At 35.4% G+C, this 72,089-nt stretch overlaps 4 protein-coding genes and 2 non-coding genes across 6 annotated transcripts; 5 read left to right on the top strand and 1 right to left on the bottom strand.

Annotated features, from left to right (window-relative positions):
* Positions 1-7,034: 7,034 nt before the first annotated feature.
* Trnal-uag lies at positions 7,035-7,116 on the top strand. Its single transcript has one exon. It is a non-coding gene; the product is annotated as a tRNA-Leu (tRNA).
* Positions 7,117-8,264: 1,148 nt separating this feature from the next.
* Positions 8,265-9,187, top strand: LOC123258043 (ATP-dependent Clp protease proteolytic subunit; the record flags this gene model as incomplete). Its single annotated transcript, XM_044717953.1, has 1 exon — positions 8,265-9,187. A coding segment is annotated over exon 1 (567 nt), but the record flags the coding sequence as incomplete, so codon positions are not given.
* A 14,857-nt stretch (positions 9,188-24,044) lies between these two features.
* On the top strand, positions 24,045-25,905 carry LOC123258044 (60 kDa chaperonin). Its single transcript, XM_044717954.1, has one exon. It carries the CDS (start codon positions 24,143-24,145, stop codon positions 25,790-25,792), a length of 1,650 nt encoding a protein of 549 aa, XP_044573889.1. The 5' UTR covers positions 24,045-24,142; the 3' UTR covers positions 25,793-25,905.
* A 9,473-nt stretch (positions 25,906-35,378) lies between these two features.
* On the bottom strand, positions 35,379-38,899 carry LOC123258045 (trichohyalin-like). Its single transcript, XM_044717955.1, has 2 exons — positions 36,844-38,899; positions 35,379-36,786 (listed from the first exon to the last, which is right to left on the bottom strand). Exons 1-2 carry the CDS (start codon positions 37,880-37,882, stop codon positions 35,444-35,446), a joined length of 2,382 nt encoding a protein of 793 aa, XP_044573890.1. The 5' UTR covers positions 37,883-38,899; the 3' UTR covers positions 35,379-35,443.
* Positions 38,900-61,001: 22,102 nt separating this feature from the next.
* Positions 61,002-62,431, top strand: LOC123258046 (ubiquinone biosynthesis O-methyltransferase-like). Its single transcript, XM_044717956.1, has one exon. The coding sequence runs from the start codon at positions 61,201-61,203 to the stop codon at positions 62,155-62,157; it is 957 nt and encodes a 318-aa protein (XP_044573891.1). The 5' UTR covers positions 61,002-61,200; the 3' UTR covers positions 62,158-62,431.
* Positions 62,432-67,594: 5,163 nt separating this feature from the next.
* Positions 67,595-67,677, top strand: Trnal-caa. The gene has a single exon. It is a non-coding gene; the product is annotated as a tRNA-Leu (tRNA).
* Positions 67,678-72,089: the final 4,412 nt, after the last annotated feature.

Consider the following 72,089-nt stretch of genomic DNA (forward strand, 5'->3'; position numbering starts at 1 on the left):
CTGCTTGCAAATAGCTTTATAATTTTTTTCTTCTACTTCTCGTCCAACAACATTTGCTATGAGTTCAGTATCCTGAGTACTCAAATCTTTGACTGTTGCCGATGGTGAAAAACGCAATTGAAATATGTGGCCTAGCTCATGACCTAGAACAAAATCCATGGCACTTTGCTTATATGTCAGAATATTCTGACAATCTGTTACTCCTCGTGTAATATATCCTGGACCACCATCTTCATCTATGCCGAGAAGATTGTTATACTTTGTATAATCGCTTCTATTATTAAAAATGTAAACCGTTATATCTTTAATTATGCTACTATCTTTGAAGCAAAACTTTTCTTTAAATGCCTCATAGGCAGTTTTAATGTCTGTTTCTATTTGGTTTTGTTCTTGCTCAGATAAGTTGTCGTATTTTATAGTACAATTTATATACCCGTATTTAACGGTAAAGCTGTTAGACAAAACATCATGTATATTTGTGGAAAAATAATTGAACTGCTTTGACTCAGCTTCCTTATACAATTGATGCCCATATTTATCCCTAGAATACTTTGGTAGTTTAGGTACTTTGGCAATTAAGTTTTTGTTACTATCAAAAAAAGAAATGTCTGTATTACCAATCCTAAAATCCGTTATAGATTGCCCGCAAGTACCATCGTTTGCACAATCATGATTATCTTTCTTATTAAACCATGCGTTGGTGTATTTTTCCATTTTGATACTTCACTACCAAATCTTACTATATTATTATCTTGGTAAAAATCATAATAATTCGTTAACTTGTGTTTTAAATTTATGTATCAAGTATATCCCATAAAGTGCCAATTGTGAGGCTAATGAACTTTATTTGTTTGAAACTTTGCTGAAATAGCTCTTTTTATACTATGTTTTATATAGCTAAACTGACTTACGACAATTTGAAAAACAAAAATTCGTCATTCCGCTACTATAGTATTTTCTAAAACGAATGATAAACGTCTAAAATGGTATTACCAACTAAAAGGTGTAAGTCTGTACATTGATGCATTAGAGGTCTGAGGCGACTTTTGATGGTGTGCCAACAATGCTCTATCGGATTTAGATCTTACTATTACCCACAAATATAAATGTTTGTTGCATAGCTCTTAATGGCATAACTTTTGCTTGAAATAACTGTTTATATGGTGCAATTTACAGCTTTTAGTTGCTAAAATTATAACTCTTAGTTTAATAATTTTAATCTAATAAGCTTTCAGGTTAATAAAATTAAATTATTTGAGTAAATACAATACTATGTTTTTATTTGTGGGTAATAGTAAGCGCTAACAAGCAGCGGGATGACGATTGTCAGGGTGTCATCCAAGTAGCCTCCCTCTCCTGTCATCCCAGTGCCCTCTTCTTGTCATCCCAGTGCCCCTATAATGTCATCCCAGTGCGTGACACTGGGATCTCATTTTACTTTATGATGATGTCATGAAAGTAGCTAACACTGGGATCCAGAAGACTTAATTTCAACCAAATAATAAAGGCTAGATCCCAGTGTCTGGGCACTGGGATGACAGCAGTCCTACGTCATACCGCGATTCATTCGCGGTATCTCAGCCGCTAACAAGAGATCCCGCTAACAAGCAGCGGGATGACGATTGTCAGGGTGTCATCCCAGTGCCCCTATGATGTCATCCCAGTGCCCAGACACTGGGATCCAGAAAACTTAATTGCAAGTAATGCATTGGGTTTGGTGAGTATGGGTTTTGCGTTATAGAATGAAACATTTTTGGTGAATTTGTAAAGAAAACTGGATCCCAGTGTCTGGGCACTGGGATAACAGCAGTCCTACGTCATACCGCGATTCATTCGCGGTATCTCAGCCGCTAACAAGAGATCCCGCTAACAAGTAGCGGGATGACGGTTGTTGTTTAGCTACAAACGTTAAGAAATTTACCAAGTGAAAAAAAAGGCAAAAGAAGCCCTGGGGTTATTATCCGCTTTAAAATATTGGCGTTTTTTATGTTTTAAACGCTTGACAAGCGAAATTCAGCTGCTTTTAATTGCAACTAACCTACGCTGCAAATGTTTAAGAAATTTACCAAGCAGAAAAAAAGACAAAGAATCCCCGAGTTAGCTAGTCTTTTACTATCTCTGTCGAGTATTGGCATTTTTTGATGTCTTGTAACGCTTTATAAGCGCGTTCAGCTTATTTAGATAAAAATCTAGATGTAGATGAAGTTTTGTAAAGACATACAGTATCTATATACTGCAAAAAATTGAACATAAGACGCCGATACATTAAGTAATCCTTACCTTTTAATCTGCAGATTGGCGAAAGCAAATACAATAGCTTCAGTTTCATGATACGGGGGCTGGCGGAGTTTGTCAAGTAAGTTTTTCGTTTCTATGTTGTCAGCTACCTGAATATTGATCATACGGGTTCCATCTGTTATATATAATCTTTTTGAATACGAAGAAAACTGATGAATGAGTATGATATTACGGTTATAGGTAGCGGTCCTGGTGGTTATATAGCGGCAATTAGGGCGGCACAGCTTGGGTTTAAAACTGCAATTGTAGAAAAAGAAAAAAATTTAGGCGGTATATGCTTAAATTGGGGATGTATACCAACAAAATCACTGCTTAGAGCATCTGAGGTTTATAGGCTAATAAAAAGATCAAAAGAGTTTGGTATAGAAGTAAAGGGAGCGAATTTTGATATACAATCAATAGTGAAATATTCAAGAAACGTTGTTGATAAATTGTCAAGCGGTGTTGCTTATTTGATGAAGAAGAATAACATCAAAGTTCATCAGGGCTTTGGTAAACTTGCAGGCAATGGTACTATAAAAGTTGCTGGCGATAAGGAAGAACAAGAAATTGTTTCCAAGCATATCATTTTAGCAACAGGCGTGAGGGCACGGAATCTGCCTGGAATAGAGGCAGATGGAGATTTAATATGGAATGCGCAGCACGCTATGACTCCAGAGAGATTACCAAAATCGCTACTAATTATAGGGTCTGGTGCAATTGGAATAGAATTTGCAAGTTTTTATAGTACTTTGGGTGTTGATGTAACAATCATAGAGATAAAGAGCACTATTTTGCCGCTGGAGGATAAGGACATTTCAGATTTAGCACAAGAAATATTCACAAAACAGGGGATAGAAATATATACAAGCAGTAGCGTAAAAGCTCTTACTAAAAGTAAAGACTCTGCTCAAGTGCTACTAAGTAGTGGTGAGAGCAAAGAATTTGAGAGGGTGATTGTTGCGGTTGGAATTCAAGCAAATATTGAAAATATAGGTTTAGAAAATACAAAAATTAAATTAAGCCCTTCTGGCTTTATTGAAACGAATGAATGGTATGAAACTAGTGAATCAAATGTGTATGCAATAGGTGATGTAGCTGGCCCACCATGTTTAGCACATAAAGCGAGCCATGAAGCCGTGATCTGCATTGAAAAGATTGCTGGTAAAAATGCTCATGCGTTAAAAAAAGAATGCATACCAAATTGCACTTATTCTCATCCACAAATAGCGAGCATCGGCCTTACTGAGGAACAGGCAATAAAAGGTGGGTATGATATAAAAATAGGAAAATTTCACTCTAATTTTAATGGTAAGTCTGTTGCACTCAGTGAAACTGAAGGGTTAGTGAAAACGATTATAGATAAAAAAACCGGAGAAATTCTGGGTAGCCACATGATAGGTGCAGAAGTAACGGAGTTAATTAGCAATTTTGCTCTTGTAAAGCAACTAGAAGGAACAGACTTCGACATAAAATCTACGATTTTTCCTCATCCAACCATTTCAGAGATGATACATGAATCAGTGCTTGCTGCAGATGTTAAATAGTTGAACTAACGTTCCATCGTTTTAGAGTTGTCAATGTCTTGAGTAGTAGTTTGATTAGGCACTTTAGTTTCAATAGATTGATTACCACCAGCATCAGAATTCTGTAACTCTTCTTTCAATCCCTTAGCTGCTTCTTTAACTTCAAGCTTTGCCTTTGGATGAAGATCTTCTGGGCCTTTTCCTTTAGTATCCAAACCTTGTTGTAGATTAGTGCTTTTCATTTTATTATGCTGCTCGTGCTCAGGTAGGTCAACGACCGAATTGAAAAGAATTTTTATTATATTTTTTAGCAGTTCTAAAAAACCTCCGCTTCTGCCTTCTCTTTGTTCTTGAGGTTTATTTTTCTCATTAGGTTCTTTTTTACTATTACTTTTAGGCATTTTTAACTCAACTATCATAACGCTTAATAAAATTCTACGTGCAAATTGTTAAATAACAGTTAACAATCTAGGATTTATTATTTACAGATGGATATTATTTTAGCAACAGGTGGCACAGGTGGGCATATCTTTCCGGCCATAGCTTTAGCAAAAGCACTAAAGACACAAGGATACAATTGCATATTATTCACTGATAAAAAAACAAATAAAAATACCGACATAGAAAGCTACACCTTACCATTACGTAGACCAAGCAGCAACAAATTTAAGTTTTTCCTTTTCTTGATATACAGCTCTATGTTAGCACTGTATCAAGTAAGAAAATTAAAACCAAAATCGGTCATTGGTTTTGGTAGCTATGCTTCTTTTCCAACTCTTCTTGCAGCAAGAGTTCTTTCTATACCTATAATTTTACATGAACAAAACACAGTTTTAGGGAGAGTAAATAGATTCTTTTTCAAGAGTGCAAAATTAATTGCAACCAGCTTTCCGGAGACTAAATATGCAGAGGGCAATAAATGTATTTTTACAGGAAATTTTGTTGATATAAAAGCACAGAGCCATTCTAGCACTGAGAAAATCCTAAATATATTGGTCATAGCAGGCAGCCAAGGTGCAAATTTTTTTGATGATGTAGTAAGCAGCGTAATTTGTGATTTACCTATTAAAATGAAAAAGAAAATTAGAGTGACGCAGCAATGTACGAAGAAAAATGTAAACAAGGTCAAAAGTCTATACAAAAGTGAAAAGATCGATTGTGAATTGAGTGAATTTTTTGATGATATGGAGAATAGACTGGCCAATGCTCACTTGGTAATTAGCAGAGCAGGAGCAACTTCAATAGCAGAGATCACTCTTGCTAGGCGTTCTGCTATATATATTCCTTACCCTTACTCAAAAGATAATCACCAATTTTATAACGCAAAATATATTGAAGACTCGAGAGCAGCTATAATAGTTAAGCAGAATAGTGAAGCAAAAAAAAATCTAACAGAGGTACTATTTGATCTATTAAATAATTCTCAAAAATTGCGTGATATGACCAATAGTACAGAAAAAACAGGGATAAAGAATGGGACTACTGAGTTTGTTAAGGTGATTGTTCACAGGTTTAGTTGATGGCTGCTTGCTTTTTCTTCAAACACGTCCCAAAGATCCTTTTCTAGCGATATATTATACAATTTATTGATATAAACTACTCCCGTGGGTGAAGTTGTGTTAATTTCGAGCAGGAAGTCATCTATAATATCAATACCAACAAATATTAGCCCTCTTTTCTTTAATTCAGGACCAATTTTGTTACATATTTCATTGTTTCTATCGTTCATTTGAGCGGGCTCAAAACTTGCTCCAAGTCGCATGTTTGTTCTGATCTCTCCACTGATTTTTGGAATTCGTTTCATTACACCAATTGGTTGGCCATAAAGTAGCAATATTCTTTTATCTTTATCTATGTTTTTACAAAATGATTGTGCAATCACAGGGCATTCGTATTTTGCTATCATGAGATCCACTACTACTTGAATACTATTCTCATCTTGTATTCTTATCACATCGTTTCCTCCATAACTATACAATGGCTTCAGAATAATATCTTGATAGTTGTAGTAGAAATCTCTAATCATTGATATATTTTCAGTAATCAAAGTTGGCGGAATTAGCTCTGGAAATAATGAAGTTATCAATTTTTCAGGACAATTTCTTATTTCTGTTGGATTGTTAATTACCAATGCGCTGGTTTTTTCTAAGATATATGTTGTTGTAATATAACGCATATCAAAGGGTGGATCCTGTCTGATAAATATGATGTCCATTTCATTCAAGTTGATTGCTACATCCTCTTTAGAGATAAAACTAAAATCATCAACGCTGACTTTCTGAGCCAGAGCAATTGGATGGTTTAGCTTTAGTGCTAAATTGTTAGGAGCATAGACAAAAACTTCGTGCTTCCTCCTTTGTGCTTCCTTTATTAGCACGAATGTAGTGTCAGTTTCAAAATTTATATTTTCATCCATCTGAAAGGCAACTTTCATTTATGTTCTCTACCTATTGTCACAATTGTACAAATGTTATAATTTGAAAGCGATTTTTGCCTAATGGCGTAACTTACTGTACCTATATCGTACATAACTTACAACTTGTTTTACTCCCTTTACTTTTCTTGCAATTGCTATTACAGCTTTTAATTCCGCTTTATTTTGGGCTATACCCATCAAATAAACAACTCTATCAACCGTATTAACGCTATAATTAATTGACTTAATATTTCTTTTTCCCAGGAGTCTTGTTCTTATTTCCGCTGTTATCATGCCATCTACAGTGGTGTCTAGCATGGAAGCCATTTGAATTGGTATTACTCTTATTTCATTTATCACTTCTTTAATTTCTTTTTGCTGCCAAGCTATTTTTTCTGCTGTAAGTTGTTTTTCAGGAGTGTCAACACTTCCAATGAGCAATACTCTTCCTTCACTTACTTTAACCTTTATGGATGAAAATAGCCCATGTTTTAAGAGCCCCTTATTAATTCTGATGACCATAGTCGTATCATCAATGATATTTCCCAAGGATTTGTCCTGCATTGTTATTGCTGTTGCTGTCGCTGTAGCCACCACACCACCTATTATAAGGGTTGTGCAACCACTTTGTGTAATCAAAAAAATTGCGAGTAAGAAGCTTGTTATTAATCTCATTATTGATTTTCAGGGTTTAGAGCTTTCATTAAGAAATGTTAATAAGCTTTTTTGATTGTGTAAATACCATAAATTAAGTAAGACTTTAAACCTTGAATATTTTTAATGGAATACCTATAATAGGGTACTGAAAATTTCTTGCGGATATGGCGGAATTGGTAGACGTGCCAGGTTTAGGTCCTGGTGAGCTTGCTCGTGGGGGTTCAAGTCCCTCTATCCGCACTTTAAAGTCATGTAACTTAGGTTTTAAGGGAAAATTTATAATCACTAAATACACTTTTGTTTGTGTAAAAACCTGTTCTTAAGGATTGTGTTTAACTTAAATTCTGGTAAAATGACTCTATTAAGATATGAATTAAAATGTTAATAAATGAATTATGATGTCTAATAATATACCTCAAAATACAGTCGAAGTAAGTAGCGTATATACCTACAAAGAGCTTAGTATAGATAAACTAAAGTATGAGTATGAAATCACAGTTGGTAGTGATTATATAAAACAAAAGGTAAATTCCAGGTTGCAAGAGATAGCAGAAAATGCAAAATCACCTGGATTTAGGGCTGGAAAGATGCCCTATGACCTTGTTGTTGCAAATTATAAAAACGAGGCTTTGGAATATGTGATAAATAATACAATTGATTATTGCTCAAGTGATTTGATGAAAAAAATTGAAGTCAAGTCTCACATTTATCCTAAGGTTGATGTTATATCATTACCAGATCTGGGCAAAGAAAATGAGGAGGGCAATTTTGTATACAAGCTATCTTTTGAGTCGATGCCTGAAGTACCGATGATAGATCTTGACAAAATAAACTTAAAGAAAATTGAAGCAAAGATTGAAGAGGAAGATATAAAAGAATTTATTGATTCTATCAAAACAAAGTTCCCCAATTTTGCCTCTGTTGATGATGCTTCTTATCAAGCGAAAGATGGGGATAAATTGATAATTGATTTTGAAGGGCGGATTAGGAATAAGCTCTTTCAAGGTGGAAGTAGCAAAAATTTTGCCGTTAATTTAGGGTCTGGCACATTTATTAATGGTTTTGAAGATCAATTAACTGGTATGAAAAAGGGAGAAACAAAGAACTTTAAGTTGAAATTTCCTGAAAATTACCAAGCCATTTCCCTTGCAGGACAGGAAGCTGATTTTTCTGTGCGAGTTAATGAGATTCAAATTGCCAAAGATTTTGAAAATGATGATGAAATAGCTAAGAGTATTGGGTTTAAAGATTATTCTTTGCTAATAAATCATGCAAAAAAAATGATTGGTGATCAGTGCACCGAAATGAGAAATCTCTTAATTAAAAAGGAGCTGTTTGATTATTTGGATGCTAACTATAGTTTTGATTTACCCACAGACATAGTAAAACAAGAGCAACAAAGAATGGAAGGAGAATTGGGTGCTCAAAATGATTCTCGTAAAGAAGCTGAAAAACGTGTAAAGCTTGCTATGTTATTTATGAAATTTAGTGCAGAACATAAAATATCATTAACTCAAAATGATGTTTTGAGTGTTATTGTAAATCAATATGTCAGTAAAGATGTGCAATTTGACAGAGTACTTAAGCATTTTGAATCAAATAAACAATTTCAAGAATTAGTTAGAGGGCAAGCGCTTGAGTATAAAGTGACAGATTATATAATAGAAAAAGTTAGTAAAGAAGAGCAGATTATTTCTGTGAAAGAATTAAAGGAATTATTTGATAATATTTAGTAGGAAAAGGTATGACTCTTATACCAATTGTAGTTGAACAAACTAGTCGCGGTGAGCGCGCTTATGACATATATTCAAGACTAGTGAAAGAAAGAATAATTTTTGTAACAGGTCCTATTGAGGACAACATGGCCAGTGTAATAGTAGCACAGCTTTTATTTTTAGAATCGGAAAATCCCGATAAAGACATTTGTATGTACATCAACTCACCAGGTGGTGTTGTAACTGCTGGTTTGTCGATCTACGATACAATGCAATATATAAACCCAGACGTTTCAACTTTATGTATAGGTCAAGCTGCGTCTATGGGTTCTTTATTGCTTGCAGCTGGTACAAAAGGTAAGCGCTACTCTCTACCTCATTCAAGAATTATGATACATCAGCCATCTGGTGGTTATCATGGTCAAGCAACTGATATAGAAATACATGCTAATGAAATTTTGCGGGTTAAGAAAAAACTAAATCAAATTTATGAAAAACATACTGGAAATTCACTGAAGAAAATTGAAGGAATGATGGAAAGAGATAAATTCATGGATCCTGAAGAAGCAAGGAAAATTGGCTTAATTGACAGGGTGATAGCTGAGCGTACAGATATTGAAATTGAAAATATTAAAGTTAAACAAAAGGTGGGTTAATGGATAACAATAATGATTTACACTACTGTTCTTTTTGCAACAAGGCGCAAGATGAAGTAGATAAATTGATTACTAACTCTTCGGATGGTTTAAAGGTGTTTATTTGTAATGAGTGCATAGAATTATCCCATAAAGCAATAAGTCAAAAGAAAGATAGATCTTTTAATTCAGATCGTATATCTGATATGAAGCTATTACTAAAGAAACCTGAGGATATAAAAAACTTTCTCAGCAAGCATGTTGTAGGTCAAGAACACGCGCAACACGTTTTATCTGTAGCTATGTATAACCATTGTCAATCCATGGTACAATTTCATGCTATAAGTGATATTGAAATCGAGAAGTCAAATATAATGCTTATTGGTCCCACTGGTTCTGGTAAGACTTTGCTAGCCAAAACACTTGCTAAAGTTTCAGATGTGCCATTTGCTATGGCTGATGCGACAACTTTAACTGAGGCAGGTTATGTGGGTGATGATGTAGAAAGCGTGTTGTCGCGTTTATTACAAGCTGCAAATTATGACGTTGTAAAAGCACAGCGTGGTATAGTGTTTATAGATGAAATAGACAAGATTACAAGAAAATCTGAAAGCACTTCAATAACCCGTGACGTTTCAGGTGAAGGGGTCCAGCAAGCTCTGCTTAAGATTATGGAGGGTACAGTTGCTTATGTTCCGCCACAAGGAGGGCGAAAACACCCACAACAAGAGTTTATACAAGTGGATACTAGTAACATACTGTTTATTTGTGGAGGAGCTTTTGAAGGCCTCGATAAAATTATTGAAGCGAGAAAAAAGGGAACGTCAGTTGGCTTTGGAGCAGATATAAGTCAGTCTAAAGAGCAAAAGAAAAAGAATGCTTTACATGATGTTCAACCTGAAGATTTAATCAAATTCGGTTTAATACCCGAATTTGTAGGGCGGGTTCCAATAACTGCTGTTTTAGATGAGCTGGATCATGAAGATTTAATACATGTGTTGACAGAGCCAAGGAATGCACTAATAAAACAGTACAAAGCATTGCTTGCGTTTAGCAAAGTAAACCTTGAGTTTTCAGATGAAGCAATATCAGCTATTGCTAAAAAGGCTATAAGCTACAAAACAGGTGCAAGAATGTTACGTGCTATCTTGGAGTCACTTTTGCTTGACATTATGTATACATCTGGAAACGGAGGCTTTGAAGGTAGCACTATAGTAATCACTAAGAAAATGGTAGAATTAGGAAAAGCAACGGTTAATCATAATAACAATGGCAATGTTATAACGGTTAATGATTAATTTGAGGCATATATTATGAACATTGAACGTGCTGTAAGCTCTAGTTTTACTGCATTGCCAGTATTACCTTTAAGAGATGTAGTAATTTTTCCAAATATAATGGTGCCTTTATTCATAGGCAGAGAAAAATCTGTTAATGCACTAGAGTATGCAATAAGTAGTAGTAATCACCAAAATGAGATTTTTCTTGTAGCACAGAAAGATGGCTCTGTTGATAATCCAGAGCCTGAAGATCTTTATGAAGTAGGTGTGTTAGCAAGCATTGTACAACCGTTAATAAAATTACCTGACAATGCAGTAAAAGTTATAATCCGGGGGATAAGAAGGGGAAGAGTTGTAGAATATATTAGCTCTCATACTTTATTACAAGCCAGGGTAGAGTTAGACAATTATTATAAAGAAGATGAAGACAATATTGATTTAGAAGCTTTAAGGCGGTCTGTTGTAGACGCGTTCGATAGCTGGTGTAAGCTAAACAAGAAAAATCAACCCGAGGTTGCCATTAACTCCATTGATCAAATCAAAGAAGTTGATCAACTTGTAGACACGGTAGCTTCACATTTAAATATAAAAGTATCAGATAAACAAAGTATACTTGAGGCTTATGACCCAGAAGAGCGTTTAAAAAAAGCTTTTGCTTTTATTGAGAGAGAAATGAGTATTTTGAACGCACAAAACCGTTTATATAAGACAATTAAATCGCAAGTTGAAAGCACTCAGAAAGTTTACTACCTTAACGAGCAATTGAAAGCTATACAGAAAGAATTAGGCGAATTTGAGAATGGTGATGAAGGGAATATACTCAATGAATTTGAAAAAAAGATAAATGAAACAAAGCTTTCTCAGGAAGCAAGAGAGAAAGCTATAACTGATTTGAAGAGATACAAGAAAATGAATCCCATTTCTCCTGAAGCTACAGTTATATCTAGTTACTTGCATTGGTTGCTTGAGTTGCCATGGGGAAAGTACAAAGATGCAAAAATTAACTTAAATGCAGCTAAGAAAATCTTAGATGAAAATCATTATGGCATAGAGAAAGTAAAAGATAGAATAATAGAATTTTTAGCGGTATTAAAAAGAGTAAAAGAGATAAAAGGTCCTATACTTTGCTTAGTTGGACCGCCAGGTGTTGGTAAAACTTCTTTAGCTAAGTCTATGGCAAGAGCAGTAGGAAGAGATTTTGTTCGCATAGCTCTTGGTGGTGTGCGTGATGAGTCTGAGATACGAGGGCATAGGAAAACTTATATTGGCTCAATGCCTGGTAAAATCATTCAACACATGAAAAAAGCTAATTCATGCAACCCGCTTTTTCTGCTTGATGAAATAGATAAGATGGGTTCTGATTCGCGTGGCGATCCTGCATCTGCATTACTTGAGGTTTTAGATACTGAGCACAATAAACACTTTACGGATCATTACTTGGAAGTTGAGTTTGATCTTTCAAGTGTAATGTTTGTAGCTACGGCAAACAGCTTAAATTTACCACATCCTTTGCGTGATAGGATGGAAATTATACAATTGTCTGGTTATACTGAAGATGAAAAAATCAGTATTGCTACACACCACCTTATTCCGAAGTTAAAGAAGGAGCATGGTTTGTATCAGAAGGAATGGGACATAACTAATGAGGCGTTATACGAGTTGATACGTTTATATACACGTGAAAGTGGTGTGCGGAGTATGGAAAGGGAGCTTGCAAAGCTCATGAGAAAGGCAGTTAAAGAAATATTGACTGATAAAAATAAGAAAATATCCGTAGGGGTTGACAATTTACAAGATTATTTAGGGGTACGTAAATATACCTTTGGCATTGCGGAAAATGAGAGTTTAGTAGGAATAGTAACTGGGCTCGCCTATACTGAAACAGGTGGTGATATTTTGATGATAGAATCAGTCCTAATTCCGGGCAAGGGAGAAATAAAATACACAGGAAAGCTTGGAGAGGTTATGCAAGAATCTATAAAAGCTGCGTATAGTTATATTCGATCGAATTGTTTATTTTTTGGTATAAAGCCCGAAAAATTCCAAAATAATGATATACATTTGCATGTACCTGAGGGTGCTGTACCAAAAGATGGCCCTTCTGCTGGCGGCGCGGTATGTACGTCTATTGTTTCTCTTATGACGAATATACCAGTTAACAAAAATGTTGCTATGACAGGCGAAGTGACATTGCGTGGTAGAGTTTTAGCTATTGGGGGCTTAAGAGAAAAATTGCTTGCAGCGCTCAGAGGATCAATCAAAACTGTGATTATACCAAGTGAAAATGAGAAAGATATGCAAGAGATTCCGGCAAGCATCAAAGAGGGGATCAACGTAGTTTTTGCTAAGAATATTGATGAAGTTATGAAAGTTGCTTTAATGCACCCTACTACTCCAATTGATGGTGATGATAATCAAAATAGTGTGCCTTCCTCTATAGAAAATAAAGATGATACTTTTCCTATGTCGGAAACATTGAAGCATTAGATTAAGAAAATATTATACAATCTCCACTTCTTTTTTATCCGGCAAAAACCCACCAACTTGCGCATTCCATAGGGTCTTATACATTCCGTTTTTATCAAGAAGTTCCTGATGCGTGCCATCTTCTAAAATCTTACCTTGATCAAACACTAAAATGCGATCCATATGCAAAAGCGTAGATAGGCGGTGGGCTATTACTATTGTAGTTTTATCTTGCATCAACTCCCATAGAGATTCTTGAATATTACTTTCAGTCACAGAATCAAGCTGTGAAGTTGCTTCATCCAGAATTAATATAGGAGCATTTTTTAAGATAGCTCTGGCAATTGCGATACGTTGCCTTTGTCCACCAGAAAGTTTCACACCTCTTTCACCAACGAGTGAATCATAACCTTGGGGTAATTTTGAAATAAACTCATGAACATGTGCTTTTTTTGCCGCTTCAATTACTTCATCATCGCTAGCATTTGTTTTTCCATAGCGAATATTCTCCATCAAAGTCCTATGAAAAAGCGATGGATCTTGTGGGATCATTGCGATTTTTGCACGCAAAGAATCCTGCGTAACATTACAAATATCTTGATCATCTATGAGAATTGCACCATCAGTTACATCGTAAAGCCTTAATATCAGGTTCACAAAAGTAGACTTACCACCACCTGAATAGCCAACAAGTCCTACCTTCTGTCCAGCTTTGATAGCGATTGATTTATTCTGGAAAAGAGGTTCGGTACCATCGTAATGGAATTTGACATTATTAAAAGTGATTTGCCCACTATTACATTTGAGAGAAACTGCATCAAGTTTATCCTGAATTTCGCAATGTATCATTAATGAAATTAAACTTTGCTTACATCTACCGACTGCTTTATTGAATTCATCGACCTCTGACATGGTGAACCACATCATATGTCCTGTTTCCATCGATAAACCTAATATTAAAGCAAAATCACCTATAGCCACTAAGTTTTTGCTGTAAAGATAAATTAGAAAACAAGCAGAAGAAGCCATCATAATGGCTATTAATCCTCCTTGTATGGAGTGCATGATAAATGAGTAAAAATGGGTTGCTGTATACGCTTTTTGCTGATTACACAAAAATGGAATCATTCTTGAATTTTCATAAGACTTTCTAGAAAAATTTCTGACATTACTTTGATTAGATAGAGAATCAACCAGCTCACCTATCACTATCGATTCTTCTTTAGCTTGAACATCAGACAGCGAAATAAGCTTTCGTGACATCATAATGCTTGCACTTGCAAAGAATATGAACCAGACAACCAATATGAAATAAAATATAGAATTTACAGAGTAAGCAGCTATAAAAGCAGCCAACAACAATGAAGCTCCTCTTAAGAAATTCGGTGCAACTCTGCTTATCAGAATTTCAATTCCATCTGCTAGATTAGTAATTTGTCTTGAAATTTTTCCTGATAAATTATCCTGATAAAATTTATTAGATTTTCCGAGTACATGATCCATCACTTTTCCAATGACACTATTAATAACAACAGGAATAAATCTACAGCGTATATAACCAATTCCTCTCCAAGTGAAATTATCAAATACGATAAAATTCACGACAATCAGGCTTGATGGTAATATTAAAATTGAAATATCTCCATTCTGCACATGTGGTAGAAGGTTGATGATGTTCTTAATCAGTATGCTGTTCAACGGTCCCCAAAATCCCGCAAAGATTGCAAGGGAAACAAAAATCGAGACCGATAATTTGTATGGTTTCAAAAAATGCCAGATGAAAGAATATAAAGTTTTAGGTAGCTGATGATTCATTTGAACACTCAATTTCTTCACCTTCCTTTCTATCTGGCAAAAACCCACCAACTTGCGCATCCCATAAGGATATGACTTGCTTTGTTGTTATGTCATTCATATTTTTTACTTATTCTATCTCCCAGTTTAATTCAAGTAGATGATAACAATCATATTATAATAGTCCTTTTCATGGAAACCTTTTCTGGTAGATTGCTTTCTAGAAAAACATTGGTCAAGATGCTAACTGTGGTTTATAATAATATAAATTATATCATAGTTGATTTGCATTTATCAGAGCTGAGGTATGTTTTATCTTACAAATTTTTTGCCTATTTTACTGTTCCTCTTTCTTTTTGTAGGAAGTGGTATATATTTTACTATTCTTGGCGTGTCAAATGCTTTTTATCAGTTATCTCCACTGGTAGCCATTGTTCCTGCCATAGCTCTGGGTTGGGTTTTATACAAGGGCAATACTGAAGAAAAAATGTATGCCTTTCTAGATGGGGTAAGAGATCGTAATATTATCACTATGTGCATCATTTTTTTACTTGCAGGTGCATTCAGTGAAGTAACTAAAGCAATCGGTAGTGCTGATGCCACAGTTAATTTGGCTCTTTCATTTATACCAACACAATTTTTACTCATAGGATTATTTTTTGTAGCAGCTTTCATCTCCACTGCTATTGGTACATCAATGGGCACCATTGCAACAATTGCTCCTATTGCAGTTGAACTGACACAAGCTGGGATTTCTCCTTCCTTAGGAGTTGCAACTGTTGTAGGAGGAGCAATGTTTGGCGACAATTTATCTATTATCTCTGATACTACAATTGCATCTGTGATGTCTCAAAAGGCTGATATAAAGAAAAAATTAAAACTGAATGCAAAAGTGGCACTAATTGCTTCTATATTCACAATAATTATATTATTTTATAGCTCAAGCAATAGTGCTGCTATTTCAGTTAAGGAGTATTCTTTATTGCTTGTGGCTCCTTACATCATACTTATATTGCTTGCAAACTTTGGAATCAATGTATTTACGGCATTGGTTTTAAGCATAACTTTTGCTGGAATCATTGGATTTATAAATAACAACAATTATGGGTTATTGTTTTTAAGCCAAAACATCACCAAAGGGTTTATGAGTATGCATGAAATTATGCTACTGTCATTGATGGTTGGCGGACTTTCAGGACTGGTAGGTAAAAATTCTAAGGAGTTTGCAGATAAACTTTCATCTTGGGTTATGATACAACGTGGTGGACAAAAAACTGCGCAGTTATTTATTGCAAAAATAGTCAGTATATTTGATATTTTACTTGCAAATAACACCATCGCTATAATTTTTAGTGGTGAAATTGCTAGAGATATTGCTAAGAAATATGAAATACCGCCTCACTATAGTGCAGCATGGCTAGGCATATTTTCTTGTGTATTTCAAGGATTAATACCGTATGGCGCTCAATTGCTTTTGGCTAGCACTATTGCTGGAGTTTCACCTTTGGCAGTCGTGCCACACGTATACTATTGCTATGTTTTAGGTATTATTGCAGTGTTATATATTGTATTGAACAAAATTGAGAAAAAAGATTGTGCTTAATATACAAGACAACGCTCCGCTCTGTAGAAAATGGATGTTCTTAGCAGTATGTGCCCTTGCTTGCTCTGGGTTACTGTCAATAATTGTTATTTTTCTACGATTGCCTTTTATCTCCTCTCTCGTTCCTTCTGCACAATATATTTTTGATAATGCGCTGGTAATACACGTGAACTTGTCAATTTTAGTGTGGATGTGCTCTATAATATCTCTGCTCTTTATCATAAACCTACAAAATACCAATAGTTGGTTTAACTTTTCATGGGTTCTATCAACCCTTTCGATGCTGCTCATATTTATATCCGCATTCGTTCCAAACACTGAAGTTATCAAAAGTAACTATATTCCCGTATTACAAAACAAATTATTTTTACTTGGACTCAGTTTATTTATTGCCAGTATATTAGTAAATACAATGCTAGCATACACATCAAAAAAAGAGGTTTCATTTCTCTCTGTTGGGCAAATTGGGCTAGTTATTATACTTGTATCGTCATTTCTTTGCTTTGTTTTAGCATATAATAATATGCCTCCAGGTCTATATCACTCAGATAATAATTTATTTTACGAATATCTCTTTTGGGGAGGCGGACATTTATTGCAGTTTGCTTTTACTCAAGGAATGTTTTTAGTCTATTTAATGATCAGTGATGTTAGTTTAGCTTCAAGCAATAAAATTACTATTTTACCACTATTTATAAACACGATTTTAGCTGTAGGCGCACCGTTTGTATATTTTGTTTATCCAGTTGATAGTGCCAAGTTAATACAGTTTTTTACTTGGCATATGAGGATTGCTGGAGCAGTTTTGCCGTGCTTTTTGATAATATTAGTGTGCTGCAACATCAGAACTTTTATTAATGATAAAAGCAACTATTTATTACATTCATTTTTGTTGTTCACTTATGGAGATGTGCTCGGAGTGTTGACTATTGAAGGTAATGTCACGATTCCCGCTCATTACCATGGTTCTGTAGTTGGGATCACTATAGCTTTTATGAACTTTGTTTATTGGCTGTTACCCAAATTAAACTTTAAAGAGATAAAAAGTTCCATGGTAAGATTACAGATTTATGCCTACAGTATAGGGCATTTTCTCCATATTACTGGCCTTGTTTGGCTTGGTGGATATGGTGCTTTAAGGAAGGTTGCAGATCTGCCAAGTATTTCATCAATGTTAGCACGCACGTGCTTCATTATAGGTGGCGCTATATCAGTTGTTGGTGGAATGTTGTTCGTAATAATTGTGCTTTTACATCTGTTAAAAGGCAAAGCGCGTACCAACTGACCCATAGAAACGAAAAAACTTCCTTGACAAACTCCGCCAGCGCCCTTATCATGAAACTGAAGCTATTTATTTATCTTCTCTGTACAGATTAAATGACAAAAAAACTCACGTATCTGGCGTCCCATGTTTAATTTTTTGCACTATGTGCATCTTATGTCTTTATAAAATTTCTAGGTTTTTACCTAATATAAGCTGAAATGCGCTTATAAAGCATTTAAAACATCAAAAAACGCCGATTTAAAAAATGGATAGTGAATAACTAGCTACCCTAGGGTTTCTTTTGCCTTTTTTTCTGTTTAGTAAATTTCTTAATGTTTATAATTTAGATTAGTTGCGGCTTAAAAGCAACTAAATCGCGGTTATTAAGCGTTTAGAATAAAAAAAACGCCATACTTGAAAGTATAATGTAAGTAATTAGCCAACCACGGGGCTTCTTTTGCCTTTTTTTTCATTTGGTAAATTTCTTAATGTTTATGGCTAAAGATTGCACGAATGTTGCAATTACAAAAGCGTTTCTACTAGGAGGGTGTCATCCCAGTGCTTGACACTGGGATCCAGCCTTTCTGCAATCTCATCGGAAACGTTGTAACCACTTTCTATACTAGTTTGCTTGTGAGCAACCTGGATCCCAGTGTCAGCTACTCGGATGACACCGAAGGGGCTACTCGGATGACACCATTCTTTTTCCTGGATCCAAATAGTCAAGGCACTGGAATGACAAAAAAAGGAGGCACTGGAACGACAAAGTGGAGTGTCTGCTTCTGTCATCCTATGATAGCTAAAAAGACCTGGTCACGCGCTGGAATGACACCGAAGGGGCTACTGCCCTCTTGGATGGAGACCAGTGTCAGCTACTTAGATGATACCTTGTATCTTGAAAAAAGCATCTAGTGTTTTTAAGCTTAAGCATTAGGTGGAGAAGGGAAGAACTCTGGAAGATTCCTTAGATATAAAATCTGTAGAAAAGAAAAGAGTTCCCTTCTCAAAAGTAGAGGCTGGACGGTATCGTAGAAAGGCCTAAATGGTTCTAATTCTGTATTCACAAGGTAAGCCTTACTTTTCATTTTTAATAGTAGTATATGGAGTTATATATGATCAACAACTTTTTAGGTATAGATGTTTCAAAAGAACGCTTTGATGTTTCTCTCTCATTCATAAGTAAAAAAGGAAAGCGTGAAACTAGGAAAAGGAAATTTAAAAATGATGATACTGGGTTTCAAGGTCTACTGAACTTTCTACAAAAACATAACGTAGAAGAAGTAAAAGCTTGCATGGAATCCACTGGTTGTTATAGCGAAGCTTTGGCTGAGTTCCTCCACAACGCTGGATATTTCGTTAGTGTTGTAAACCCAGCTTGCATAAGATTTTATGCAAAAAGTAAGCTTACACGACAAAAGAATGACCAGACTGATGCAGAGATTATTGCAGATTATTGTCAAAGACAGGAACCTTCTCGTTGGACACCACCTTCTCCTGAAAAGAAAAAATTAAAACATCTTTATCGTTGCTCAAATGCGTTAAAGGATGAGTTAACATTAGCAAATAATCATTTAGAAAAGAAAGAGAGACTGCCTAAAGAAGTTGCAAATGCTTGGGAAGACCTTGCAATGAACATAGAGCAAAAAATAGAAACAATAAAAAACTCCATACGCGAACTATTAAAACAACACAAAGAATTGTTGGAAGATTTTCAACTCCTATTAACTATTCCAGGAATAGGAGAGGAAACAGCAATAGCTATTTTAGCTGAAATTCCTGGTATAAAAGCCTTTATAAATGCTAGGCAATTGGCAGCATATGCTGGAACTATACCACAAAATATAACATCAGGCTCATCCGTACATGCCAAGCCCAGATTAAGTAAAACCGGTTCACGAACATTACGTAAAGCAATGTACTTTCCTGCTATAGCAGCTAAAAAGCATAATCCTATCATTATGGCTTCTTGCGAAAGATTAAAAGAGAAAGGCAAGCATGCTATGGCCATAGTTGGTGCTGCAATGCGTAAGTTACTTCATATAGTTTTTGGTGTTTTAAGTTCAAAAAAGGCCTTTGATCCAGATCATATCAAGAACTATAGGGCTAAAAGGTTAACTGAAGGTTTAGTACTTTAAAATCAAAAAATGCTTCTAATTCATCTTATGTAAAATGGCATCTTACACAAATTTATTGAATGTTGTTGGTTAGTGGATATGTTGATAAGTAAATTTCTGCTGTTTTATATGTAACTAATTTACTTATCAACATATCCACTAACTATAATCTGTATACTGCTACACAGTTGGAAGTATTTTTTGATTTTATTATGCAATTTGGAGAATTTTTATGACTTTTTTGTTGACTAACAAGACGGTATCTTTTTTCTACTTAGTTTAGGTTATGCAGAAGTCTAATACAATTATAGAACAAGCTTAAAAATTCTGGTAAAGTAGTTTTATTTACAAAGAAAGAATATGCTACTTGAAATTGAAAAGCGCAGCATAACAAATGCATTGTGGAAGTTGCAAGAAGCAGATCAAAGGCAAATCTTAACTCTTACACAGAGATTTGAGTTACCAGAAATATTAGCAAGAATATTGGTTACTCGTGGTGTTAACATAGAAAATGCAAGCGACTTCTTATATCCACTAATCAGATCGCTATTACCAGATCCCTTTCACCTTCTTGATATGGATAAAGCTGTTTCTCGTATAATACGGGCAATAAAAAATGATGAAAACCTTGCAATATTTGGTGACTATGATGTTGATGGTGCAACGTCGTCAGCATTGATTAACAGGTACCTGAGAGCAATCGATATACACTCTATAATCTACATTCCAGATCGTGTTGATGAGGGTTATGGATTAAGCACAGATGCTTTATTACAACTTAAAAAGAATGGAATTGATTTATGTATTTCCGTTGATTGTGGTACGCTTGCATATCAACCAATAGAAGATGCAAAGGCTTTTGGTCTTGATATTATAGTTGTTGACCATCACCTTGGTACGGAAAAATTACCAAGCGCCGTAGCAATTGTGAATCCAAACCGCCTTGATGAGAGCTCTCCTTATAATAACCTAGCAGCAGTTGGAGTGTCATTTCTGCTAATTGTTGCTCTTAATAAAAGCCTACGTGAGCAAGGATTTTTTACCAACAAAAAAGAACCAGATTTATTTGATCTGTTGGATTTGGTTGCCCTGGGAACTGTCTGTGATGTTATGCAGATCACAGGCCTCAATAGAGCACTTGTCTCACAAGGATTAAAAGTTATGTCAACAAGAAAAAACGTTGGCTTGCGTGTTTTATTTGATGCTTTGGGAATCCTTGAAAAACCAAGTGTTTCTCGATTAGGGTTTAGTATTGGGCCATGCATAAATGCTGGAGGAAGAATTGGAGAAGCATCGCTTGGTGCAAGGTTGCTTTCCACCGATGATGATGAAGAGGCACATTCAATCGCGCTAAAATTAATAGATTTGAATAATGCAAGAAAAGTGTTAGAAAATGAGGCTCTCTTGGAAGCTACAGCACAAGCGGAAAAGTCTGCCCAATCAGGTGCGAATTTTATAATGATAAGTGGCAATTGGCACCAGGGAATAATTGGTATAATTGCATCAAGGCTAAAGGAGCAGTTTCACTTGCCAACAGTAGTGATATCTTTAAATAATGGAATAGGAAAAGCAAGCTGTAGATCAATTTTGGGAGTTGATATCGGTGCTGCAGTCCTTTCCGCAAAGTTTATAAATTTGATTATTGAAGGTGGTGGCCATAGTATGGCGGCAGGATTTTCAATTAAAGAAGACAAAATAAATGATTTGCATGATTTTTTTACTGAAAGATTTTCAAATTCTATAAATGAGAAAACTTTAAAAGCTGATAGTATAGTAACTGCTAAAGCAATAAATTTGTCTTTATGGAATCAATTGCAACGCTTGGGACCATTTGGAGTTGGAAATCCTGAACCAAGGTTTATTATCCAAGGAGCAAAGATAAGAAAGCCTGAAGTTATAGGAGTTGACCATATAAAATGTTTTATTGCTGATGATAATGTTATGGTAAAAGCTATTGCATTTCGTTCTGCAAATACTCATCTTGGCTCTGCTATCATGCAGGGTAATGTTAAAGCTATTTTGGGTAAAATCTCTATGAATTACTGGAATGGCAATGAATTTGTACAATTTTTAATAGAAGATGTATTGACCATTAGTTGAGTGTATCTGTTCAGCAGAGTGGCAAAATAGGTAGACAAGATAAACCAAAAAATCGAGAAAAAGTGAGTTTACAACAACTGGTGTCATGAAATTATCTGACACTGATTTCCATCCAAGAGGGTGTCATCCCAGTGCTCCTATAATGTCATCCCAGTGCGTGACACTGGGATGACACCCTACTTAACCGTCATACCGCGATTCATTCGCGGTATCTCTTAGCCGCTAACAAGTAGCGGGATGACGAGCTTATCGTCATGCCACTGCGAACCGTCATACCGCCGCGAACCGTCATACCGCGATTCATTCGCGGTATCTCTAGATCCCGCTAACAAGCAGTGGGATGACGAGCTTATCGTCACGCCGCCACGAACCGTCATACCGCCGCGAACCGTCATACCGCGATTCATTCGCGGTATCTCTAGATCCCGCTAACAAGTAGCGGGATGACGGTTGTCGTTTAGCCATAAACATTAAAAAATTTACCAAATGAAAAAAAAGGCAAAAGAAACCCTAGTCATTGTCTATTTTCAGTATTGGCGTTTTTAAGTCTTAAACACTGCAATTTAGCTGCTTTTGAATGCAACTAACCTACGCTGCAAATGTTTAAGAAATTTACTAAGCAGAAAAAAAGGCAAAAGAAACCCCGTGTTAGCTAGTTGTCACTCTCTAATCCTGCAAATTGGCGTACTATACTGTCTTAAACGACTTATAAGCGCGTTTCAGCTTATATAGGTAAAAACCCAGAAATGTTGTGAAGACATAAGGTGCACATAGTGCAAAAAATTAAAAATAAGACGCCAACTACGTTGTTTTCTTGCTGTTTAATCTGCACAGATGAAGATAACTGAATACCTTCAATATCATGATAAGGGCGCTGGCGAAGGGTGTCAAGCAAGTTTTTCGTTTCTATATGGGCTACCTTAAGACTTCAACGTCTTAACGCACTTGACCCCACCAGCATATAAATTTGCATAGCTCTTTCCAGTATTAAGCAATGCAAGTCCAATGTTGTCTACACTAGAGCGCAGTTCCCCTATTTCCTCATTGTTTTCATTTGTCACTTTAGTGCCAATATCTGGAAGTGCGTTATCCCCCTCAACAAGGTAAAGTTTTCTTCTGAATATTTCTTGTCTGCTCATTCGATTTACAACTTCCTGACCTATATAACACCCCTTATTAAAGCTTATACCGTTTACCTTATCGATTAAAAATTGCAGCGGAAACGATGAATTCTGCACCATATCTTTCGCTCCATCTGGAACGAGATTTTGAATTCTAACTTTTTCATACTGAGTAAAATCCCCAACCGGCTCTTTTATTTCATCTTTATGTATGATCCTCATTCCTAGCAGCTTGTGCCTTGGATCTTGAAAAATAACTTGTGATTCACTACTACACTCCGCCAACTTAGTATTAAACAAAACTCCAACCTTATATAGTGCGCTAACGTCTTTAATTTTCACTTTCAAATAAGTTTTAAGCAAATCCAGTTTCTCGATTATTTGCTGCAAGTGCATGTTTTCGCACTCTAAGAGGGTGTATTTACCATATTCAATAAGAAAAAAATCATATAGATATTTTCCCTGAGGGCTAAGCAATAAAGAGTAAATGGCTTTTTGGCTATCCAACTTATTAATATCATTGGTTATAATACCCTGCAGAAAATCTCTAGTGTCAGGCCCATATAGCACTATCACACCACGACTTAAAAATGGTATATAACTCATGAAATCTCTATAAATAAATCTAAATTTTATTATATAACATTAGGCTCTTTTAGAAACTGCTTTTGGCGTGCATATTTTATAATGGCGTGCATATTTTACAAGCTCCAGCCCTTGAAATCTAACTTACGAGTATATATATATAAACTTATAAGTTAATTTGTTGATGAGGAAAAACAAATGTCAAGTATAAGTTTAAATGTATTAGATGATAGCGTGCTGATCAAGCCTATTAGCGAAGAAAAGCAAGGTGGAATTGTGCTTCCATCAAGTGCTGAAAAGAAACCTACTAAAGGTGAAGTTATAGCAATTGGTGAAGGTTCACGCAATTCAAGTGGCGAACGCGTAACTTTAACTGTGAAAGCTGGTGATAAAGTGTTCTATCGTCAATGGGCTGGTACAGAAATAGAACATAATGATGAAAAGCTTATCGTGATGAAAGAGTCCGATATACTTGCTGTCATTAAATAGCAGTCTTTATTTTACTAAACTTAAACAAAGCGCAACATGACGCATTGTGAATGATTTTATTATAGTTTTCTAAATTTTTTATTAACAAGAGGTGATAAAAATGACTAATGTAGTAGTATCAGGTGAGCAGTTGCAAGAAGCCTTTCGTGAAGTCGCAGCAATAGTAGACTCAACGGTGGCAATAACTGCGGGACCTAGAGGAAAAACAGTAGGGATTAATAAGCCCTATGGAGCACCAGAAATTACAAAAGATGGTTATAAGGTGATGAAGGGTATCAAGCCTGAAAAACCATTAAACGCTGCGATAGCAAGCATCTTTGCACAAAGTTGTTCTCAATGTAACGATAAAGTTGGTGATGGTACAACAACGTGCTCAATACTAACTAGCAACATGATAATGGAAGCTTCAAAATCAATTGCTGCTGGAAACGATCGTGTTGGTATTAAAAACGGAATACAGAAGGCAAAAGATGTAATATTAAAGGAAATTGCGTCAATGTCTCGTACAATTTCTCTAGAGAAAATAGACGAAGTGGCACAAGTTGCAATAATCTCTGCAAATGGTGATAAGGATATAGGTAACAGTATCGCTGATTCCGTGAAAAAAGTTGGAAAAGAGGGTGTAATAACTGTTGAAGAGAGTAAAGGTTCAAAAGAGTTAGAAGTTGAGCTGACTACTGGCATGCAATTTGATCGCGGTTATCTCTCTCCGTATTTTATTACAAATAATGAAAAAATGATCGTGGAGCTTGATAATCCTTATCTATTAATTACAGAGAAAAAATTAAATATTATTCAACCTTTACTTCCTGTTCTTGAAGCTATTGTTAAATCTGGTAAACCTTTGGTTATTATTGCAGAGGATATCGAAGGTGAAGCATTAAGCACTTTAGTTATCAATAAATTGCGTGGTGGTTTAAAAGTTGCTGCAGTAAAAGCTCCAGGTTTTGGTGACAGAAGAAAGGAGATGCTCGAAGACATAGCAACTTTGACTGGTGCTAAGTACGTCATAAAAGATGAACTTGGAATCAAGATGGAAGATCTCACGCTTGATGATCTTGGTACGGCTAAAAATGTTAAAATTACTAAAGATAATACCACAGTTGTCAGCGAAAATAGCGATTCTGACAGTGTGAAAGCTAGAATCGAGCAGATTAAATCTCAAATTGAAACTTCAACTTCTGATTATGATAAAGAAAAGCTAAGAGAACGTTTAGCGAAATTATCAGGTGGCGTTGCTGTGCTCAAAGTTGGTGGAGCAACTGAAGTGGAAGTTAAAGAACGTAGAGATAGAGTCGAAGATGCGCTGCATGCAACAAGAGCTGCAATTGAAGAAGGTATAGTTCCAGGTGGTGGGGTTGCGCTTCTTTATGCTTCATCTGTTCTCGACAAATTAAAAGGTGCAAGTGACGAGGAACAAATAGGCATAAACATTATCAAGAAAGTTCTCAGTGCTCCAATTAGAAGGTTAGTTAAAAATGCTGGTCTTGAATCTGCTGTTATAATTGACTATTTGATTAAGCAGAATGATAAAGAGCTTATATACAACGTTGAGGCTATGAATTACGCTAATGCATTTACAGCTGGTGTGATTGATCCAGCAAAAGTGGTGCGTATTGCTTTTGAAACAGCGGTATCTGTTGCGAGTGTGCTGATAACTACTGAATCTATGATAGTTGATGTACCAAGCAAAGAAAATGCTTCATCTCCTATGGGTGCAGGAGAAATGAGTGGCATGGGTGGATTCTAAGTAGAATGAAACCGTGGAGCAATTGCTCCACGGTAGTTCCAAAAAATCTCACATTTTACTATTCGTTAAAGGTAATACGTTTGGTGCAGAAATGCACTACTGTTTGCATCCGTTTCGCTCCTTTATATTGTGGTTGTCTAATAACAAAAAGGCAGCATAAGAAAACTATAACACCTAGTATATTTATACTATAGCTGACCCAAGCAACACGTCATACCGCGATTCATTCCACAACTGTACGAACATTACAATATGGCACATAGTAAACGATGTCATGAAAGTAGCTGACACTGGAATTCAGAAAAAAGGATTATGTCATTCCAGTGCTTGACACTGGAATCCAGCATTTCCATAATCATCAAAACATTGTATTTTAACAAAAAACAGCTATTTTTATGCTTGCCAACTTAATAAAATTCCTGGATCCCAGTGTCAAGCACTGGGATGACACCCTCCTTATGGGCCAAAATCACAATGTTCGTACAGTTGTGGATTCATTCGCGGTATCTCGGCATAGATTCCGCTAACAAGTAGCGGAATGACGAATTTGTCGTTTTTCAGATTGTCGTAAGTCAGTTTAGCTATAGCATAATGCTATATTAATAAATAATCTATATAATACTATTAAATATAATAATTAAAATCTAAATTACTTTCTCTATAAAAGGAGAAATTTACCTTAATGAAAATACATATATATTTAATATTGTTTTTATTTTTTTCTTGCACTCAACTATATGCTGACGAGGAAATTGCAAAATTTGATTTACTTATTGGCGAGATAAATGAAGCAAGCTTCACTCTTAAAGGTGCAATAAAGGTTACAGTAGAACCAGGCTGGCACATATATTATAAAGATCCTGGAGATTTTGGCCTTCCCACGTCTATTAGTTACGAAGGTAATGCATCAGATATAAATATTCACTGGCCTATTCCAAAGGAACATAAAGATAAAGTAGGGAGAGAGACGTTTGTAAGTAACGTATATGAGGATATGGTATTATTTCCCTTTAAGATGAATATATTTTTAAATCAAGGGTATATTGACCTTAACTTCCATATAAATTATGCGATATGTAAAGATAGGTGCATCCCTAAAAATGTTGAGATAAAAATCAGGCAACCATTAAAGGATTTTATAGATTCTGATATCAATAAACTTATAAATGAGTGGTATGAAAAATAGAGTTCTCATGGGGTAGGTGTCATTCCAGCGCGTGACACTGGAATCTCATTTACTTTTTTGTTCACTATGTGAGGAACTTGGGCCTACAAGTATATAAACATAATGGTTTCACATAAAAAATTTAGATCCCAGATACTGTCTCTGCTGTCAAACAAATTATCCAACAAAATTACAATTAAATGGTTGATTCTTTTTAAGAATACCAAAAAAGACATGCATTAATTTTCGCATTAACGCAAGAACTATGACTTTTGGACATTTGCCTTTACTTGCTAGACGCTGACAAAACTTTTGAAAATGATTATTATGGTTTTTGACTACTATAGCTGGCATATAAAGAGCTTTTCGAATACGCTCAGATCCTATTTTGCATATGCAACTTCTCTTACTTACTGACGATCCCGATTGATAATGTCCTGGCAGCAAAAGCTGTAAATTGTTTAGCATTGTCAAAGTTATCAACTGATGGCATTTCTGCGACAACAGCAACAGCAGTAAGATATCCTATACCTTTTATAGTCTTAAGGTTTTCCACCATATTTTTTAGATGTGGATAGTTATTTATATGCTCATTAATTTCTTTTTCGAGAACAATAATTTGCTCCTCTATTGCCAAAATTACTTTAGATATAGCTTCTTTGCAACTGGAATGCATATTTTTGTTTTCCAAGCGATTTGTCTGTTGCACCTTATCATCTTTTAGCGATTGCATGCAACGCCCTCAAATGCCTCATTTCAGGTGCAATGGGCTTCCAAAGAGCAGGTTTGTTGGCGATACAAAATCTAGCTATCATAACTGCATCTGATTTATCTGTCTTATTTCTGAGCAGCTCACTTTTGCCAAAAGCTTTCTGGGTTTACTATACTGACATTATGTCCTAAATCGTGCATAAAAGTAGCCAAATCTTCTCCATACCAACTAGTTGCTTCAAGACATAAATGAGTAAGATTTGCTCCATGGCCATTGCACCAAACTACAAGTTTTGCAAAACCATCTTGATTATTTTGAAAGACTTTGTGTCGTTTTTTACTGTCCACTAACAAACAAACATCAAATTTCTTTTTTGAAATATCCACACCCAAAATAGCATTTACTTGCATAAAATTGCCTCCAAGACTATAAATAAACTGAGAGTTTAGACTAACCTTGTAATACGGGATATAATTCCAAAAGATACTGTTCAGTCTTTAACTCTATGGGAGGGAAGCAAAATCTGGCTTAATGGCATTAGTGTCGCATCAGCTTCACCCTCCCTGTGAGGTATTTTAGCTCTAATGCCTCACATCATAAAGATACAAGTGTCACGCACTAACTGTACGAACATTGAGATATAAGAGTAATTTGTACCAAGAAAAAAGATGTCATCCCAGTGCCCAGACACTGGGATCCAGATTGGACACTAAGTTGGTGAGTATAAAAGTAGCTAACCTTATGTTAAAACACAATATTTTTGGTGAGGGGTTGCATTAAAAGCTGGATTCCAGTGTCAAGCACTGGAATGACATCGTCTTAACATTGTACCATATTACAATGTTCGTACAGTTATGTGTCACGCTACTTGGATGACAAGAAAAGATACCGTCTTGTTAGTCAACAAAAAAGTCATAAAAATTCTCCAAATTGCATAATAAAATCAAAAAATACTTCCAACTGTGTAGCAGTATACAGATTATAGTTAGTGGATATGTTGATAAGTAAATTAGTTACATATAAAACAGCAGAAATTTACTTATCAACATATCCACTAACCAACAACATTCAATAAATTTGTGTAAGATGCCATTTTACATAAGATGAATTAGAAGCATTTTTTGATTTTAAAGTACTAAACCTTCAGTTAACCTTTTAGCCCTATAGTTCTTGATATGATCTGGATCAAAGGCCTTTTTTGAACTTAAAACACCAAAAACTATATGAAGTAACTTACGCATTGCAGCACCAACTATGGCCATAGCATGCTTGCCTTTCTCTTTTAATCTTTCGCAAGAAGCCATAATGATAGGATTATGCTTTTTAGCTGCTATAGCAGGAAAGTACATTGCTTTATGTAATGTTCGTGAACCGGTTTTACTTAATCTGGGCTTGGCATGTACGGATGAGCCTGATGTTATATTTTGTGGTATAGTTCCAGCATATGCTGCCAATTGCCTAGCATTTATAAAGGCTTTTATACCAGGAATTTCAGCTAAAATAGCTATTGCTGTTTCCTCTCCTATTCCTGGAATAGTTAATAGGAGTTGAAAATCTTCCAACAATTCTTTGTGTTGTTTTAATAGTTCGCGTATGGAGTTTTTTATTGTTTCTATTTTTTGCTCTATGTTCATTGCAAGGTCTTCCCAAGCATTTGCAACTTCTTTAGGCAGTCTCTCTTTCTTTTCTAAATGATTATTTGCTAATGTTAACTCATCCTTTAACGCATTTGAGCAACGATAAAGATGTTTTAATTTTTTCTTTTCAGGAGAAGGTGGTGTCCAACGAGAAGGTTCCTGTCTTTGACAATAATCTGCAATAATCTCTGCATCAGTCTGGTCATTCTTTTGTCGTGTAAGCTTACTTTTTGCATAAAATCTTATGCAAGCTGGGTTTACAACACTAACGAAATATCCAGCGTTGTGGAGGAACTCAGCCAAAGCTTCGCTATAACAACCAGTGGATTCCATGCAAGCTTTTACTTCTTCTACGTTATGTTTTTGTAGAAAGTTCAGTAGACCTTGAAACCCAGTATCATCATTTTTAAATTTCCTTTTCCTAGTTTCACGCTTTCCTTTTTTACTTATGAATGAGAGAGAAACATCAAAGCGTTCTTTTGAAACATCTATACCTAAAAAGTTGTTGATCATATATAACTCCATATACTACTATTAAAAATGAAAAGTAAGGCTTACCTTGTGAATACAGAATTAGAACCATTTAGGCCTTTCTACGATACCGTCCAGCCTCTACTTTTGAGAAGGGAACTCTTTTCTTTTCTACAGATTTTATATCTAAGGAATCTTCCAGAGTTCTTCCCTTCTCCACCTAATGCTTAAGCTTAAAAACACTAGATGCTTTTTTCAAGATACAAGGTTTCTAGAATGACGGAAACGAAGTCATACATAGAAAATAGGTTAGGTATTTTCAATTTTTGTTGTATACTCAAATAAAAATCTCACTTTTACAGATGGATACAGTAAAGTTTGTTTTATTACTGCCAACAATATTACTCATGCTAGTTGCTGGTGTTTACCTATCGATTAAACTAAAATGGCTACAGGTATTTAGATTACCATACGCCCTTTCACTCCTTGGAGCTAAAAAAGGAGAAAATAAATTTTCTTCTATAGCCGCTCTGTTTACAATTTTAGGGGGAAATTTAGGAGTAGGAAATATTTCAGGAACTGCTGTTGCTCTAAAAACCGGAGGACCGGGCTCTATTTTGTGGATGGCGATAATTATTGTTATCACTTCTGTGATAAAATATGTCACTTGTTATCTAAGTATAAAAACCAGAAAGGAAAAGAACGGACGGTTTATAGGTGGCCCTGTAGCCTACATGGCTGATGCATTTAACTCTAGAAAAGCTACAATTGTGTTTCTAGTTGTTATGATAATGGTTTCAATAACAGTTGGTAACCTTGTTCAGGTAAATTCTCTATCAATACCACTTAACATGATAGATGTGCCTGTAGTCATTGGTGGCATTGTAATGGCCATAATATTTTTTGTTGTTGCAGCTCTCAGCTTAAAAAAAATTAAAATTTTTATATCAGCTATGATACCGATAATGACGGTAAGTTACCTCACACTTTGCGGTATCATATTATTTAAATTTAGTGAAAATATTCTTCCTTCTCTAAAACTAATAACAAGCAGTTTTTTTACAACCAGTAGCTTTAACTCTGGTTTATCTCTAGGTTTGATTCTAGAAATGTTGACTATTATTCAAGTAGGAACTTTGCGAGGTATTTTTGCAACAGATATAGGGCTTGGCCTTGAAGGAATCGTACATTCTTCAATTGTTCCTAAGAAAAATAATAATAAATTTATTATTGAGCAGAGTCTAATTACGATAATATCGCCTTTTATAGTTGCGTTTATAGTGTTTATTACAACAATGGTACTGCTTGTCACAGATTCTTGGGTCACTGATTTAGAGAGCACTAACATGTGCATATTTGCTTTTAGAAAGGCAATGAATTGGCCTTATATTGACTATTTAATTATGGCCATAATGTTTTGTTTTGCTTTTACTACTATTTTTACTTGGTTTTTTTGCTCAAAACAGACAATACGCTATGTGTCTATGGATAATAAATACACTAAAATCTGGGTTGTAATTTTTACCTTGATTATTCCGCTTGGTGCGATAGGTAAAGTTCAATTGCTATGGGATGTTGCTGATATTTCGATCGCCGCTTTGTTGTTTATCAACATACTCGCTATACTCAAGCTAACCTCTCAAGATCCAGAAGTGTTTACTATGAGTAGCAGATATTTGAAGTTGCAAAAACAGAGCTATAGCTAAAGCAATTTAGGCTATGCAGCTGTTGTGATATAAGAGTGATTTCCGCCAAGAAGGATGTCATCCCAGTGCCCAGACACTGGGATCCAGGAATCTTGATTGGCACTAAGTTAGTGAGCATAAAAGTAGCTAATCTTATGTTAAAACACAACATTTTTGATGGGGTTCGTGAAAGGCTGGATTCCAGACTGGAATGACAACTTAAATCGTTTGATGTTACCATAAAATAGCTTGTGCCATCACATTAGTAACACAACCTTCCTTAATAAAAATTCAACCAATGCTTGTGATAATTATATTAGCTAGTATTAGCTAGAACTAAAGGCAGAGGGTTATTAGTGAGGGATATATGGGCACTAACGATACACAACAAGAACACATTTATAATGAGCGCATTCAAGAAATTTTTCCTTTATTTGATAAAATAAAAAAGGAAGACGACCCAATTTATAATGCTAGAGTTGATTTTAACACAGTAAAGTTTTTAACAAAACACGCCAACTGGAATTGGGACGAAGAAGAAAACAAAGATAAAGCATATGGAGTTATTCTTCAGAAATGCGACAAGACAAAGAAAGCTGGACAAGAGCTTGAAAGTGAAGTTAAAGAAAGGTTGAAAGAGTATGTTGATGATGTTGCAGGAGTTTCAATATACGGTAATCACGCAAGTATTACGCTGGGAGATAACAAAAAAGAGTTTAAAATTAGCGAATTTTTAAATAGTGATTTTTGTGAGAAGAATGAAATCTCGGGATTTTCAACATTGCATAGTGATGGAAAGAGCGGAATGCATGGTTTTGTTGCCGAGGAAGAAGGGAAAAAAATAAGACATTATGTCGTAACTGATGGTTCATATGAAATGACTTTAAAGTGGTATGCGGAGGGGAAAGAATGTAAGATCAAAATTAAGATTGATGCTAACGGTGTAGACCTTGTTAAAGGTGATGATTTTTCTCTAGAACGGTTAGAAGTAAACAGAGATGTAAAAATAGGTGGTTTATTCTTGCATGAAATAGAATTCAGGGAAAAAGGAAAAGTGAATGAGGTGCAACATAATAAAGACAGTAACGAGCTATCATCTGAAACTACAACAAGAATTGATGTTAATAGAGATGTTAGCGTTCAAGCTACTGATATAACTCGAAAAAAAGAAGATCACCATTCACATTTTGGACCACAATCTAACAGCAGAGGGCAGTCTTACGATAGCGGAATTGGAAAAGATTTTGACGATAAAATTAATTCTCAGGAGGCTAAAGAAAAGCGTGAGCTTAGACAAGCAGCACGAGAAGCAAATTCGGGAGGTCAAGTTTATAACCTACAATCGCTTTTTGAGGAGAATCCTCAGAACAAAAAAACTCCTCCGCCACTTCCACCTAGAACTAGTTCACTACCACCTAAAAAAGGTGTTTTCGATGAGCAAGGGGGAGCCAAATCTGGAAGCCAAAAACCAGATGACTTGCGCGAAAATGAGCAAACACCTAATAATCAGCAAAAAGGTGCAACTTCTGATTCTTCAGATAGTTCTACTTTCACCAAGTCTGTAAGCCACAATCAAGATAATAGGCAAGAAGATGAACGGTATGACAATCCTACATTTGGACATGCTGTACCTGGAAGCCAAAAACCAGATAGAAGTGAGCAAACACCTAATGATCAGCAACAACCTAAAACCCAGCAACAAGAAGGAAATAGCAAAGGCGATCTGTTACAAGACATCAGAAATTTCAAGAAAAACAACTTACGGCACATTGATGTTGATGATAGAAAAGCATCAATTGCAGGAAGTAGAAAAAATAACCCATCACCGTTAGAGACATTAAAGGACAGAATTCCTTATTCATCTTCTCCAGATAACAGTGATAACCAAGATGCTAGTGATGCTAAGTGGAAAGAAAGTGAACAGCCGCTCTCTGCTACAGCACTCAATAATAAAAGTGACTCGGGCTATTCATCTCCAACTCATGACAATAATGAACAATCTCAAGTAAATCCTGAACAGTTAAAGAAGAGCTTAGAGAACATTGAACAAAGTGATCAAACTCCACCTGAAAATCTTCTTAAAGAAATCAGAGATAGATCACAGCAGGATAATAGAGGATTAAGGCAAGTTGATCCTACTGATAAACTGTCACAAGATAAAGAAGATGGATTGCAAAAAGACGATTTAGCAGATGTAAAAATAGTGGAAGGTCCAACTGTTAGTGTCTCTGCTTCAACACCAAATAGTATAAGTGATTCAGGCTATATATCTCCAACTAATAGTGATAGTAAATCTCAAACAGATTTAAAACAGGTAGGAAGGAAATTAGAAGAACATATTAGACAAAGTAATCTAACTCTATTTGAAGAACTTAAAAATACATTAGGTCAAGAAAATCTCGGGTTAAAACCAGCTGATCAGAGTCAGATTAGCGAAGAAACTAAAAAACGCTTGAGAGAAGTTGGGTTGCTAAAAGACAGCTCAACAGACATAAAAGCAAACGATTCGGGCTATTCATCTCCAACTCATGACAATAATGAACAATCTCAAGTAAATCCTGAACAGTTAAAGAAGAGCTTAGAAAACATTGAACCAAAAGAAATCGGAGATACGAGTGAGTTAAAAGGAGCATTGGGAAACCCGGATAAAGGGTTAAGAGAACCGGCACAACAGGCTACTAAAGAAAATATTCCTAAAGATTCATTCTCAGAAAACATTTTAGAAAAGATAGGAGAAGGTAAACAATATGACCCTATACGTAAGTGGTTAGAAAAAACAGTGGCAGAACGAGAAAATAATGACACTAATCCAACTGTAGATCAAAATAGCGAACTATATAAATTACTAGAGAAAGATGAAGCACAACTGAAAGCTGGAGTAATAGAAGAAGAAAGAGGAGATACTTTAACAGAACACACTGATGGTTATGATCGCAATAGAATTGCATTAGCTAACAGAAATAAAAGACCACTAGATTGGGCTAAACAGGTTGCTGAGTCACAACAAAAAAAAGATACTAATAAAGGTATTTCAATATAAATTGAAGTTAAAATAATTGCTTAGCAAACAATAGGTTTCATGTAATGGTAACCCTATAACGGAAGAGTAGGAGCCGCGTAAGAACAATACGAACACTCCAGCTAGGCCTTGTATGTTGCATCCCCCCGCCCTATTTTTCCACTCTTCTGATGCTAAATAATACTTAATTTCTTGTTCACTGAGACGTTTAAATTTCACTATTGTAACCACAGTCCTGATATGTTGTTTAGATTGATCGGGAGTTAATAGACATACACTGGTGTATACTCTATGCCTTCTTCCTGATAACAAGCGGATACATTTTTCTGCTTGCTCAACGTTTTCAGCTTTGAGCAATATCCTTCTACCACAAGCAACAACTGTATCAACACCAAGCACAAAGTAATTTGGATTTGAGCTTTGTATTTTCTCCGCTTTACTTTTTGCCATACGGATTGAGTAATCCTTCGGAAGTTCCTTTTTTAAAGGGGCTTCATCTATATCTGCTGGCAAAATTAAACCTGGCTCAATGTTTATTTGTTTTAGTAAAGCTATACGCCTTTTCGATGATGAAGCAAGAATAAGATTATTTAGAGATCGTTCTGTCACTTGTACCTTTAAGCCTTCTAATGATCCTACCCTTTCTCGCATTCCTATCGTAAATGCTCATCTCAACTAACACCCTATCCCCTATAATGATGCGTATTTTACTTCTTCTCACTTTCCCTGATACATGACAGATAATCTCATGTTCATTGTCCAGTTTCACTCTAAATTCTGCTGCAGGTAGTAAAGCAGTTACTGCCCCTTCCACTTCAAAAATTGTTTTCGATTTCTCGTCTTTTATCATATGTTATATTATAATTTAATAATCTTTTTTAGTCTACTATAGATTTTAAATTATTATCAACACAAAAGACCTTTTGCGCCCCACTTAAGTTGCAACTTAACCCCAACCATCTTCACAATGATACCCTACCTACGTTTCTACTCTCTGCCACCTTCTCAATAGAACTTATAGGACTTATGTTGAAAGATAAATCATTATCACAATTTTCTTCATCGCTATCAAGTCCACTATCAACGCTTAAAGATCTGAGTAATGTTGTCTTCTCTCTCAGTGGAACATAAGACTCATTATCAACGCTTGAAGATTTGGATAACCTTTTCTTCTGTCGTGGAGCATTACCAGACTCATTAGAAATTTCTCCCGTTAATTGATTGTTGAAGCTCCTTTGTTCATCAGCACGAATTTTTTCTTCCAGTCCATCAAGCATTCCTACCAATTCATCACCCCATTCATTTTCTTCTTCTAATAATTGTTTACACTTTTCTTTCTCACGCTCTAGCTCGTTTCTTAACTCTTCGACTTTATCTTCATCTTTAGTGAGTTCAAGTGTAAGCACCTTATCTCCTGGAAATTCCTCGTACTCGTTTTCTAGTTCTTCAATGTTGAGTTTTAGTCTCTCTTCTCCAAGTGTATCTTGTAAATCGCTATCCTGCCTATCTGATTCTTTAATCTTTTGCTCAATTTCTACTTGTACCTTATATTCCTGATCTAATTCTCTTAGCTGATCTTTCAAGCGCTCTTTCTGCTGGCGTCGTTCAACCATTATCTGTTCCGCATCTTCTCGTGCTTGATTTAGCTCTTTTTCCAAATTCTTCTTTCCTGCATTAACAATTTTCAGCTCTTCCTTTAGCTTTCTTTTTTCTTCATATACACCTTTAAGTTCTTGTGCTTTCCCTTGTAGCTCTTTTAACACACCTGCTAATTCTTCATTTTTTTGTGCCAGTTCAGTTTGCAATTCCGTGTTTTTTTGCTCCTCTTTTTCAAACCTGTCTTGTAAATTGCTATTCTGCTTCTCTAACTTTACAATTGTTTGATTAGCTTCTGCTTGGGTTGTTTCTAGTTTCTCCTGTAGTCGCTGATTTTCTTGTATTAATTCATGGTGCTTTTTATTTATCACTTGCAACCCTGCTTCTATTTCTTGCTTCAATTCAACAGCTTCTTTTTTCAAATTTGACATTTCTTGCTTCAATTCAACGTTTTTTTCGGACAGCATCTGATTATTTAAAATCAATTCATCCATTTGTTGTGAAGCAAATTCTGTCTGAGTTCCAGTGTGCTGTAAATTGACTTCCGTTTTAGTTTCGATTTGTTGTGAAGCAACTTCTGTTTGAGTTTCAGTGTGTTGTAAATTGACTTCCGTTTGAGTTGATGCATTGCTATTAATAGAAGGAGGAAGGCTATTGTCAGCATCAACTTTAGGGTCTAATTCCCCCTCTGGTTCCTTGCGATAGGCCACTATAGATTCATTTTGAAAATTGTTATTAGCAGTAGGTACAACATCAGCAGCCTTACCTTTTTCTAGTACAGCATCATATAAGGAGAGACCTTGAATATATAATTCATCATTTTGCTTTATCAATTCTAAGATCTCATCCGATAGCACAAAATCTTCATCATTAAATTTTAGTACTTCAGTTATGCCATCGCTACTCACATTTATAATCATGGTACACATTTCGGATCCATCCTTTACAGGCCAAGTGCTTTTCATTTCATAATATGCGCCCTCTTTAAATTCATAATATCTTTCCTTACCTTTCCGATGAGCGTGTATTTCATGTTTTTTATTGCAATAGATATTCAGCTCTTTAATATCTTTCTCTTGCTGTAAAATGTCACTCATCCTGGTTGGCTCACTTCTATTGTAATTAATAGAGTTGATATTCAAAACTCTATAAGCGTTATCAGTTTCTGTGTAATAAGCTTGAAGCTCTACGCCTTTCCTTCCAAGATATTTACTTGCAGCTTTTTTTCCCTGCTCTGCCAACTTTATGCATTTATCTATATCTTTCTTAAAGCTCTTATTAGCAGACTCTGTTACTGCTTTATCTATGTACGTTTTTTTAAAATCTCTATCATTTATTAGGTCATAAAAACTCCACTCATCTCTATAAGCCTTCTGTATAGCAGTGAAGTCACTTTCTTCTTTCAAAAGCATTAAGAAGCTTACCTTGTCTTCTAGGTCTTTTAGTTTAAAGCCTGTTATTATCTTCTCTAATTGAGAAAATTTTTCAGCAGGATTATTTAAATTTTTTAACTCTTTGTATAATTTATTATTTTCTGCAATTGAGCGGCAGAACTTTATTATAGCAGAGTCCTTAGTGAAAGAATTGTCTTTTTCCATTTTATTGATACAGTCCTTGAGGGATGTAAAATGCGATTCAAGCCATGACGAATATAGATCGTATTCATAAGATGCCAACAAGCAATGTATTGCATTCCAAGCACATGATGCTACCCTTATAACTGATTCAACATCATAATTCTCTGACTGATTACTTGTTTTTCCTGCCTCTGCTGTTTTTTCTTCCTTAGCCAAACTTCCAGTCATAATACGCCTCCTTAACTATATTTATATTATACCAATTAACATATATTAAAAGAAATCAAACTGTATAACCTCGTCCTACACTAACTTTTATGATTACTTAATTGTGTAAAAATAACTGCAAGTGTTAAACTTGAGCTTTTATTTTTCATTATACATTTCTTACTACATGTTTATACTGCTGTCTTGCATAATAGACTATTCGAAGTTACACAAGTATTTTTTTTATTAGATAAGAGTTAGTAAGAGCCTGTTCATAATTTTTTCAGAAGTAAGGCAGTGAAAGCCAGAACGACCATTTGTAGGCTAGTATTGAGTTTTCGCTCACAATTTTTCCACAATCTTCTACATTTTTCTAACCAAGCAAAAGATCGCTCCACAACCCATCTTTTGGGCAATACAACAAAGGAACGTAATTCATTTCTTTTGATCACTTCAACGGTTGCACCAATAATCGTTTTTATTTGAGTTACAAAATTCTCTCCAGTATAGCCTGCATCAACCAGTACATTTTTAACTCCCGAGAGGTTTTCTTTTGCATTTTCGACCATTCTCACAGCACTGCTACGGTCAGTTATCTCTGCTGTTGTTGTATAAATTGCATGCTTGCGTATCTACTGCAATACGGCCCTGAAATCTTCTTGCCTGCATCATAGCTTCAGCAGTATCTGCATTTTTTATACTCTGTGCATCAATTATGCAGAAGCTTTTCCGACCATTGTTTTGTCGCAATTATTTTTTTTTAATACCAGCTCCAGAACACTTTCTTTATTTACATCTGGTTTTTCACTCCACTTCTTAAAATAGTCGTAACAATTGCGCCATTTTGGGAACTCTTTTGATACCATTCTCCACTGGCAACCACTTTTTAACACGTATAACACTCCACAAAATATATCATGTAAATCAAGTGTTCTTGGTTTTGTCTTCTTTCTGCAAGATTCCAGATCTGCTACAATAATCTCAAACTTTTCTCGACTTATGTCACTTGGTTATAAACTTCGCATATCCTACTTTATATACTTTATCCTCTCACTTTATCTCTTTTTTGAGATTACGTACAGGCTCTAAGATACAAAGACGTTTTCAGAAATCTTTAAGCTTAATAACATCCTCTCTCTTTGGACTAGTTGAGATTAGATGAATTGGTACACCTATTAATTTTTCTAACCCTTCTATATATTTTATTAAATTGATAGGCAATGTTTCAATCGACCTTTTACCTTGAGTGTTTTCTTTCCAGCCAGGAAACTCTTCATATATTGGCTCTAATTCCCCTTGTATTGAATGCGATGCGGGTAAATAATCATACATTTTTCCGCTATACTTGTAACCAGTGCATATTTTAATTGTATCAAAAGAATTAAGCACATCTAATTTGGTTAATACAATGCTTGAAACTCCAGAGAGTTGTACGGCCTGGCGCACTAAAACTGCATCGAACCATCCGCAACGCCTTCTTCTATTGCTCACTGTTCCAAGTTCCTTACCTATAGTAAACAAGCTATCTCCTACTTCATTTTTCTGCTCAGTAGGAAATGGGCCATTGCCCACTCTTGTTGTATAAGCTTTTACCACACCAATAATGTAAGCATTGGAGGATAACCCTGAGCCTGTTATTGCTTGCGATGCTACAGTATTACTTGAAGTAACAAAAGGGTAAGTTCCGTGGTCGATATCTAAAAATGCGCCTTGGGCACCTTCAAATATTATTTTCTTACCTTCTTTCATCAAGTCATTTAATATCTTCCACACAGGTTTTTTATATGAAAGAATTTTTTCTGAAATCTCTTGAATTTCCTTTAATATTTCTTCTTTTTTAACTACCTGGTAGTTAAGGCCTTTCCTGATAGCATTGTGGTAATTCAAAAGAGTATCCAATCTTTTATTGAGCTCATCTGCGTTTTCTAAGTCACAAAGGCGTATAGCTCTCCTCCCAACTTTATCTTCATAACATGGTCCTATCCCTTTATTTGTTGTACCAATTTTGTGATTTCCATTTAAATCTTCAAATAGCTTTTCCTTGTCCTTATGTACGCTAAGTATTAATGGACAGCTCTCAGATACCATCAAGTTGTTATAGTTTACGTCTACTCCTTTAACTTTCAATGACTCTATTTCTGAGATTAGAGCGTGTGAATCAAGAGCAACGCCATTTCCTATGATAGATATTTTGCCTGGCCTCAAAACAGCAGAGGGCAGTAAATTTAATTTATAAACCTCATCATCTACTACTATAGTGTGCCCTGCATTATTTCCTCCCTGAAATCTCACAACTACATCTGCATTCTCAGAAAGATAATCTACTATTTTACCCTTGCCTTCGTCACCCCATTGCAGACCAACAATTACAATATTATTCATCATTATTTTCTAGATTAATACATAAATATTAATGCAGTACGCTACAAATGGAAAGAGAAATCTACGCCTTTCCTACACCTCTTAAATAAAGAGTTTCCAAGCCAGATAAAACATTTTTCCTATAGAATTGCAAGAATGGTTTCCCTACGTAATACCGCGATTCATTCGCGGTATCTCAGCATAGATTCCGCTAACGAGTAGCGGAATGACGAATTTGTTGTTTTTCAAATTGTAGATAAACCCAAGCCACTTTAGCTATAGAATTGCAAGACTATCTAATACCGCACACTAATTTCTCTCTTTATCTTATATAAATTAATTAAGTAAAGCGAATACAGTATCCACACTACTAAAAAAAATGTGGCACAAAACATAAACATTACAATGAGTGGCAACAGCAAAGAACCTTCTATTGCTACTCCACCTCTTCTCAAAATGCTTGCAGGCTGATGAAGAGTAGACCATAAATTCACAGAAAATTTTACTATGGGAATATTTATAGCACTAAAAATGGCAAATACTGCTGCTGATTTTTCTGCCCTCGCTTCATTATCAAAAGCGCTCCACAATGAAAGGTAGCCAACATATAGGAAAAATAAAATCAGCATTGAAGTAAGCCTTGCATCCCATACCCACCAAGTGCCCCAGGTTCCTTTTCCCCAGATGCTGCCTGTGATTAAACATATTGCCGAAAAGACTGTCCCTGCAGGAGCAGCAGCATGTGCCAAGACACTAGCAATGCTATTGTTCCACACCAATGAAATGAAACTGAGTGATGCAATTAATCCATATATTCCAAGAGCAAGCCATGCAGAAGGCACATGAAGATACATAATTCGTACAATTTCTCCTTGTTTATAATCTTCTGGGGAGAAGAATAACGCCAAAGACATTCCAATTAAAAAACATGCGAAACAAATCACCCCAAGCCAAGGTAGAGCTTTCTTAGAAAAATAAGAGAAATTTGTAGGCTTTAATAAAAACATTCATTTTGAGAATAATTGTGTTAAGAATTTACCAATTAGTTTGAGTTTTATCAACAGGATAGTTTTTCTATATTTACGTAGGTCAACAAATTAGCATAATTTCAGTAGCAGATTGCTAGCTATTATTTTTAGTATATGACCCTTAAAAAGCTTAATCTACACTTAGTATCAGATTCAAGTGGTGAAACTGTTATATCAGTTGCAAAATCAGCTCTGAAACACTTTCGTTCTGTAGAAACGATCGAATATGTTTGGTCTTTTGTAAAAGGAGAAGAGCAGATTGACAAAATTCTGGAGGAAATTAATAGGAAAAGTGATGAGCATAATTTTGTTATATGCACTATTACTGATGATGAGCTAAGAAAATATCTAAAAGATAACTGTATAAAGTTGAAAATTCCCTATAGAGCAATATTATCACATATTATTAGAGAAATTTCGTCTTATCTTGAAATTGAAAAAGACGAAAAGCTTGACTTGCATACTGAGATAAATAACGAATATTTTCAGCGCATTGAGGCAATAAACTACACTATTAATCATGATGATGGACAAAATATTCAAGATATTGATAAAGCAGATATAATTTTGGTTGGAGTTTCACGTACATCAAAATCTCCCACCAGTACGTATTTAGCTTACCGAGGCTATAAGGTTGCAAATATTCCTTTTGTTAGTGGGGTACCCTTTTATGTCGACTTGGCAAAATTAAAAAATAAACTGACAATAGGGGTAACAATAGACGTAAGTAGGCTAATAGAAATACGCAAAAATAGACTTACTTCAATTAACAACGAAGATAATAATATATATGCTAACCCTGAGAAAGTAGAAAAGGAAATTAAAGAAGCAGAGGAGCTCTTTAAACAGAATAACTGGCCAATTATCGATGTCACGCAAAAGTCGATCGAAGAAGTATCAGCAACAATTATACAATATTTTAATAAAATGTTATCAATTGACTAACTCTTGATAAGTGATTATAATGTAAAGTAATTTAATTCTTACTATAGATATGAAAGTCAAAGGGTCGCTAAAATCTCATCGTAACAGAGATAAAAATTGTAAAGTTGTGAAAAGGGGTGGTAAGATTTACATTATAAATAAGGTAAAGCCAAGGTGTAAAGCGCGTCAAGGTTCTTAGCTTTTTGTTCACCTTTTCATGTTATATATTTTTTATATGTGAAAGTACGGTGCTTATATCTAAAAAGAAGCAAAAGTTACTGTGTTTAAGCGCAGCCTTACTCATTTCTTCCCTTACATTATATTTCAGCATTAGCACAATTACAGGTAAACGTGGCTTATTGACGTTAATCGATTTAAAAAAAGAAATCGAGTACAATAAACTTTTGCTAAAGGATGTCTCTTCTGAAAAGGAAAAGTTGGACAACAAAGTATTTGGCTTATATGAAAAAAGCTTAGATTTAGATCTGCTTGATGAGCAAGCAAAAAATGCTTTAGGTTATGTGAACCCTAATGAACTTATGGTTGTTCTTGACGTGGAATAGCAGTAGTGACCTTACCCAGAAAAAGTGGAGAGAAAGAAAAGAGTTTTTTCGGGTAAAATAAAATTTTGGAGGATTAGAAATGGTAAGAGAATATACGGCAGAATTCAAATTGGAAGCTGTTAAGCTGGCAAATGAACAAAGAAAGGCAGGTCAAACAATTACAAAAATAGCAAGAGATTTAGGAATAAAGGGTGGTTTATTAGGAAAATGGATAAAGAAACACAACGAAAAAAAGTCGGCAGCAGATGCATTTCCAGGTAGAGGTAACATGGCTCCTTACGACAAAGAGAGGTTTGATTTACAAAGCAAGAGTAACAAGGGAAAGAGACATTTAAAAAAAAGCCCTGGCCAGTCAAAAAGAGTAAAATATTTTTTTATATAGTAACTGCTATAAAGTACAGGAATTATGTAGGATTTTCTGCTAGTGGCTACTATAAGTGGACCACAAGAAAAATAAGCAGTAGAGAATCAGCAAATAAAGAGCTACTCGAAGCTATTCAAAAAATATATCAAGTTTCTAAATGTAGATATGGAGCTCCTAAAATTCATGCTGAATTGAAGGCTTTGGGTAAAAGTTGCAATTTGAAAACGGTGCAAAGTATTATGCAGAAAAATGACATCAGGGCTATACTGAGAAGAAAGTTTAAAATTAAAAAACAACAAACAGATAATAGAGCTGTAGCTCCCAATATACTAGATCAAAACTTTATTGTTGATCAACCAAATAAAGTATGGGATTACTTACATCAAAACCAAGGAGGGATGGCTATATTTGGCAGCAATAATTCTCACGTATGGTAGTTAATGAGTAGTGCAATAAATAAACAATTGGTTATGAACTCTTTATTAATGGCCATTAATAGGCGTAAACCTGTTAAAAATCTACTGCTGCACAGTGACCAAGGTTCACAATATACTGCGCAAGGGTATCAATATCTCTTAGCTGTAAAGAATATAGATGAGTAATAAAGGCTGTTGTTACGACAATTCTGTTGCAGAAAGCTTCTTTAGCTCATTGAAAAGAGAAATACTTATTGATACTTCACAACACTCTGCTCAACACACTAGAACTGCAATATTTGAATACATAGAAATTTTTTATAACAAACAACGTCACTATTAACTATTGCATTCCAGAACAATTTGATGCATCATTCTTTTTGTAAAAAACATTCCACACTTTCTCTCCACTTTTTCTGGGTAAGGTCAAAGGATCTTATGTCTTAAACCTTATCACCAGGCTTAACAAATAGGTGGCCCAATACTATTAACTTTATGGATTTACCTTCGTTGTTTGCTACTATCCAAACCCCATCGCTCTCATGATCAACAATTTCTATTGGTGCAAATACTACATAATTATTGTCATCAACAATCTTTATTCCAAGAGCACCCTCGTCACTTAAGCTCAGGGCTGAAGAAGGAACTTTATATGCAAATCTTTCGCCTGAAGGTAGCCTTACGCTGGCAGTTAGTCCCTGCAAGGATATCATTTTATTATTAGTTACCTTTACTTCTACCCTATAAGACCCAGTTTTAGGCTCAGCAATTTTACTAATAAAACTTACTTCACCTGCCAATTCTTTTCCGTCCAGCAAATTAATTTGAGCTGTGCTGCCTAGCTCTATTTTATTTACTTCATTTTCCGAAACGTATAACACTACAAGAATTTGATCGAAATTAACCACGTCAGCTATTTTTTGCCCAGCATTAACAAAATCCCCTTCGTTTGCATTGATTTTATCAATATAACCATCTATAGGAGATGTGACTGCAGTATTTTCTAAATCCAATTCTAGCCTTTTTAGGTTAGCTTTTGCACTTTGTAACGCAGTAAAAGCTGCTTCTACTTGTATTTGTGCCCCATAGCCTTTTTTATTCAGTTTGTGAGAGGAATCATACTCAATTTCACGCTGCTTTAATAAAGCTTTGGCTTTCTGAGCTTGCTCAATCCTGTCATAATCTTCTATCTTTAACACTACATCATCTCTTTTTACCTTTTCACCATCAGGTAAATAAATAGCAATAATCTTACCACTTATTTTTGAGACAAGGCTAGCTCTATGTAAGGGATTTACTGTACCAGAAAAATTTAAATATATAGTGCGGTTTTGCGGCGCACATTCTTGAGTTTTTACTGAAAAGCTACTAGTTGCATTATCGCTATGAACCGCCTGATCTTTTTTTAAAAATGCACTGCTGATAAAAAACAGTAGAATAAAAGCAATACTGGAAATGATGATTACTTTGTTTCTCACCTTTAAACAATAGAATTTGTTGACCAATCTTGTTAGAAACAACTGCATAAATTTTCGAATCAGAAATGTAAGTATAATACATGTACCATTGTCACTCCATAAATAGTTTTATATGAGAACAAACACAAGATTTTCCTACAATAAGTAAGTTTTTTATTGCTAAAATGCAATTTTTAATCGAATAAAAATGTAAAATTGCAAACAAAGTTGTGCATAAGACTGGATTTAAAAAAATCTTGAAAAACATACTAAAACTTTTAAATAATAACTTTATATCTAGTGGCTTTGCCTTCTCCAAGACGCTGTAAGTATTTCATCCCTAGCAGTTTCTTTGTAATTGCCTCTACTGTTCTTGGAGGAAATCCTAGAGCTTCTATAGCATCTTTTCTACTAAATTCTTTATCTGCAAGGCTAAGTGCCCATTCCCAGAAGAACAATTGTTTTCTTGATAATAAATATTCAGTATTCTCCCTCTCAAGAATATAATGCGCCTCATTTGCTTGCGTTTTGAGTACATTAAGAAAAAATATTAACCACGGGGAAATATCTTCTTTGCCACTTTTCCAGCTACTTTGTGTTTTATTAAGCGCTAAATAGTAATCAAGTTTGTTAGTTTCAATTATCTTTTCATGTGATACAATAGATACAAAATCATAACCCTGCTGCAACAACATTAAATTAGTCATCAATCTACTAGTTCTGCCATTCCCATCTTGAAAAGGGTGTATTGCCAGATACTCAAAAACAAAGTTAGCAACAATAATAAGAGGATGCTTAAATTTATTATTTAAGGACCAGTGATACCAATCAATAAGCTCTTGTACTTCCTTTCTAACAAGGTAAGGTGGTGTGGGATCAAAAATTATACCAACAACTTTTCCATTCTGATCTTTTGCCTCAACTCTATTAGAACTTGCTTTGTATTTTCCTCTATGATACAAATCTTTTTCACTATAAAGTAGCATCTGGTTGTTAATGTGCAATATTGATGACTCACTAATTGGAATATCCGTATAATCATGAAATATTAGTGTAAGCATTTCTAAGTAGCCAGCAATTTCTTGCTCATCTCTATTTTTAAATTTTTTGACACGTAGGTTTTTATATAGATCCTCAACTTCTTTATCGGTTAGACGATTTCCTTCAATACGGTTAGAAGCGCCAGAAGATGTAACAATAACTGAATGAGTTAATCTTTCAATTGTTTGTGGTAGTAGTTTTTTCGTTATCTGCCAGCTATTTTTAACACTATCAACTGCAGTAATTAACTCGTACACTTGTTCAATTACAGGCCCTTCTAGGTTGAGACGTGTACTAAGACGAAAATTCTTCCAGTTCATATTCTTCTCACATGCATATTATGTGAGATAATGTGAGATAATGTGATAAAAGTCAATAGTAAGCTTTATATGCATAGCAGAGCTAACTACAAAAATTATACATTTTCAAGTGATCCTAACCATATCAAAAACTACAGGGCAAAGCTGTTGGAGGAAGGCTTAATTAGTTAAAAATTTCAATCTTATGTAAAATATTGTCTTATTTTGTAATTTTCTTGTTGACTAACGAGACGATATTTACTTTTCAATAAACTCCATTTGCATTTCTTGTATACTACTTTCTATTTGCTCTATTTGTTCTATTAACCTTTCTTCTAAGTCAAGATTACCGCTCAGCCTCGCTTCGGTTCTTTCTTTTCGTAATGCATTTAATTCTTTTAGTAACACTATATTATTCCACACAATTTCTGCAGATTTTCTCTCGTTCAGTTGGCTATTTAGTACACTAGTTTTTTCAAATACATACTTTATAACGTTAAACTGTTTCAATTCTTGTAACAAAGCCTCTTTATCGAGTTTGTTTTTGTTACTTATTACATCAATTATACGCTGTTGTAATCTTTTCATCTCATTAGTAAATTCAAAATGAGAAAATTGCTCAAAAAATATAGGACGGTTCAAGATTTCAGGAAATTCTACGGCTATACGCAAAATTACGGCCTGATTTTGCTCTGCTTCAATTAGCTCTGGAGATTTGTTATGAAGATACTCACCTTTTGTTGCTCTAGTTTTACTATTAAAAATCTGTTTTTTGAAGCTACTTCTTAGTTCACTAGCCTTATTGTAAAAATAATCTCTGTAATACCTTCTAATACTGCTGTTGCTAATAGTATTTACATATTCCATGAACTTGTGCTCAAGAATTGAATATTTTTCCGGAGCAAGTTTTTCATAATTTTGCAAATTGCTATCGATTATGTGATGCCATAAATATTCAGAATGAAGTTTTGTTGAGTGATCAAGCGCAGTCAATACGTCTTCTTTCTTGTATTCCAGTTCGTTACATATATCGTATGGATCTTTATTACTCGGCAAAGTCACAAACTTTAACGTGTATCCAGGCTCTAATATTGGCAGAGCAAGTTCTGCAACTCGAGTAGCAGCATGACGTCCAGCACTATCGCCATCCATACAGATGGAGATTTCTTTAGCAAATCTCCATAGATTTTTTATCTGTTCTGCAGAAATTGCGGTACCAAGCGGAGCAACTGCATTACTAATTCCCGCTTGATGTAGCGCTATAGTGTCCATATATCCTTCAACAACGAGTATGTGCTGTTTTTTACGTATTTCGCTTAAAGCAAAGTTTAATCCGTATAAATTCTCCCTCTTCTTAAAGAGCTGACTCTCTGGACTGTTTGTAATGGTCACCTGTGCTGCCCATTCGAGTTTCAAAAAAATTAGATTAGAATAACGTCTAATCTTAACGAAACTCTCCACTTTTATCGATAGGTGTTAGCAATTTTTTTTTTGTTTTATTCATTCCTAATGTGCATACTAGGCGTTAGTACTTACCTTGACATTAGCCCTAGCAGCTTATTAGGTGCCTTCAAAAGTCTTTTTCTTTTTTGAGCTGTCAAACTAAGCAGACGCACACCTTAGTACCAGCTACAACATATATATAAATCAAGTGGGTGAAACACGTGCAAATTGATCACAACAAAATAACACAAAGTAAATCTGAAAAATCCCCACACATCATTGGGCAAAGAAGAAAAGCAAAGACATCATTAAAGTCGCAAACAAACCTAGCCTGGGATCAGGTAACGATTTTCAAGCTCGCCAGCCGAATTTTTATCTCAACCTTGTTTCCATAAGGCGTCTTCTATGGCCGAAAATCCACGAGAGTCCCACCCGCACCACCTGGATTCCCTACCTGGATCATTACACATAGTTTTTATCAGGATGAGTAACCCTATCAAAAATAAAAAAAAAAAAAACACCCACTTAGTCTATCCCGTCTACATTTATTCGCAAATCAATACTGATACACCGGATAGGAGAAATTTCGGATATCACCTATAAATATAAAACGATATCAAAGTATACAATAGCGAACGAGAGTCGCCTTCCAATCGTTTATTACATTTCGGTTGTTGTTCACAAACACAAGAATTAAATTACATTAAAATATTACGAACTTATAATGAACTAGAAATTGAAAAAAAAAAAAAAAAAATTAGATGTAAAAGAAATGAATACGAAAGAAATTATAGATATAGAAAAATAATAGTAATAATTATATTCAATTACATTAAAATAGTATGAACTTATATTGAACTAGAAATTTAAAGAAAAAAAAAATATATATATAGTGAAAAGAAATTATGAATTCTATTAAAGTACATTAAATTCTACGAACTCGAATTGAACTAAAGAAAAACAAAAATGTAAATAAGGAAAGGCATGCAAAAAGAGAAATAATGTAGTTGTAAGATATATTTAAGAAATTCAGCCTCTCAACTAATCAGCCCAACCTCTACGAGACTCCAACATGAAGGCCTTCATCGAGGATCATCACATTGGGGTGAGTGAACAAAAAAATAAAACCTAAAAGATAACTAAATACCTAAAAGAGAAAATTTTAAAAGATAACTAAATACCTAAAAGAGAAAAATTTTAAAAGATCAGAATGTGTAGGAGGTTAAAAATTCTAAGAACTGGTTTGTAAGATTTAAAAGAAAGAAAAAAAAAATGTATATGAAAAAAAAAAAAAAAACAAATTACCTATCAATCGGGCAATTATGCTATTCTGCCATGCTCATATCAATAACCACTAATAATCTCTGCCAAGCCGATAAGCTTGCAGACAGCAGGTGCTTGTTTGTTTTGCTTTCGTCATTTGTTTTTTTTTGCTAGCCTAAACCTTCAAGTGCATTCGAACTCAAATAGAGCAACTTAGCAACTTAAAATTTGTTGTCAATTTTAAATCTCAAATAATGAATGAGGTCCACCTTATTATTATTATTATTATACTATATTATTAAGATAGGTTTTAGCCAATAATGTTAATTAACCAAAAATTCTAAGATCATACCCGAATTGAACATGAAATTACTTCTCTTTTATTATTGTAAGATCCTAAAGTTAAGCTGAAGTTTGTGAAAATATATTACTTTAAAAAAAAAAATAGAAGTATGAGGGAGTAAGTCAGTATTTCCGTGACCTTGGAAATGTGAGTAGAAATGATAATTGGGGTCTTAACAACAATTCTCTTAAGACTAAGGTAGGGTGGGTAGTGAAACCGTGTCCGAATTCTAACATCATTGTCGGCACATTTTTTTTTTTTTTTCTTTTTCTCTGTTGTGATTTCTTTCCTCCTTGTTATCATGCAATTCCTAAGCTTATCTTCTCGGGGGCAATGACCCCAAGTTTTCTGGTTTTTTTTTTTGTGCGTTCTCCACGATCAAGTGGAAATTTAGTTTCAGTAGGGACTCTTTAATGATTCTTGTAGTGATCAAATTTACTGATATTAGCAAAACCCACCCCATCTCCCGAAAGAGCTACACTTAATAAGGGTCCCGTTGCTAGTATCTAGTAAATTATGCAGTAGCTGGATTTGCCTATTATGGCAGCCCGAGAAAAACTTTGATACAGCTATGCAGGAGGTTACAAAGAATTTGGCGCCCAACGTGGGGCACGGTGAAAAGGATTCGTAATAGATTCAATAACCGTCGGCCCGTGGAAGAGTAGAACGTTAGAGCCGAAATAACATTTTTTTATTAAGGATTTTGCATTAACAAGCGGAGGCTTATTAATTGCGACCAAAGGAAAGAGGTTAACTTTTCGGAACACTGGTGCAGAATACTGTTGAACATCTAATTCTGAGTACTCATCCACAGTAAATATAATTGCTCGTTTTGCTTTCGTATGAAAATTGGTTGTTAGGATAGAATATCGAAGTGGTATACCCTTCTGGAATTTGGGGAGCTTGAATAATCGAACAACCCGACCGAAGAGTAAGGTATATAATCAGGGATATTTTAAAAGACCGGAGTCAAGCAACAAATATTCATCCAGTGGGTTACATATGTATAAAGGGAATGAATAGAATTGGTTCTGTTATTATGCTAGTATTGGCTGGAATACAGAAACCTATGCGAGAGCGTATTTTTGTCCGTTGATATAAGCGTAGAAGCAAAACCTTTTTGAAGCATTCTAGTGTAACCTAATGTAATTGAAATAGACCAAACATATTAATTAAATAGAGAAAAAAAATAAATAACCTAAAAATTTAGAGGAGGGACAGTTAACAATATGCAGAAAAAGAAAATTAACTACTCACATTTCCAACAAAGGTCAACAAACGGAAACTTTTAAGTAATCAATCTATACAAATATAAAAAAAAATATTAATTTAAAATGCCAATTCAACGTACCCCGGAACAAAGTGGTGCAGAGGCAATACCGAACGTATGCGTTATTTGCGAAAACGTCATGGAAAATACGCAGCCATGTGTAATTACCAATTGCAAGCATATTTTTCATAAATCTTGTATGGAACTGAGATTTCATCCTGACAAGGAGAATGAATGTCCATCATGTTTAGCTAAAGTATTGAAAAAGGATGTACGAGTAGTAGTAGGAAACTGTTCTCCTGGTGCGAAGCCTGGAGAAGAAAAAGAGCGACAGTTAAATCGACCAAACACTAGGTCTGTGGTTAGACAGCTCCAGCTAGAGGAGGGAAATGTAGGTACGTCACAGATTCGGTCTGAGCAGCGATTGAACTGGGCTCAAAGCAACCCAGCAAGCGAGAGTGAAAGAAGCTTAAATACTCGGCCTTTAAATTATGAAATACCAAGGAATAGTCCACAACGGGGAAGATCACAGCGAGGCAGACCTCCAAGGCAATTTCCAAGAAATAATGATAATTGGGTACGACCAAACATAGAACACCTAGTTAGAGAAACAGTAGATAGAATGCTTTCTTCATTGGTACTAAGAAACGGAGTTGAAAATTCGATGGGTCAAGATCAAAGGGACTTCGATGTACCAAGCCCTAGAGCTTTTTCCTCAGGGCATACTAGCAACAAAGTAGCAGATATTATCCAAAAATGGGGAGTTCGGTTCGAAGGAACTGCGGAAGGATTATCAGTTGACGAATTTTTATATCGAGTTAAAGTGTTAACACGAGAACATCTTAATAACGATCTTGAGGCAATGGCCAAAAATGTTCATCAGCTATTAACAGGCAAAGCTAGTTCATGGTTCTGGAGATTTCATAAACGAACAGAAACATTTACTTGGAATCAATTTTGCACAGGGCTACGTGAACAATATAAAGAGAACCGCTCAAAAACAGAATTGCGGGAACAAATTCGAGCTCGAAAACAAAAACCTGGCGAAACATTTGACACCTATTATGAAGCGATTTGCAAACTCATGGATAAGCTATCTGTTGAGTTTGAGGAATCAGAATTAATCGAACTAGTTCAGGGAAATTTACTTACTGATATGAAAGATAGATTATTATTTGAAGAAATATACTCCATCGATCATTTAAGACGGCTAGTACAAAGAAGAGAACACTTTTTACAAGAAGCAGGGCGATCTCTTCGCAACGTAACGAAACCGAAAGAGGGAGGACCTTATCGTGTATATGCAGTAGAGGAGATTGAGGAAAATAAATCCGAAAACAACAGCGTAGACATCGCGGCTATACATAGAAATCCGTCTAACATAACTTGTTGGAATTGCGGAGTAACTGGACACTTTTGGCAAGATTGTCTAGGGGATAGACGTATATTTTGTTATGGATGCGGGAAGCCTGACATCTATAAGCCCAATTGTATTTACTGTAAAACCAGTTCGGAAAACCGGAAATCCGGGGCATCTCAAAACAATCGGATGTCCCACCAATAAATAACTCGGAGTTTACAAATTTAAATAGATACACAATTTTAAATAAGAAACTAGAAGAGCGTATCATTACAACTCAAGATAATATACCAGATGCCAAGATAGAAAATGAGGTAGATACTAAGTTTAGGCCATATGAAGAACGTTTGAAAAATTATTATGAAGTTAGAAATAAAATTTTTTCGGAAAATATAATCCCTCGAAAAAGAAATTCGATTCGGATAAAGAAATATTATAAGAACCTTTGTAAGAAACAACATAGATTAATATCTACTATATTTCAAAATAATGCGGATAACCGAAGTTATGCTAGTGTAGAATTTTTAGATTTTACAGAATGGGGGTTACTAGACACCGGAGCAAATATTAGTTGTATTGGAGCTGAGTTAGCAAACCAAGACTTTAGTGGTGTAGGTGGATATAAATCAATAGTCTCCCAGGTTAAAACGGCGGATGCTAAACCACATCAAGTTTTAGGCATATTAAAAGTAGCAATGAGATATAAAGGAGAAGAAAAGGAGGTAGAACTCTATGTTATACCGACAATTGCACAGCGTCTTATTCTTGGAATTGATTTCTGGCGAACGTTTCAGTTAGCACCCGGAATAGTGGGATCCCTTGAACCAGCAGATAGTGGGCAGGACCTTAGCACCCCTAAGCCGGATCAATATCCTTTGACTAAAATGGAACTTCACCAATTGGAAGCAGTGAAAGAAATGTTTCCCAACTTCGAAAAACAGGGTTTAGGGCGAACGTCCTTAATTAAACATCACATAGATACGGGAAACGCGTCTTCTGTTAAACAGAGACACTATCCTATTAGTCCAGCTGTGGAGAAAGTCTTATATACTGAAATTGATCGTATGCTAGAACTTAAAGTGATTGCACCATCTAAAAGTGCATGGAGCTCACCCATTCGAATGGTTATTAAACCAAATAAAGTCCGAATTTGTCTGGACGCTCGAAAATTAAATGAGGTTACTCTGAAAGATGCGTACCCATTACAAAGTATAGAGGGAATATTTTCGCGTCTTCCAAAGGCAAATATTATTAGTAAACTGGACCTAAAAGATGCCTATTGGCAAATTGAACTGACCAAGGAAGCTAAACCCTTAACAGCGTTTACCGTGCCAGGTCGAGGATTATTTCAATTCGAAGTAATGCCATTTGGTCTGTGTAACGCACCGTCAACCATGTGTCGTCTGATGGATGATCTTATTCCACCAGATCTACGATACTGTGTTTTTGGATATTTAGATGATTTGTGTATTGTTACCGATGATTTTCAATCCCATTTAGCAGTTCTCATACGAATTGCCCAGGAATTTCGCAAAGCAAACTTAACGTTAAATGTTAAGAAAAGCCATTTTTGTGTAACAAAAGTTAACTACTTAGGTTACATAATTGGAAAGGGAGGAATAGCTACGGATCCGGAAAAGGTATCCTGTATTCTAAATTGGCCTGCTCCTCGCAACATGAAACAATTAAGAGGATTTCTAGGTATTTGTAATTGGTACCGCAGGTTTATTGCGAACTTCGCAGAGTTGTCATTTCCTATGACAGAACTGTTAGGAAAAAGTAGAAAGTTCACCTGGACGACTGACGCGCAGGAAGCTATGGACAAATTGAAAGTTAAACTTACTTCCGCACCCGTTTTGCAAAATGCTGACTTTACAAAGAAGTTCTTTCTTCATTGTGACGCCAGTGACTTCGGCATTGGGTCAGTGTTAGTGCAACTTTCCGACGAAGGAGAAGAAAGACCGATCGCATACATGTCAAAAAAATTGTCGAAGGCTCAAAGAAATTATAGTGTAACAGAACGGGAATGTCTAGCAGTTATTGTAGCCATCGAAAGATTTCGTGGTTATTTAGAGATGCAACCATTCGAAGTTGTGACCGATCATTCTAGTCTAACATGGCTTATAAAACAACGAAAAAGTGCCACGGGAAGAGTAGCAAGATGGTTCGATAGAATGCAGGGATTTAAATTTACTATTTCTCATCGTAAAGGGAAGGATCATATCGTTCCAGATGCTTTGTCTCGAATGTGTGAGGAATCCATCGACAGTTTAGAGGTGATAGGACCCGAAATTGACTTAGACTCACCAGCCTTTATGCAGTCAGATTACGTAGAGCTCCGATTGAAAGTAGAGCAGAATCTAAGTAAACTTCCAGATTTACGGATACACGACAAATTTGTGTATATCCGAACGGAACATGCGTCTGGTAATCCGGATCAAGAAGCCGATAGTTGGAAACTATGGGTTCCAGAACAATTACGAGCCAAGGTTATTTGGCAGGCTCATAATTGTGTGGTATCTGCACATGGAGGGATGCAAAAGACGATAGAACGCTTGCGTCGCAATCTCTTTTGGCCAGGTTTATCCAAAGAAGTTAGAGAGTACATTCGGAACTGTGATGTTTGTAAACAAACAAAAAGCCCTAATCAAACATTAAGACCGCCAATGGGAGAACAAAGTGTTTCCATACGTCCTTTTCAAAGATTATATATTGATATTCTCGGCCCATATCCCCGTAGTAAAAGAGGCTATACTGGATTATTTATAGTGCTTGACCATTTTAGTAGATATCACTGGCTGTGTCCGTTAAAGAAAGCTACGACCGGAAGTATTAACAACTTTTTAGAAGATCGAATTTTTTGTGAGTTTGGAGTTCCAGAGTCTATTGTTAGTGACAACGGCTCACAATTCAAAGCAAAAGAATTTGAAGCGATGTTAACTAGGTTTGGAATTCGACACATTTGTACCGCCCTCTACTCTCCGCAAAGCAATGCAGCTGAACGAGTAAATCGCTCGATAATTACAGCTATCCGTTCGTATCTTAAGAATGATCAAACCGACTGGGATGTTAATTTAACTTGCATTTCATCCGCTTTGCGATCGGCATTGCATCAGTCTCTTGGATGTTCTCCTTACAAAGCCCTTTTTGGTTTTAATATGATTAACCACGCTGAGGATTACCGATTATTAAAGAATTTATCACTTCTAGAAGAATCCCCTACAATAGATCGGCACGAAAGGTTATTTTTGTTACGCCAAAATGTGAAAACAAATAGTCGAAAAGCCTATGAAGAGAATGCAAAACAGTACAACTTGAGGAGTAAGAATAGTTCATTCAAAGAAGGTCAAGAAGTTTTCAAACGAAATTTCCAGTTAAGTAACTTTAGTCAGAACTACAATAAAAAGTTAGGCCCGTTGTTTTCGAAATGCAGAGTGAAGAAGAAATTGGGAAACGCTTATTATTTGCTAGAAACCCTGAGTGGAAAAGAGCTAGGAACTTATCATGCCAAAGATATAAAATGCTAATTCCAGCTAATCATGTCTCCGGATTACTCGACAGATTATCTGTGGTTGTAATGGTCACCTGTGCTGCCCATTCGAGTTTCAAAAAAATTAGATTAGAATAACGTCTAATCTTAACGAAACTCTCCACTTTTATCGATAGGTGTTAGCAATTTTTTTTTTGTTTTATTCATTCCTAATGTGCATACTAGGCGTTAGTACTTACCTTGACATTAGCCCTAGCAGCTTATTAGGTGCCTTCAAAAGTCTTTTTCTTTTTTGAGCTGTCAAACTAAGCAGACGCACACCTTAGTACCAGCTACAACATATATATAAATCAAGTGGGTGAAACACGTGCAAATTGATCACAACAAAATAACACAAAGTAAATCTGAAAAATCCCCACACATCATTGGGCAAAGAAGAAAAGCAAAGACATCATTAAAGTCGCAAACAAACCTAGCCTGGGATCAGGTAACGATTTTCAAGCTCGCCAGCCGAATTTTTATCTCAACCTTGTTTCCATAAGGCGTCTTCTATGGCCGAAAATCCACGAGAGTCCCACCCGCACCACCTGGATTCCCTACCTGGATCATTACACATAGTTTTTATCAGGATGAGTAACCCTATCAAAAATAAAAAAAAAAAAAACACCCACTTAGTCTATCCCGTCTACATTTATTCGCAAATCAATACTGATACACCGGATAGGAGAAATTTCGGATATCACCTATAAATATAAAACGATATCAAAGTATACAATAGCGAACGAGAGTCGCCTTCCAATCGTTTATTACATTTCGGTTGTTGTTCACAAACACAAGAATTAAATTACATTAAAATATTACGAACTTATAATGAACTAGAAATTGAAAAAAAAAAAAAAAAATTAGATGTAAAAGAAATGAATACGAAAGAAATTATAGATATAGAAAAATAATAGTAATAATTATATTCAATTACATTAAAATAGTATGAACTTATATTGAACTAGAAATTTAAAGAAAAAAAAAATATATATATAGTGAAAAGAAATTATGAATTCTATTAAAGTACATTAAATTCTACGAACTCGAATTGAACTAAAGAAAAACAAAAATGTAAATAAGGAAAGGCATGCAAAAAGAGAAATAATGTAGTTGTAAGATATATTTAAGAAATTCAGCCTCTCAACTAATCAGCCCAACCTCTACGAGACTCCAACATGAAGGCCTTCATCGAGGATCATCACATTGGGGTGAGTGAACAAAAAAATAAAACCTAAAAGATAACTAAATACCTAAAAGAGAAAATTTTAAAAGATAACTAAATACCTAAAAGAGAAAAATTTTAAAAGATCAGAATGTGTAGGAGGTTAAAAATTCTAAGAACTGGTTTGTAAGATTTAAAAGAAAGAAAAAAAAAAATGTATATGAAAAAAAAAAAAAAAACAAATTACCTATCAATCGGGCAATTATGCTATTCTGCCATGCTCATATCAATAACCACTAATAATCTCTGCCAAGCCGATAAGCTTGCAGACAGCAGGTGCTTGTTTGTTTTGCTTTCGTCATTTGTTTTTTTTTGCTAGCCTAAACCTTCAAGTGCATTCGAACTCAAATAGAGCAACTTAGCAACTTAAAATTTGTTGTCAATTTTAAATCTCAAATAATGAATGAGGTCCACCTTATTATTATTATTATTATACTATATTATTAAGATAGGTTTTAGCCAATAATGTTAATTAACCAAAAATTCTAAGATCATACCCGAATTGAACATGAAATTACTTCTCTTTTATTATTGTAAGATCCTAAAGTTAAGCTGAAGTTTGTGAAAATATATTACTTTAAAAAAAAAAATAGAAGTATGAGGGAGTAAGTCAGTATTTCCGTGACCTTGGAAATGTGAGTAGAAATGATAATTGGGGTCTTAACAACAATTCTCTTAAGACTAAGGTAGGGTGGGTAGTGAAACCGTGTCCGAATTCTAACATCATTGTCGGCACATTTTTTTTTTTTTTTCTTTTTCTCTGTTGTGATTTCTTTCCTCCTTGTTATCATGCAATTCCTAAGCTTATCTTCTCGGGGGCAATGACCCCAAGTTTTCTGGTTTTTTTTTTGTGCGTTCTCCACGATCAAGTGGAAATTTAGTTTCAGTAGGGACTCTTTAATGATTCTTGTAGTGATCAAATTTACTGATATTAGCAAAACCCACCCCATCTCCCGAAAGAGCTACACTTAATAAGGGTCCCGTTGCTAGTATCTATTAAATTATGCAGTAGCTGGATTTGCCTATTATGGCAGCCCGAGAAAAACTTTGATACAGCTATGCAGGAGGTTACATGTTTAAATATTTCGGCTGTTGCTCAGAACTTAGCACACGTCCGCCAAAACCAATAACTCTCCCTGCAATGCTCTGTATAGGAAATATCAGCCGGTCATAAAAATAATCACGAAAATTTTTGTTTACTAATCCAATATCAATCAAAATTCTGTCTTCAATACCTGAAGAGTTTAAATACTCTTTCAAACCAGAGCTTGGTGCATAACCTATCTTAAATTTATCTATGATTTTAGGTGAAATCTTACGCTGCTTTAAATAATCTACAACACCTTGATTTTTTTGTGCAAACCAATTTGCAGCTAAATCAAGCGCTAAAAATAGTTTATTGTCCTCTTTTGTAATACTAAGATTTTTGGGCAGTTCAACACCTGTAACCGATGCTAATTTTTCCAATGCTTCTTTAAAGCTTAATCCTTCAGTTTGTGAAATAAATTCAAATGCATCACCACTAGCCAAGCAACCAAAACAGTAATATAACCCCTTAGTATTGCTCACCGAAAAAGATGGGGTTTTTTCGTTATGAAATGGACAGAGCCCAACAAAACTATCTCCTCTTTTTATTAATCTGACTTTTTTACCTACTATGTCGGATAATAATAATTTTGATTTTATAATATCTATATGATCCATCTTGTTAAATTAGTAGTAGGATAAAAATTATATAGAATTTATACACATCTGACTCGAAATTTATTTCTATAACTAAAGCAATTTAGATTTACCGACAATGTAGCTATACAAATTCAAGAGCAATCCTGTCATCCAGGTAGCCCACAGAAACAAAAAACTTCCTTGACAAACCTCGCCAGCGCCCTTATCATGAAACTGAAGCTATTTATTTATCTTCTCTGTACAGATTAAATGACAAAAAAACTCAACGTATCTGGCGTCTCATGTTTAATTTTTTGCACTATGTGCACCTTATGTCTTTATCAAATTTCCGGGTTTTGACCTACACAAGCTGAAATACGCTTATAAAGCATTTAAAACATTAAAAAACGCCAACTTAAAAAATGGATAGTGAATAACTAGCTACCCTAGGGTTTCTTTTGCCTTTTTTTCTGTTTAGTAAATTTCTTAACGTTTATAATTTAGATTAGTTGTGGCTTAAAAGCAGCTAAATCGCGGTTATTAAGTGTTTAGAATAAAAAAACGCCATACTTGAAAGTATAATGTAAGTAATTAGCCAACCACGGGGCTTCTTTTGCCTTTTTTTTCGTTTGGTAAATTTCTTAATATTTATACAGAAGGTGTCATTCCAGTGCTTGACACTGGAATCCAGTTCTTATTATACAGCTATCTGGTGTACTTATTTAAAATTAAGTTTTCTGGATCTCAGTGCCAAAGCACTGGGATGACACCCTTCCTGGCGGAGATTATTCTCAAATCACAATGTTCGTACAGTTGTGGAATGAATTGCGGTATGACGTAGGAAAACCTTAGCTATAGCTTTAGAACTCCCAAAAGGTATCCGTTCAGGAGAGTGGTTTAAGAAACAATAGATAGGAGATTTTGGAAAGGATTGAGACCCCTTTATTTCCAAGTTAAGTATAATGAAATTATCCGCTCAAGGAATGTATTTCCCCGCTTTGATTGTGTAAAATATGGTATCCGTTCAGGAGAGTGGTTTAAGAAACAATAGATAGGAGATTTTGGAAAGGATTGAGACCCCTTTGTTTCCAAGTTAAGTATAATGAAATTATCCGCTCAAGGAATGTATTTCCCCGCTTTGATTGTGTAAAATATGAGTTTTTGCGATAAACGACATAATGCCGAATTTGCCGTTCAGCGTGGTTATTTGTCAGCGGAATATTTTCTGGGTCATCTAAAAATTTCCACATCATTCTTTCAGATCTCAGAACATTTTTTGCAACTCGAGAGGCTCCAATTGCTTCAGGTAAACGAGATATCTCCTTCAAGTAATACTTTGTACGTTTTCTTAATTTTCTGGCACGTCTGACAAACCTCAAAACATCTATCTCACTTTTTAGTAAAGCTTTTTTTAGTGCAAATAATTCAGTGGCCACGTTTCTCAAGTAACAACCCAGAACTTTAACTTCAATATTCCAACTATGTGCTAATCTTTCAAAATCTCTTGATAAATGTGCCCAACAGATTTGCCTGTTTTTATCGGCAAAATAATTGTATGCTGCATACCTGTCAGTTATTACCAAGCTATTGCGATTGCAGAATTTACTATTTTGTAAAACTTTCATTCCTCTTGACTCTGTAAATTTTACAAAACTTGCCGTATTGCTTGCAAACATCCAACACCAAGCGAGTTTACCTTTGTTATAATGGCTCGTTTCATCAATATGTAGAACTTTACTCCTACTTATCTCTTGTTCGATCTGCTCATACATTTTTTTGCATTTTGAAGCAACTCTATGTTCACTATTTGATATGCTACCGACGCTTATGTTCAAATTGAAGATATCATTTACGACACTCGCTATTTCGCGTTTTGAATTTTTGTAGAATCCGCTGAACGCTGCAATTATTGACTTAACCCTTGGACCAAATGTATCTGGCGTAACACCTTCCGGTAACTTGCTACTTCTTCTCTTTCCGCATCTCCGACAACGGCCATGTTCTAACTGATATTCCACTACATAAGGCTTGATTTCTGGAAGATCAACTTTCTGATGAATATATGGTTTTTCACATATTGCAATTTCTCCTCCGCATTCGCAAGTATTAGGCAACTCTATCTTTACTACTTTATCTGCATCCATGTTGGCGCGAAAACTTCCTTTATGACCAACCTGACCGCCAATATTCCTTTCGCTTTTCGGCTTATTCTTTTTTATTTTATACAACTCTTTGGAACTTGGTATTGATGAATTTTTTGAGCTTAAACCGAGTCTTTCTCTTAACTCAGCATTTTCTATCTTTAAAGCCTTATTTTCTGCTTTTAAACTTTCATTCTCTTTTTCCAATCTTTCTATTTTTGCTTCTAACCTTTCTATTTTTTGCTGTAAATTTTTGCAAAGTTCTAAAAGGTTTACCATATTATTTCACTTTTGCTCTATGATTATCTTTTTAGATCACCTTGTCTACCTTATTCTGCCACTCCGCTGAACGGATACCCCAAAAGGTCAGAAGCATTGAATGACTTGACAGAAAGTTCAAACCCATATAAAATGTCCTTATTTCTTATATGTTAGGTATAGTATCAATTGCCTCAGATCATTCTGGTTATGAATTAAAATCAGAAATAAAACCTTACCTGGAAGCCCTAGGTTACAGAGTGGTAGATCAAGGCTGCACTGCTCAGCAAAAGTGCGTGGATTATCCAGACTATGCTGTTAAAGTTGTAGAAGATATAACAAGCAAAAAAGCAAATTATGGGATATTAATTTGTGGTACAGGTTTGGGCATGAGTACTGTGGCAAATCGTTTTGAAGGAATCTACGCTGCTTTATGTAACAGTGTTGAGATCGCAAAATTAGCTCGCGAGCATGGCAACGCAAATGTACTGTGTCTTGGTGCAGGGTTTACTGCGAGTGGATTAGCAAAAGACATAGTCAAACAATTCCTCGAAACAGAATTTTCAAAAGAAAGCAGACATAAAAAACGCCTTGATAAACTCAGCAATATAACCTCTAAGAAAAAAAAAACAAAAACTTATAACGAAGATGAAATATCAAAATTCGCTAAAATGGCAGGCCAGTGGTGGGATGAGAACGGCAAATTCAAACCATTGCACATAATGAATCCTGTTAGAGTATCTTACATTATTGAGAAAATAAAAGAGTTAAAAAAATGCAATTTGAAAGAATTATCATTGCTTGATGTTGGATGCGGTGGTGGCATTTTGTCAGAGTCAATGGCACGCGTTGGCATTAACGTTGTGGGAATAGATGTATGTGAAGAAAACATAAAAGTAGCGCATTCACATGCAAAAAAAGTAGGGTTAAATATAGAATATATACACACCAGCATTGAAGAGCTAAGCAATGACAAGAAGTACGACGTGGTTCTGTTGATGGAAGTAGTTGAACATGTGGATAATTTAGAGCTTTTCATGAAAAAAGCGATAGAACTGCTAAAACCGAATGGGCTGATATTTATATCCACAATAAATAGAACTATCAAATCCTTCTGCCTTGCAATAATTGGTGCAGAGTACATATTAAATTGGCTGCCAAAAGGTACACATAACTGGAATAAATTTCTCAAGCCGTCAGAAATTGCAAATCACTTAAGAGAAAATAATGTAACGCTGCAAAACATGGCTGGTATGGAGTACAACGTAATAAAGCGTGAGTGGAATCTAACTAAAGGAGTAGATGTTAATTATATACTTTGTGGTTTGTTAGATTTAACTCTATAAAAGCACCATTTTCACTTCCAATACTTTGAAGGATCTTGGCCAGCTTTTATACAGTAGCCTTTATTAGTTAGCGCCCAACCGGAACGACAAGCATAACCTGTACCTACACGTTCATATCCAGGAGCAGCAACACACTTTCCATTCTCCAAGGTTTGACTTTAAAAAGACAACAAACTTCTTTTTCTGTTACCTTTGTTACAATTTGAGGAGCACCAAAAAACACAGCAACAAACATACCCAGTGCGAAAAGTGCAGGCCAAGGCATTCTGCCAAATATTGCAAGTAAGCTTGAACCAATTATTACCACTGTAATCATTGGTCCACCTATTCCATGAACGTAACCTATTACATTACACATTACATCTGTTGCTCCATCAGCGTGTGCATCAAATGCATAGAAAACTATAAATAGAATTACAAGAAAATTTCTCATTGTTCTTTCAATAATCATGCCTGATTGTTTCTTATTTTAATAAAATTTCAGTAAATAGCTTTTTTCAAAAATTATGCTTAACCCAATCAATATTTATTTATTACTGCCTTTTTAATACTATAATTAACTCAGTTGATTTTTATCAAAATGCTAAACCATGGAACAATTCGAGAACTTTTACATCACCACGCCAGTATATTACGTAAACGATAAGCCGCATATTGGTCATGCATACACTTCTCTCTTGTGTGACGTGGTGGCAAGGTTCATGAAACTAGCTGGGAAAAATGTCAAATTTACCACCGGTACAGATGAACATGGACAAAAAATAGAAAAAGCAGCTAAAGCAAAGGAAATGCAGCCAAAAGAATTTACAGATGATGTGAGCGTTTCATTTAAAGAATTGGCTAAGTTCATGAATTTTGAGTATGACGATTTTATTCGCACTACGGAGGAACGTCACAAAAAAGCAGTTATAGCTTTATGGAATAGACTTGAAGAGAGAGGGCAAATATATTTGGATTCCTATTCGGGTTGGTATTCAGTTCGTGATGAAGCATTTTATCAGGAATCAGAGCTGATAGATGGCAAAGCACCAACAGGCGCAGAAGTTCAGTGGATAAAAGAAGAGAGCTACTTTTTTCGCTTGTCAAACTGGCAAGACAAATTACTGGAACTCTATAAAAATCAGCCAAGTTTTATCTTTCCTGAGAGCAGAAGAAATGAAGTGATATCGTTTGTAAGATCAGGGCTCATTGACCTCTCAATCTCTCGCACTAGTTTTAACTGGGGAATAAAAGTACCAGGTAATGACAAACACGTAATCTATGTCTGGATAGATGCATTAACCAATTATCTTACATCAATAGGTTTCCCTAGTACTGAAGGTGAGGAATATAAGAGGTTTTGGGCAGAACCAGAAACACAGATTCCAGTGTCAAGCACTGGAATGACACCAAACCAAGGGAAAACGCAGATTCCAGTGTCAAGCACTGGAATGACGCCGAACCTAGCTGACAACTCTTTCAACGTTCATGTAATCGGTAAAGACATATTGCGCTTTCATGCTGTATATTGGCCAGCGATTCTCCTTGCAGCAGACCTGCCACTGCCAAAACAAATTGCAGTTCATGGTTGGTGGTTGAACGAGGGAGAGAAAATATCCAAGTCCCTTGGTAATGTCATAGATCCAATTGGCCTCGCTCAAGAGTTTGGTGTTGATCAGCTACGCTATTTTCTCCTCAGGGAAGCAAGCTTCGGCCAAGATGGCAACTTTAGTAAGAAAAATATGATCAGCCGGATAAATTCAGAACTGGCAAACAACATAGGCAATTTAGTGCAAAGAACAATTTCATTTTTACACAAGCAATGTTCTGGAATTGTACCAACAATCGATCAAATCCTACTTAAAGGTGAAGAAAGTCTTCCAGGTTGCAAAGCTATACTCGATCAAGTGATGAATCACCTATCAAAGTATGAATTTAACCATATCATACTTCTAATCATCAACATCTCTTCTGAAGCAAATGCCTACATAGACAAAAGTGCACCCTGGACACTAAGCAAAACTGACAGAGAGCGCGTGAATTTAGTAATTTACAAGTTACTGGAATATATCAGGATAATAGGCATTTTATTGCAGCCAATCGTTCCCAAGTCAGCAGAGATGATACTAAATCAACTGCAAATTCCGAAAGAACAACGAGATTTAAAATCTCTGTGCAACGCATGCGTAAGCTTAGGCATTACGCTGCCTAAACCTACGCCGGTTTTTTTGAGGGTTGATGCTAAAGAGGAGAAATAGTGTAAAAACTATTTCTCCTGGATGGGATTATCTTTAGTTAACAACGGTGCGCACCGCTGTCTACATATTCAAGTTAGGTGGCAAGTGCCTTAGTTACTTTAGCACAATATGGTTTAGTAACATCAGCACCTATCACTACTACTTCAGTAATTGCCGACTTAACCTTTCCTAGGCTCCATGCAAACCGGCCTTGACCATTTTCTTCTTTAGTTGGCTGACTTTCTGGGCTAGAAATCTCAGTACCTTTTTCATCACCAGATTCTGCATCATAAAATACATCCTGATCCTCAGAAAGACTCATTAAATAACTTTTAGCAGCATCAACATTTAAATGATCAGGTTGCTTAGGAACGTTATCAATATTCATCTGATTTTCCTGGCTAGGAGTCTCAGTTTTTAAATTTTCTTGTGTAGCCACATTCTTTTTTTCATCAGTTTGCTCTCTTAAAAATTGCCTTACCATCTTCTGTTTTTCTCTGAACAAAAAATCAAATAATATTGGAGAAAGCTCTAGCTTTGCCCCCTCTGGAATAACAATACCATTACCTTGAGATTCACTTGAAAGTTGACTAGCACCACTTGCTTGATCTGCCTTATTACCAAACATCAAGTTTTTAACACTATTCCAGTATGGTGAAAATTTTTCTGAGACCCATGAAAATTCTATTTTAGTTGATGGCATAGTATCATAAACATTTTTTAATTTATTTCCAACACTACTAATTGTCCCTTTTGCTGACTCAATTGATGTATCACAAGTGTTTTTCAAGCTGCTTCCAAAGCTATTAAGTGCACTTTTTACTGGTTCAAATGACGTACCATAAACATCTTTTAAGCCATCTTTAACAATACGAGTTACACGACCACTAATAAATGCTTCTTTTGTAGAAGTAAATGCTTTTTCAGATGCTGTTTTGATATCCTTTGCAAACTCAGCTGATGGCATAGTATCATAAATATTTTTTAATTTATTTCCAACACTATTAAATTTCCCTTTTGCTTGTGAAATAATGGCTTGCTCTTGAGTTTATACTTCGAAATCTCTCTTAGTAAGCTGCTGGTTTACGCTACCAATTTCTACCGCATCACCTGGCTGAGAAGCATTAATCCTTCTGGTTGCAGCCAACTCATTTTTCATTCTAAAAATCTCCCGATCTTTCTCAGAAATAGTTTTATCTTTATCTTCTATCTCTTTTGCTTGATTAGCCAGTTGAGTATTTTTTTCGGATATTTCTTTTACTTTCTCAGAAATTATTTTACCTTTAGCTTCTACTTTACTTTTTTCATCAGAAAGCTGAGCTTCCTTCTCAGAAATAGTTTTGTTCTTACTAACTGCTGCATACGAAAGTGCAATAGCTACAGCAGAAAATACAGCACCACCAATAATAAATGGAAGGCCAACACTTAATGCTGCAACTGGAGCTAAGAAACCAATATAAGGAGCTGCAGCAAACACTCCAGATGCTAATAAAGTGAAAGTAGCCAGAGTTCCAGCTATATAATAGGGTACATTGTTTTTATTCATCATCTCACGTATTATAAAATATAATACCATTATAAAAGGATTTTTAAGAAGTTGTCAAGCTATCTTTACATAAAAAAAATAATCAATGAACTTGGGAACAAGAAGATTGCTGCCAAGCTATGAACTATGCCTTTCCGTGTAATCTTTGAATGCACCTCTGTTAGAGTCAAAATATAGCTTCACACTGCCAATTGGTCCATTTCTCTGCTTTGCAATAATGAGCTCTGCAATGTTTCTAATTTTTTCCATTTTCTCTTGCCATTCCCGATGTTTATTGTTTCCTTCATTTGGCTGTTTTCTTAGTTCATAATACTCTTCTCTATAGAGAAACATTACTATATCTGCGTCTTGCTCTATGCTCCCTGAATCACGTAAATCAGAAAGTTGTGGTTTTTTATCATCCCTCTGCTCAACAGAACGAGAGAGCTGAGATAGTGCAACAATGGGAATATTTAGCTCCTTTGCAATTGCTTTCAAACCCTGCGTCACTTCCGAGATTTCTTGCACTCTATTTTCATTACTCCTTTTTGTTGTTCCTCTGATTAGCTGCAAATAATCAATGAATACCACTTCTACATTATATAATTGATACAGCAAGCGTATTCTGGTGCGAAGGGCACTAATTGATAGCGCAGGGGTGTCATCTATGATGAAAGGCAGTTCAGATAATTCTGTACTAGTATTGATAAATTCATGCAATTCAAAATCACTAATTCTCCCGGTTAATGCCTTATAATAACTAATCCCTGAATCTATAGTGATCAGCCTTGCAGTTAATTGCTCTGCTGACATTTCAAGCGAGAAAAACGCTACATAGTGTTGCTTATCTGCTCTTTTTTGCAACATCTTACAAGCATTAAGTGCGATGTTTAGCGCCAATGCTGTTTTACCCATAGAAGGCCTTGCAGCTAAAATTAATAAATCAGATTTTTGTAGACCACCAAGAAGCTGATTTAGATCTTGAAGTCCGGTTGTAACGCCTAGCGCTTCTGGATTATTTTTCAGTGTGCTGATCTTCTCAACTACATCTTTAATTGAACTTGCAAGTTTTATATATGTTTTCTCACCTTGTTTTTTTACTGCCAAATTGAACAATTTTGTCATTGCTTGTTCAATTTGCGCCTGTGCAGGATTTTCAATATCGTAGTTGTAGCTATCACCAACTATTTCTTGCCCGAGCTTGATTAAACATCTCCTTAAGTAAGTATCACGGATTATTCTAGTCAAACTATAAATATCAAGTGCAATACTTGCCTTTGCTGCAAGCTTTGCTAAGTACTCTACCCCACCACATTCGGTAAACGCTTGGTCGTTCTCAAAAAACATTTTGAGGCTCAGTTCATTGGCAACTATGCCATGTTTTCTGGTTTTAGATATTTGCGTAAAAATACTTTGATGCAGTGGATCATAGAAATTTTCTGCTGTAATTGTGTCTTCAACCGCATCACAGATTCTATTATCACGAATCATTGCACCAATAAGCATCTGTTCAGCTTCTAAATTATGCGGTAATTTACATATTTCTTTGTCTACACCTCTTGAATCAAGGAGATCAGCTAATTTATTCATTCTGCATTTAAGAGTAACTATCGATTATTGTAGAATATTTAGTTTTGATTTGAAAGACATATAAAATTTGACTAATTCCGTGTTGCCTATAGCATTAAAACTTAATGCCCCTGTGGTGGAATGGTAGACACGGCAGACTCAAAATCTGTTGCTTGCAAAAGCATGCTGGTTCAAGTCCGGCCAGGGGCACGTTAAATATTGGAAAGTATATATATGTTACATAAATTTTTTAATCGTTTATTTTCTATTTTTTCTTCTATAAATGTTATTCAAAAGGTAAAGAAAGATGAAAATGGGATATGTTATGTAACGGGCCTCAGGCGCTATATATCAGTATTGCTTGATTTGATTATTATCGTTTTGTTCTTGCAGTTTTGCAGCCAAGCCTTAAATCAGCTCTTTATGAACTCAGAGGATAGCAAAATATTAAGTCAAATTGCTGCAAAATCCCCAATGCAAGCACCACTGTCTGCGGAAGAAAAGACAACGCAGAGTAGACTTATAAAATTACTAATCCTAAATCAAATAGTCCAGTTTATTATGCTCTTTTGCTATGTTACATATATGTGGGTAAAGTTTGCTACTACACCTGGAAAACTATTATTTGGGCTCAGAGTTGTGGATGCACAAACCTTCAGAAAAATGACTTTAAGGCAAGCAACTAAGAGATTTTTTTCCTTTATATTGTCAGTTGCACCATTATTCTTGGGCTTGTTATGGTCAAATTTCAACAAACGCTGTCAAACTTGGCACGATAAGATCGCAGGCACAGTGGTTGTCACGAGTAAAAGCCTTAGAAGGCAGAGCTAAAAACTACTTGACACCCTTCGCCAGCCCCTTTATCATGATACTGAAGGTGTTCATTTATCTTCAATCTGTGCAGATTAAACAGCAAGAAAACAACGTAGTTGGCGTCTTATTTTTAATTTTTTGCACTATGTGCACCTTATGTCTTCACAACATTTCTGGGTTTTTACCTATATAAGCTGAAACGCGCTTATAAGTCATTTAAGACAGTATAGTACGCCAATTTGCAGGATTAGAGAGTGACAACTAGCTAACGCGGGGTTTCTTTTGCCTTTTTTTCTGCTTAGTAAATTTCTTAAACATTTAAACTAAGGTGAGTTGCGTTTAAAAGCAGCTAAATTGCAGTGTTTAAGATTTAAAAAACGCCAAATACTGAAAATAGACAATGACTAGGGCTTCTTTTGCCTTTTTTTTCATTTGGTAAATTTCTTAATGTTTGTAGCTAAACGACAACCGTCATCCCTGTAAAGATCAAGTATCCCGCTACTTGTTAGCGGGACCTAGAGATACCGCGAATGAATCGCGGTATGACGGTTCACGGTGGCATGACGGTTAAGTAATTCGTCATCCCGCTACTTGTTAGCGGGATCTCTTGTTAGCGGATGAGATACCGCGAATGAATCGCGGTATGACGGTCTGCGGCGGTATGATGGTCTGCGGCGGTATGACGTAGAGCTCGCGTCAGCTACTTTCATGACACCATTTGCTGTCTTTAAAAATGAATGTTCTTACAATTGTGCGTCATGCGCTTTATTAAATATTTTACTTAAAAATCTAATTTCTTATTATACAAGAGATAAGCAATTCATTGATGATGAAAAATTACAAAAAGGGGCATAGAAAGCGCCTAAGGGAGAAAATTATTTTAGATAATGGACAATCATTACTTGATTATGAGGTTTTAGAGCACATTTTATATTCAGCATACAGTAGAATTGATGTAAAGCCGATAGCAAAGAGTTTGATAGAAAATTTTGGCAGTTTGAATAAAGTTTTTAATGCTGACCTGGAAGCGCTGCAAAACGTTGATGGTGTCAGCAATGCAGCGATATCTGCCATCTTTTGTGTAAAACAAGCCTTTGTTCGTTCTGCAAGAGAAGAAATAAAAGACCTGCCTATAATCGATAACTGGGAAAAATTGCTTGATTATTTAAGAATAAGTATAGGAAGCCTCAATAAGGAAAATTTTCGCGTCATCTATATGAATAAAAAGTATCGTCTAATAGCGGAAGACCTGCAAAATATTGGTACAGTAGATCAAACTCCTCTTTATGTCAGAGAGATCATCAAGCGCGCACTTTTGATTGGTTCAACATCCATTGTAATATCTCACAATCATCCAAGCAGAGATACACAACCTTCAAATAGCGATATATCTCTCACTAGACAACTAGCAGAAGCTTGCCAAAGTATAGGAATAGAATTAATAGATCACATTATTATTACATTCAGTAGCTATTTTAGTTTCAAGGAAAATAGGTTGTTGTGAAAGCCTTTATAGCTACAGTAACTTAGATTTACCGACAATCGTCATTCCGCTACGTGTTAGCGGCTAAGAGATACCGTGAATGAATTGCGGTATGACGTAGATTGCTGTCATCTCGCTGCTTGTTAGCGGCTGAGATACCGCCGCGGTATAGTAACTCGTCATCCCGCTACGTGTTAGCGGCGCGGTGGTATGACGGTAAGATTTATTGTGGCATGATGGTGTAGTATAATGTTGATAAACCTCAGTTACTTTAGCTATAAACGATTAAGATGAAGTTATCATATATCTATATACTTACAAATAAAGCTAATAGCACATTATATATTGGTGTAACTGCAAATTTGATCAAGAGGATTTGGGAACACAAAAACAAAATTGTTTCAGGTTTTACATCAAGATATAATGTAAATAAACTTGTATATTTTGAAGAGTTTGAAGATATAAGTTTAGCTATTGCAAGAGAAAGGCGCCTGAAAGAATGGCCAAGGCAGTGGAAAATTAATTTGATCAATCAAAAGAATCCTAGCTGGGTTGACTTATATTACTTAGCTTTAAGATAGCTATGCTGAGATCCCGCTAACACGTAGCGGGATGACGAGAAAGGAGTGGCGGGATGACGGTTCGTGGTGGTATGACGTAGTAGCTATTTCTTGCAATCAAGTTTCATCAAAAGTCAGATTGCAGAGTTAAATCTTCCACCCAAATGACCATGAACTCTACCTGCTTGTTTGGATATATTTCTTGTACTAAGGTTTTATAGGTCAGCATTTGCTTTTTTATTTCATTTAATAAGGAAACAGAAACGTTACGGTGTGATTTGTAGTCAATTATGATTGCTTTATCTTGCGTTATGCATAGCCTATCTAGTCGTACTAATACTGGTTCGCCATCGATTATTCCACTCAGTGTAATCTCTGACTTGCCTTCTAAGTCAAACAAATAGCCATATTTTTCATTAAAGGCCAATATTTTACTATAAATTTCATCCTTATCTTCACTGATGTTGATGTTATCAAGGTATTTTCTGACCCAATTTTTTCTCCTTTCTTTTTCTATCTTGGGCATATACTGTAATATGCTGTGAATAATCAGGCCTCTTGCATAACCATCTGTCATCCAAGTAGCTGACACTGGGATCCATTCTGCTCCTTCTTTTTCACTGGATTCCAGCGTCACGCGCTGGGATGACACCGAAGAGTGGGCTAAAGCTGGTGGAAGGGAAATGACCGGAACGTCAAAGTAATCACGTTTTTTATAAATGTAAGGGTAGTTTGCATTCACGCATAATACTTCAACTTTTTCTTTAAATATTGGCCGTAAACCCCTTTGTTTCTTTTCATATGGTTCTCCATACTTAGTGATTAGATCATACCAAGAGCCCTTTTGCACTGGCTCTTTACTTAAGATGTATAACTCATCTTCAGCACGCGTGAGTGCTACGTATAATAAACGCAAATATTCATTATAATCCTCTAGTTTTTTCTCTCTTTTTACTTGATCGCAATAAGCGTTGTTGTTTTTTCCACACCAAAATGGTGCTTCCGTTCCATCAAAGATAATGCTTTCACTGTTTCTTGGCACTGTGTTTGTATCAACCAAAAATACTATGGGAGCTTGCAGACCTTTTGATTTGTGAATTGTCATTATTCGCACAGCATTGCGTTCTGATTGCATATCATTCTTAATCTCCGGATTATTCTCCTTGATCCATTGAACAAACGCTTGAAGAGATGGGTTTTCAAATTGCAACACGAGGTTCATAAATTCGTCTAGAACCTCGAAGCACTCAAGACCTAGCCTTGCAGCAAATTTCTTCTTACCTGTGCGCAGTATATGCGTGAATAATGCGAGAGGGGATTCTGTGCGAGATAAGTTAATGAGATAGTTTAATTCACTATAGATAACCACAGAATAATCCTGAATTCTTTCCCATAGTGAATGCTCTTTACGGTCGTATGCAATGTTAAATAAATCATCCTCGGTGAAATTAAATAGCGGTGATTTTAAAGCATTTGCAAGAGCTAAATCATTTGCCTGGAGGAGTAAAAATTCGGCCAAAGCTATTAAGTCCTGCACGGCTATATAGTCCATAATTCTAAAATAATCTCGGCCTACAACTGGCACATTTGCTTTTTTAAGTTCGCTTATTATGTAATCAACTAACACGTTTCGTTGTCGCACCAAAATCATAATGTCTCTTGGCTCTATATGGCGATCTTTAGCGACTAAAATCCGCCCTTCGTTTAACCAATTGTGAATTCTGTTAGCTATTGTTTGAGCAAGTAATCGATCTGCTATTGTATAA

This window comes from Drosophila ananassae (assembly GCF_017639315.1).
Source record: "Drosophila ananassae strain 14024-0371.13 chromosome 4 unlocalized genomic scaffold, ASM1763931v2 tig00000241, whole genome shotgun sequence".
NCBI lineage: Eukaryota > Metazoa > Arthropoda > Insecta > Diptera > Drosophilidae > Drosophila > Drosophila ananassae.

Bases quoted from the DNA above. Each gene is read 5' to 3' on its own strand.
- LOC123258044 (XM_044717954.1), top strand. From the start codon at position 24,143: ATGACTAATGTAGTAGTATCAGGTGAGCAGTTGCAAGAAGCCTTTCGT.
- LOC123258045 (XM_044717955.1), bottom strand. From the start codon at position 37,882: ATGACTGGAAGTTTGGCTAAGGAAGAAAAAACAGCAGAGGCAGGAAAA. The intron at 36,787-36,843 runs GTAAGGCTGCTG...ATGAATCTATAG, and splicing joins TGATGCTGTACTAGAAAAAG to TGGCCTATCGCAAGGAACCA.
- LOC123258046 (XM_044717956.1), top strand. From the start codon at position 61,201: ATGAGTACTGTGGCAAATCGTTTTGAAGGAATCTACGCTGCTTTATGT.